At 29.8% G+C, this 72,089-nt stretch overlaps 2 protein-coding genes and 1 long non-coding RNA gene across 8 annotated transcripts; 1 reads left to right on the top strand and 2 right to left on the bottom strand.

Annotated features, from left to right (window-relative positions):
* The first annotated feature begins 7,308 nt into the window (after positions 1-7,308).
* Positions 7,309-11,195, top strand: LOC120088846 (transcription factor MYB63-like). Its single transcript, XM_039046289.2, has 3 exons — positions 7,309-7,668; positions 9,462-9,591; positions 10,307-11,195. The coding sequence occupies exons 1-3, from the start codon at positions 7,530-7,532 to the stop codon at positions 11,046-11,048; spliced, it is 1,011 nt and encodes a 336-aa protein (XP_038902217.2). The 5' UTR covers positions 7,309-7,529; the 3' UTR covers positions 11,049-11,195.
* A 31,157-nt stretch (positions 11,196-42,352) lies between these two features.
* LOC120089422 (S-adenosyl-L-methionine-dependent methyltransferases superfamily protein) lies at positions 42,353-46,333 on the bottom strand. 5 transcript variants are annotated; one of them, XM_039046880.2, is made up of 7 exons: positions 46,068-46,332; positions 45,765-45,828; positions 44,965-45,157; positions 44,561-44,634; positions 44,184-44,339; positions 43,535-43,663; positions 42,353-42,552 (listed from the first exon to the last, which is right to left on the bottom strand). In XM_039046880.2, exons 1-6 carry the CDS (start codon positions 46,252-46,254, stop codon positions 43,540-43,542), a joined length of 798 nt encoding a protein of 265 aa, XP_038902808.1. In that variant the 5' UTR covers positions 46,255-46,332; the 3' UTR covers positions 42,353-42,552; positions 43,535-43,539. The 5 variants fall into 5 exon arrangements, with proteins under 5 accessions (XP_038902808.1, XP_090161720.1, XP_038902807.1 ...); XM_090305594.1 differs by having other exon boundaries at positions 42,353-42,945; positions 44,561-44,631; XM_039046879.2 differs by having other exon boundaries at positions 42,353-42,945; positions 46,068-46,331.
* Positions 46,334-53,519: 7,186 nt separating this feature from the next.
* Positions 53,520-56,692, bottom strand: LOC120089026 (uncharacterized). Of its 2 annotated transcripts, XR_005485074.2 has the most exons (3): positions 56,422-56,692; positions 55,669-55,728; positions 53,520-53,768 (listed from the first exon to the last, which is right to left on the bottom strand). It is a non-coding gene; the product is annotated as an uncharacterized LOC120089026 (long non-coding RNA). The 2 variants fall into 2 exon arrangements; XR_016524065.1 differs by lacking the exon at positions 55,669-55,728.
* Between the last annotated feature and the right edge of the window lie 15,397 nt (positions 56,693-72,089).

Genomic DNA, 72,089 nt, shown 5'->3' with positions numbered 1-72,089 from the left:
ATTTTTTAAAATTAGAATGTAATAAGCAACACAAAAATGGACTCAAACAAACCATCCACGATCGTGTGACCTGGCTTTCGTATCGCTCGAGAGTGTTTTCAGTTGCTATTGTCTGGGATTCTTGCAGTCTAGGCACCCTGTGGTGACTTGGTCTATCCTTATTTGTTTGGAGGTAATATTCCCACATTATTTCATTGTTTGGGTTGCTATTCGAAATCAGTTACAGACGCCTAATCGTATTAGTAAGTGGTGTTCTAATGTTCCTAGTGAATGTGTTCTGTGCACTACTAGAGTTAAAGTAGAGATTATTTATTCTCTTATTGCCCTTTAGCCAGATTATCTGGGGCGACATGCTATTATGGGGCATGTGCTCCACAAAATCGTTTACTGGGATATAAAGTTCATTTTAATTTGTCATTTTAGTACAAGTAACCGATTAAGGTGTAAGGTTTAGAGAGTCATTTGGTGTGTTGTTATATATCGTATTTGGCGTGAGCGTAATCTTTATACTCATAGAGCTACCTTGCATCCTCCCCAAGCTAGTTAGTTAGATTGTGCAGTCTAAGGTTTTTCTTCGTTGTTTGCGGTAGCTTGAGGCTTCTATGAAGTGAACTCAATCAAGTTTTCCTCTTTGAGACCTTTTTTATTGAGTTGTGTATGATTTTTTTCTTTTTTTTCATCTTAGCTATAAGGCCTTCTTCGTTTTATTACAATTCAATACTTAAAAAAAAAAAAAAAAAAAGACTCATAAATGAAATTACTTATGCAATAAGTATAAATCTTAATTTAACAGAATCAATGTAGAACATAAATAAGATTTGATGTCCTAAGAAAAATAAAATAGTATATATAAAATTCGTAATTTTATTTATCCCTATATGTTAATTTTTCTCTCTCTTCAAGTTTTTGTTATATTCTCTAAATTTGGATTGTATAAAATTATTCTTAAGATTGTAAACAAATGCACACTTTTCTAAATATGAATTTCACTCCTTAAGTTAAAGAATACACCAGTTTGATATGTAACCATCTCCACTCGAACAATCATAATTTAATGATATCAATTATATCTACTGGACTCAACAACCACTATACATTCAAAAAATCATGACCCTTCTTGAAGAGTCACATCCGTTGATATCAATTACACTTACAAACTCAACAAATACCTACATTCCAAGAGTTATGTTAAATTTAGGAAGGGTAAAATAGAAATTTACTAAAAAAAAAATAGGAAAAATGAAGAGATAAAAATTCTCATCTCATAACACTTTCTATATGTAGTAGATTTTTCCTTTAAATTTCTTCTAATTCACCAATTATTGAATCACATGAGTAGAGATGTCCACAGCGAGGCGAGGTCGGGATGTCATTCCCCATCCCATTCCCGCTCCCCATTTCATCCCCATCCCCGTGAAATTTTCTACAGGGATCGAGGTAGAGATTTCCGATAGAAAATTTTCCCCATTAGTTTTTTTAATGAAAAACCAATTAATTTAAATCACTATAATGTGGGAAAATTTTAATTAAATAATTAACTTTATCACTAAATTGTTTATTAGGGTTAGTTTTATACGAAAATTTGAATTTAAAGATAAATTACTCAAATTTTGACCTAAAAAATTCATCAACTTTTTTTTTAGTAAAAAGAAGTAAATATAAATAAAATTATTCACATATATAATCTAAATGTAAATATTCTAAACATGTTCATTATCTTGAGCAATAAACAATTAAATTTGAAATTTGAAATTTAATGTTTATATAATAATAATAGTAACATAACATTAAATAATTATACTAAATAAATAAATAGAAGTTAACTGGGCGGGACGAGAAATAGGGCAAGGGCAGGTTCCCCGTTCCCGTCTCCATTTAGTTTACAGAAAATTTTTTTCCTCACTCACCCATTCCCCGTCTAATTGGAAAATCTCCACCCTGTTCAAGATGGAGACCCACGAGAAGATTAAACATCTCTACACATGAGTTCATCACAAGCCAATTTTTACATTATTAATTAGATGAGACCACATGAAAAAAAATTAACAATAGAAAATAAATTGAAAAGGACCATATGACTGAAATATATATTTACCAAAGAGAAAAAACTCTCACATAAATTAAATTGGCCTAATTAATTTAATCTGTCAAAATTGTATATAGAAGCATTAATGCAACTGTAGTTTAGAGCAATCTAATCTGTCCAAACCTATATATGGTCACCTTCAAAGAATTTTCAACCCCTTTATTTAATATTCGACCCCTATAATTTCTACTTATAAGAATTTTCAATTCCTACCAAATCCAAATTCACAATTTCGTTAGTTAATTAATTGACTAACTAGATCTATTATATTGGTGCTTAAATATGTTTGGTTTTTCAATTTAACCTAATATTATAACCAAATCTTTGTAATGTTTAGTCCATTGTTGGCTACAATTATTTGGGCGGAAGTAGTAACACGATAAAGTGGTATAACTTTTTGTATAGGGGTGTGATCTTACATAGATATATGAAACATCAAAATCGAATGGTGGATATATGCTTGTACAAACAACCATGTTCTTTGCCTTGATATAACTATATCGGCTAAAGTGATTACATGATAAAGTGACAAATGAAAATATGTCTGAATAGAAAGTTGTATTTTTGTCCTATTACAACAACGTGGATTGAAACAATGGAAGTAGAATATAATATAATCCTTTCGTGTATGGGTGTGATGTAGACCTCAAATATGAAACATTATGATTTTTCAGTGGAGATCATATGTTTAAAGGGATAAATTTGTATTTTATTTTTGTTAAATAGTTACTAATGTTCATGTCAAACAATATAAATTTTTTTTTAATTAATTATAATTTTTTAAAACCCTTTTTTTCATGACCATCTCAAATAAACTATAAATTTCACGTGCATATCCTATGGGCTAGTAATATAAGAACTTGTAAAAAAATAAGTTGTTGTGGGATGAAGAAATGAGAATATTTTGATAAAATCGATCAATTTGGTCCCACAAGAAAGGAAAGAAATTCAATATATTTTTTTTTTATCTAGTTTGATGAGACGAACTTCTGACCTCTTGGCATGAGTATGTTTTAAAAGGAAATTTTCGAATAAATCTATTTGGTAAATTTGTTTGTAGGCAAAAAGCAAGCATCACAGTACCATTGTCTGAATTAAACTTATTTAAAGTGGGAATATGTATTATAAGTTTGCAAAAAGGTTTGATTTTTATCCACAATTTTGCTAAAGGTGTGTGTATTCACATATGTTCTTTTTCTTTTTTTAATGGGAACTACTTTTGTTTGTTAAGCTCAACAAAACTTTGTAAGCTCTTGAGGAAAAGGAATCTCAAAGAGAAGTTTTGGAATTTATAAAATAAGGATATAATTAAAATAGGCATCCAAGTATATTGTTGTACTAGATATATATATATATATATATATATATATATATATATATATTAGGTATGAGGATTTGCATATCCAACCCAATAAGTTCGTGTTTATTACACTTGACCTATGTTTGTATTTTAATTATAAAAAAAAGAGATTACTTTTAACATATAATTTAGAACTCTTTTCAAATAAATGAAAATGAACCAATTTATCTACAAATATAGCAAAATATAATTATCTATTATTATAGATCGTGATAGACCATTAGAATTCTATTCAGTATTAGAAGTCTATTGTGGTCTATTGCGGTCTATCACTGATAGACAGTGACATTTTGCTATAGTAAAAATATTTTCAGCAGTTTTACTATTTAAAACAATTACCCTATAATTTATTTGTTAAGAGAATTTTACTTTGTATTTGTTTAGAAAAGAGTAATGTATAGAATAAATTTTTAAAAAGGATGGTAGCAATAATGTGAAGTTTTCAAGTAAAAGATCAAACCCTTTTTTTTTTTTTTTTTTGAAAAAACATAGTTTCTATTAACGACCTTAAAATAGAGAAAAACAAGATTGACAAAACCAGTATTAAATTAAATTGTATGATATTTAATTTTGATGACTCATTAACGTAGGAAAATTCCAAGGTTGAAATCAATTATTTTCTTTGTACTACTCAATTAAATTGGTTGTAATTACTTTTCTAAACCTGATATTTTACTTAATAGGTACAATTTGACTTCTTTTTTCCTTTGGTTGAAATTTAAATGGGTTAAGAAAGATGACTCAAACAGTCTCATTCCCTCATCTCAATTTCTTCTTACGTACGCACGTACACGCACGCACTCGTCTTTATAAGGTTAAAATACGGTTTTGATTTTTGTATTTTGAATTTCGTTTCGTTTTAACCTATATATTTTCAATGGTCTAAATTTAGTCTTGAAATTTTAATAAATTTTTATAATTTAGTTTTTGTATTTTCGATAAATCTCAAATTTATTTCAAAGTTAATTTTTATTGAAATTGATTAAATAATAATAATAATTTTCATGGAAGAGAAGTTAATATATGAATATATTTTCACAATTTAATCCAGAGAATTTTAATGAGGAATAAACTTTTTTGGAATAAAAATCGATAATAAACTAGTTGCAGAGACTAGTTTTAAGATTTATTGAAAACAAATAGACTAAAATTGAGATTGATAAAATACAAAAATCAAAATATAATAAAACCTAAAGTAGAGACGCGACAAGATATTTTATCTTTTTTTTTTAAGAAATAGGAATCTTAAATTAAAAAAAAAAATCTACATTTTTTTTTTTAACAAAAAAGAAACTAACCAACATCATTTGAATCTACATAAGCAAGAGACAAATTTATGGTTAAAAGAACTATTAAATTATACTTAAGATGACAATTTTGTCACCATAAAAGAGATCAAATGAGCTATGCATAAGTCGATAATTTTATGGATTAGTTGTCACAAATGAATTAAATTAGATAAAAGGATCTAAAGAAGAAAAATGGGATTAAAAAATGGAAGGTTGATAGAAAAGGTAAATGAGCAAAATAATGGGTTAAATGGGTTTGTTACATTGCTTACATAATAATTTGGGATTGAAATGGAAAAAAAATCAAAGCTTTTGAACTTACCAACACAGAGAATGATGGAACAGCCAAAAAGATTGGGATGTGGTAATTGCCAATTATATATAAAAATTAAATATATAATTTTTAATAAATATATTGTACAATATTAGAATTAATAATTTAAGTGGATGATATGAAATCACAATTTAAGTTTGGTAAAACAGTGACATTGGATGGATGCCCTCAACCTGTCATGTTGATGGTGATGATCTTAGGTTGCAAACTTACCTTCCTCAAATAATTGACCTCAGAGAATCCCTAACCAAGTTTTTTTTTTCTTTTTTTTTTATTGGTTGAAAAATAATAATACTAGATTGTGGAATGGATAACAAAATGGAAAATCAAGGTGGTTGATCCCTAGGGTTCTGATTTTATTTTTAATTATTTATTTATTTGAGAAATTTTCATATATAAAAAAAATGTTTAACTATTTACATAAATAGTAAAAAAATATTGATAGACTTATATCAATGTGTATCCGTGATATATACTGATAAACTTCGATCAATCTCTATCAAAGAATATTAAAAAAATTTATTTTGTGTAAATAGTTTCACTTATTTTTCTATTTTCAAAATCCACCTATTTATTTTTTAGATTTAGTTCAAGATGAAAGCTTCGAATTTCATTTTTTTTTAATCGAGAGAATATGTTTAAACCACTTCAGTTATATTAAGATTAAAAATACTTAATTAATTAATATATATATATATATATATTTATCATTAATTGATTTAGGTATATAAATTTTACTGTATAAAGTTTCAATTTCATCAAATTAAACTTTAGATTTGGAAAAATTTTAACTTTTGTTTTGAATTTGACGTTAGCTTCATGCTTTAAACTTTTAAAAACAATAAGGTAAATATCGTTCAAAACTCACGAATTCTAGCAAACCCAACTCTGGGAGATCATTCATTAAAATGAATCTCTCAAAACTCACTAATTTTGAGAAGAAAAAATCAATTGTAATGTTTTTCTCTGAAGTCTTATCGTTTTTTGAGTATAATAAAAATGGAAAGATTTGGATCACAAACGTCGTGATGACTAATACATAATAATATTAGTTAATCAACTAATACTTTCTTTAGCAAGGTGTCATCAATACAATGAAAGAATATATCTTTTTATAAACAATTCTTCAAATAAAAGTCTATAAAAAAGTTAATAACTCAAAATCCTTTATTTCAAAGTAACAGTTATATGAGACTAAGGTCCAATCTAATGAAACTAAAAATATAAGGTACAAATTAAACCTAACTAATACATGAACATCTAATTGGAAAAAAAACAAAAAAAACACGGCCCACAAATTGGGAGCGAAAAATTCATTTATTTTTTTACCCCTTCAAGTAATTTATTATCAATATATTTATAACACTCGGTCATATATATATATATATATATAATAGTAATATTCGATATATTTCAAGATGCACTTATCTTTATGTATCACATTTTCATCAAATATACAAAATAGAATTAAAATATCCAAAAAAAAGAATTAAGAAGAATTTACTACACAAAAAATTATGATATGACAATTTAGTGGGAATGCACACAAAGATGTTGTTCAAAAAAATGTATAGTACAACGGTAATATGGAATAATTTTTCATACTAACTTACCTCCATTCATTGCTTATCACAAAAATAGCATTTAAAAATTATGCAGAGTCCATGAAATAAATTAATAAATTATTTAATAACATGTCAAATAATGAATGGAAGGACTAGGTACTATACTCGATGCATTCTAAAATGTACTTATCTTTATACATCACATTTTCGTAATATAAACAAAATAGAATTAAAATATCTCAAAAAAAAAAAAAAGAATTAAGAAGAATACTACATGAAAAATTATGATAGGATAATTTAGTGGGATGCACATGAAAATAGGCATTGGTTGAGAAAATTTTTAGTACTACGGTAGTATGAAATATTCCGTACTACCTTATCTCCATTCATTGCTTATCATAAAAATATCTTTTAAGAATTATGTGGAGTCCATGAAATAAATAAATAATAAATTAATAAATCATTTAATAACGTGTCAAATACTGAATGGAAGGACTAGGTACTATGGTTTTTTTCCAGCATCTAAGAATTATACTCTGAACTTCGAGATTAAAGATTGAATTCTCCACGCCACATATGGTAATAAAAAAAAGGTCATATATATAAATAAAAAAGTCTTTTTTTTTTCTCAATAGTGATTATATATATATATATATCTTTGAATCTCCCCCTCTATTTATTGCAAAGTATTCCCATCCTATGTTTTATGGCAAGAACCTTGTGTTGAGTCCTCTCTCTCTCTCTACTTTCTCTCTCTCTGCATCTCATTGTGTGGTTTTTTCCTATACTTGTGTTTTTATATATAAAACAACACTCATATATATATATATATATGTAAAGAGAGGAAATTATTAGAGGAGATAATTAAAAGAAACACCATCAAATTAAAGAAGAAATGGGGAAAGGAAGGGCTCCATGTTGTGATAAGAGTCAAGTGAAGAGAGGGCCATGGAGCCCTGCTGAAGATTTGAGGCTCATCACTTTCATCCAAAACCATGGCCATGATAATTGGAGAGCTCTCCCTAAACAAGCAGGTACATATAATATATACTCTCTCATTACTTTACAATCATTTACATTACAACATCTCTCTTTTTCCCTTTTGTTTTTCCTCCTCCGCCGACCGCCGTCCACGGTCACCCAGAACCGATCCTCCACCTCCATCTCCTCGCCTCAACTCTCTCTCTTATTCCATCTTTTTCACTATTTCTGAATCTGGGTTTCGCTTAATTTTTCCATTCATTACTTTGAAACGGATGATATTCTGATAAATTCGTATTATTACAAATTTGACAGCAAAATTTAAAATTTGGAGGATTTTTCTTTTTTCTTTTTTTCTCTTTTCTTGCATGCATTGGACATTTGTTACCAATGCCAAAAAAATTACATACGTTACTTTCGAAAGTAGGTTGGATTTTTCTTTTTTCTTTAAAAAAACAAAAAATATTCACTGATGAGGGTTGAGGATGCTGACCTTTCAAGTCATTTCAATCATAAGAAGGGAAAAAAAAATCACTTCCAACCCAAGTTTGAAACGTTTTCATTTTTAACAAATTAGTTGGCCAAATTTCAACCCTACAAACAATGACTTTTTTGCTAATTTCTTTTATAATTATTCCTTCTCCATCTTAATTACACATCTAATTTTCAATAATTTACCAATATTTCCCACTATCTACAGATTTAAACCCGTTTTCATAAACATTCCATACATGAAAAAAAAAATTAGATTTCATTAATCAATTTGTTTCCTAAACCCTCAGAAAGTACATTATTTTAATTTCTTTTTTAGGGTTTTCTAATCCATTGCACTTAACCACAATAGACAAAAAGTTAAATGACCAAATCATAAATTTACACGTGTTTGTATTATTTTTAATTATAAAATACGTGATTGGAATATTTATTTGGAAACAAATAAGAGTCAGTTAAAGCTACCAAATTTATATATATTATGGGTTAGCTTAGCTGAACTCACTAATATAGTTTTAGTTAGTTTAGCGATCTTTATCTCAATTCAAATCTCAATTGTGTGTGTGGCAAAATGATACCTTCCCTCAAAAGGTTTTTATAAATAATAATAATAATTGATGGGTTACATTTGAAAGCAATTAATCATCTTCTACCTAACTAAAAAATTGAAACATGAAGTTAGGGATAAAAATTCTTCAATAATAAGTGACTCATAGTCACATCAAATTCAACCAACCAACAACCTTGTTTACCAATAACCTACATACTTCTCCATTTTTCAATCTATCCCACTTGTTTTTTTTTTTTTTTTTTTGGTAAAAAAAATAAAAACTTGTGGAAATTTACCAAACAAAAGATTAAAGTTTTTTTTTTTTTTTTTTTTTTTTAAAAAAAAAGAGATAAAAGAAAAAGAAGAAAAGGAAAAAAAGCTAGTTAAAACTTGACTTCAACTTTAATAGATGAAAAAGGTGACAAATCTGCCCAATTAAGGAAGTGGAGTAGATGAATATTCACATAGAAAATTACCCATAAAGACTTCTCTTCCCTTACAATATTATTCAAGAGAGAGATGGTTAAATTAAGCATGAAAAATTTTGGCTTTCTATTCTTTTTTATTTTTTGTCAAAGCATATGATTATATAATAATGATTAGAATCAATCTATAGCTTAATGGAATGTTTTGAAATAGTTGTTTAAAATCCCTTAAGTTAAAATTAATTTTAATGGTATGAAAATTTTGTTTAAAAATAAAAATCAAATTCAAACACATGCAAGTGTTGGATTTTCTCTAGATTTTAAGATAAACGATCATTATATTGAGATGTTTTTTTGATTTTTTTAAACGTTTTTATAGGATTGTTAAGGTGTGGGAAAAGTTGTCGGCTAAGATGGATCAACTACCTTCGACCAGACGTGAAACGAGGAAACTTTACACAAGAGGAGGAGGAAACCATAATCAAGTTGCATAAAACTTGGGGAAACAAGTATACCATTCTATTTATTTCCTCTATATATCTATTTATAATAAAATAATGCATTTTCACACCATGAAAATCTAAATTGACTTTGTTTCATAGTGCTTAAATCTTGTTCAATTATATTTCATTTTTTTAATAGTTATTGAATATGATCATTTGAACATAATTAAGTAGATAAGATATGAACATCAATTTATCATTTTAAAGTAAAGGTTGATGATTCACTTCATACGATACAATTGTTGAACTAAAACAAAATTATTCAATATGATTCTATTATCGTCGTGGAATGTTAGTATCTTAGTTTATAACTTAATTACTATAATTTCTTGGGAATAATTCTGTCTTTGAATTTTTAGTATTGTCTTAACGTAGGTCTTCTATACTTTAATAAAATTAAGTTTATAATATGATGGCGGTCTTTGGTTTTTTTTAAAAAAAAAACTAAAATTCAGATAAAAGTTTTAATTTTATGTATCTAATAGATCTTGACTTATTAAGTATGATCGTAATTTTCATTATCGATGTGGTATGATATTTTACTATTTCAAGATTATGCAATATTATGAAATTTTAGATTGTTCTTGTAGTAAATAATGGAAATCTAATAGACACAAAGAAGGCATTTCTAGGATTAAAACCCTACAATTTTAGGAGTATAATATTAGAGATTAAATCTTCAATCCACCTTTCCTTTAACGAATTAATCTACACTTTGCAGGTGGTCTAAAATTGCATCTCGTTTGCCAGGTAGAACGGACAATGAGATAAAGAACGTTTGGAACACACATTTAAAGAAGAGATTATTGCCAATGACCAATGTTGTTCCTGAAAACTCTAGTGACGAACCAAAAGAGTCGTCGCCGACATCTTCTTCCTCCTCTTTCTCCTCCTCCTCCAGCTTACTATCCTCCAACCAAAATCAGAACATAGAGACAGAACAACTCAACAAGACCAACTCCACTATTAACAACAACAATAACAACCTCTTTTGTCCTAAACCACAAACAACCAGCTCCCTTTCAACTAACACCTCAAATTCAAATTCAAGTTGGCTCCAAAACCACTTTGATTTTGGAGAAGAAGTGGAGAAGAAGAAAGAGAATAAACAAATGGAATTGGAATCGGAATTGGAATCTCAATCAAACACTATGGGAATTGATATCCCATTGGAATGCGACAAAGATTTTTGGAACATGTTAGATTTAGACATAGATTTGTTCGAATCTGACGTGGTAGATCAAAATTATTGTCAAGGTTCAAACTTTGGAGCACAAAAAAACCAGAATTTCGAAAATCACAAGTGGTTTAAGTATTTGGAGAACGAGTTGGGGTTGAACCGGCCGCCAGAATCCGATGGCCGTGCCGATGCCGAAGACACGACCGCGGCGGAGAGATTATTTGTGAACGATGTAGACCCTTGCATGGCTTATTTTACAGATGGGTTCACTCAACAACTTTAGAGCTAAAAAATCCAATAACTTCAAGAGAAAAAAAAAACCACATAAAAAGAATTTATAGTACTTTTTTTATTAAAAAGAATTTGACTTAGTACTTGTTACTTTGATATATTTGGTAGGTAAATCCATTATTATTACTAACTTCTCCTATTTAGTACACATCATGCACTTTTAATTAGGACTTAATTTCTGCCTATATATGCACATTAATGATGTTAATTTTACTGTTTTTTTCCAAGGGAAAATTAATATGTTTTGTGCAAGATGTATATAAAACAGCAAAAAAAAAAAAAAAAAAAAAAAAAAAAAAAAAAAAAGGAAAAAAAAAAAAAAAGAAAAAAGAAAAAAGAAAAAACATATGGAGTCAAGTTTGAAAGGAATATTGAATCAAGAGAAGTCTTTAGGAAAGAAATAGGTTTAGGTACCAACATTTGAAAGAAGCATATTGTAAAGGCAAATTGCAAGAAACTATATATTGAATCAGGTTTGTCATAGATGTTGTTATGTAATGTCTCAATAATATACCTCAAAAAAAATCTATATTCATTTATATTTTTGGATTTAGTGGTTGTTGGGAGAAACAATGTATATGAATTACATAACACTATAGTAATATAATTGATTATACCCTAACTGGATATAAACAAGTAGAGTACCAACATTGTATATAATAATAATATCGAAACTCAAAAGTAGGTTGTATGGAATAACAAGGGTTATAAATTAAAATAACAAAAAAAATTAAATAACTTATAAAACCTCAAAATCTTGTGAAAAAGTCAACAGTGGGTAGTCGATATGTGTTTCACCTGATGACAACTAATTTTGGTAGAATAATAACCTCAAACTACTCGGATTTGGCCAATTTTTCGATATTTGTTCTCAACTCAACTCAAGATAAAAAAATAAAGAAAGAAAGGAAAGAAGAACTCAAATTGGAGTGAGATGCTCCAAATGAAGGAAAGATAACAAGTGGTTATAGATAAGCCAACAAAGTAACTCTCCAAATATAAAATAAAATCAAATAAAAATAACAATTGTCAAATCATGTAGTTACTTTAACAGATAAATTAAGTGTAGCTCAAATTTAACTTATGAAAGTTAAATTTGTAAATGAAGTATCATCAATTTTGATGTTTAGATTCAATTTGAATGTTATGATATTAAACAACAATTAATCCTTTGATGCATGAAAGTATCACTTTCTTATATGATATAATAAAATTCAACAATTCCCACATGAAAGAAAGTGAGGAACAACATTGAGAGCAAATAGACAAGATATGCATTAGAAGGAGTATCTTTTAGATTTGAACTTTTCTGATTGAATATTTATCGAATTTATTGAATAATTAAAGAGACCAAGGTCTAAAAACTATCATTCTCATTGGTGAAATGAAACAATAGAGATATATCCTTCTCATTGGTGGATTGAAATAATAGAGACTATCCTTCTCATTGATGGATAAGCAAGACAATAGATATCACATACAACTCATCTTATATATTTTAGTTCTACACCGTTATCATTTTGGTCTTGGACAAAATTTTGAATTGAGAGTTTTAAAAGAATATAAATGATCCTACTTTTACTCTCCTATAGGTAATATTGATTAAGAGCACTTTATCATTACTTCTCTTGTAAAATAAGATATCAATATGATCTTAAACATCAACATATCACACACTCGATTAAAACATCATAGAAAAACTATAATTTTCTTTGTATGTCTACTATAAGTTATCCAATAGGTTTGCCTATTGGACCTAGATATTTGGGATCTCTAGTCAACGAGGTTATGTTATCACCAAATAACTCATTTCATAAGCTTTAGCCTCATTTCCTATATGTCACTTGCTCTCTTGACAATTTCTTTCATCAAAGAATATGCAGTATTCTCTTTTAATTTCACCCAATTCAACATGGAAAATATTCCATTAGAGAGAAATTGCCTTATCGAGTTATGCCTACGTCCAATATGTCATGACTTTCCATTATAGACACTTTTCTTAGCCTTCATAGAGGTTGCTAAATTATCACAACAAATACATATTGCACCTACAAGCTTTTGCCCTAATGAAATATATCTTTAAAAAAGTTTTAAAGTCATTGAGCTTCTTCTCTTGTTTTATTAAGAGCTATAATCTCTAATTCCATAGTAAAACGTGCTACACACAGTTGTCTGTTCGGAAGATTTCTATGATACAACTGACTCTACCTAAAAGATAATTAAAAATATATCCACTTGTTGATTTCATCTTTACGATATCTATAATCCAATTAGCATCACTAAATCCTTCAATTACATATGGATATCTCGTTTAATGCAATCTATAGTCTAGATTGTACTTCAAATACCTTAGAATTATGATTAAAGTATTCTAAATACCATGCTCATAATTACTAGTAGTAACCTAACCTAGTTGACTGCAGATCCCACTTACTATATACTACAAAAAAAAAAAAAAGAAAAAGAAAAAAGAATTCCACTTACTACAACCAAAAAAAGGTATTGTATAGAGTTGGAGAAATATTTGAGGTGTTAATTTGGTGAGCCTTAAGAGGAAGTCCTTTTCCAAAAAGTTCAAAGTCAAAGAACATTGCTTTGCTTGGACCAATAATATGAAAGAATTATACACATGCAGACAATATTGACATATGAACTAAGCCCCAATCAGTGGCGTTGGCTTTAACTCTACACCAAACTTGACTCAAATATATATATACATATACTTTGCTTCTCTCATCTTCTTTCTACTTCATACCATTTGATTGACATCTCACCATAATCTCCCCATCCATTTTCTGACCTTTTCCTACCAAATTACAAAAGAGTTGATTTGTGTTTCCAATAACAAAACCTAGGATCCCTACAAGAAATATTGTTTTGAGTGACGAAATTAAAATATTACTAATAACCATAAATTTATTGTAAAAAATCTTCAGCGATGCAAATATTAACGTCGCAAGAAATGTCACTAAAGTCCTATTGGTGAATATCTTTTACGACGTTTTTTGAGAAACGTCACAATTTGCGATGAGAACCATTTTCCTATTTAGTCGCAAAAGCTTGCTTTTGTTATATATATATATATTCATTTAATTTCTAATAATGATGTTTCTGTATCTTTCCTATTTTTTGTATTTCAAATCTAATAAATATCTCATGTACAAAATAGTCAAAACAAAATAAAATAAGACCAAATATATTTATAAAAAGATTTAAATCTAATATATACACATGTAGCAACTTTTTTGTGTAAAGTCTTGAAATTACAAAATAAGTGAATAAACATAATGTTTAAGTTATAAATGTCTTAAAAAACAAAACAAATATTACTAAATGTTCTACCCACAAAGATGGAAGAAATCAATTAACAATCTTTCATTCTTGTGTCGTCAACGAGGATCAGTTTTCATTCTTGTGTCGTTAACCGGTTAAATAATCATGTTTAAAAAAACATTTTAACCAACTTTTATTATTAAAAAAAAACTTTGAATGACGAAGTCTAAGATTTATTAAAAGTATAAGGACTAAATTTTAGATATTTGAAGATACATATAAACTAATATGAAATGAAAACAAATGAATAAGAACCAAAATGTGGTATTTTATTATTATTATTTTTAATGTAGAATATTTGTATGTGGTCCTATATATTTTAAAAGGAAAAAAATTTAAAATTACTTTTGAAAGAAATAATAATATTGCACTATAACTATAAGTCAAAAATTGTAAATTATATACATATATAGCTTAATTTGCTTGTCTTTCAATTAAATGATGTATTCATGTGTGATAGATTTCAACACAAAACAGAAAAAGAAAAAAGAAAATGATTAAATAAACTAAAAAGGAAAATGTGTTGTGAAATCTCAGCCAATTTCAATTAAAATAAATGAAATACCTCATTTTTGTTAGATACAAAAACAAAAATTACTAATATGATTTAGGTGTGTTTGGCCAAAGGAGTTGGAGTGAGGTAGTAGAGTTGTCAATTCCACTTCTGATTTGATCTAAGGAGTTCGTGGTCCAACAACTAAAAACCATCAATTTTATGTTTTATTAATTTCGTACATCATGAGTTTTCGGACTTCACTATTCTGCTTCCTACCTAAAACAAACCTCCTTCCTATAATTGATAAATTCGAGTTAATCTAAAAGCATACCTAGATTGATTAAAGACATGACTTCAATAATTAAGGTTCTATTTGGTAGCTATTTATTATTATTATTATTTTTTTTAAATTAAGTATATTTCCTCTCAATTTTTACAGTGTTTTTCATATATATTTTTTAAAATAAAAAGTTTAATTATTAGTCAAATTTCATTTAAAACATTTTTTTTTAAGTTTTCATAATTAGAGTTGGTTTTTAAAAACATTGGTAGTAAATATATAAATAAGCAAGAAATTTAGATATAGATGTTTTTATAAAAATTAAAAATCAAAAATCAAATTGTTATCAAACTAGACTTAAAATATCATGAATTTGAATAATCTTCGCACTTTTTTAGAATTTATTATTTGAGTAATTTTCTTGAAAGAAATGTATATAAAAATAATTGTAAAGCCACCCAAATGAAGAAAACCCATGTAGTTAAGTGGTTGGTTCTTGTAATGTTAAGGTTGTTGACCCACAAAAATTGATTAAACTCCTAACATTATAAACGTGTAAGTTGCTAGCCACTTCAAAATTGACCTTTTTTAAATGAGTTTGAGAAATAAGTTATTTTTTAGCAAAAGTTATATTCTAGATAAAAGGGGTTTTGGTGTTTAATTGAGAATTTCTTCTAAATTTATATGATATATAAAAATCACTTTCCACTGTTGTCATTGTCAACCACCAACAACTACTATTGTGTTGTTAACCACTGTTGACAGTTGTTAATGACTGTCGATGATTTCATTGTCTCTCCACCACAACCTCACTACCAGCAATCACCGTCACCCACGGTCGTCACATTCACTAATGACTACTCCATAGACTATCGAAGTCGATCATAGTGTTTTAAATACAAAATTTGAAGTTATTAGCTTATTGTGTTCAATAAACATCTTATGTTGAAAAAGTCAACTCATATCTCTAAGTGATCTTGATATAGTTGTGTGTGCAAGAAATGAAAATTACTAAATTAGTTGTGTCATATGATATTCTAGTCATGACTATTGAGAGATACATAGACATGCTATTGTCCAAGTTTTGAGTAAAGCATATGTGTGTCTTAGTAAAAATTAAATTTTCCCATCGAAGTGGTGTCTAATAACGGGTTTTGTGTATGGATAGCCCTTTTTTGGGAGGTCAAAGGAAAAATGGGTATCTTTTTTAAATTGAATGAAAAATGGTCTTCTACTTACGTCAGCATCCTGTGAAAACCATTCGCGCGCTATGATTCATTAGTATTCTTAATACTTGATACTCGATCATCGATTCTTGATCCTCGATACTTGATGTCGATGCTTGTTGCTCTACGTTCTATGCTCTATGTTATATACTAGCTACATGCTACTTGATCCTTGATCCTCAATCTTCGATACTCGATGCTTGATGCTCGATGCTTTATGCTTTATGCTCTATGCTATATGTTTATATGCTCTATGCTATATACTAGCTACATGATACTTGATCCTTGATCCTCGATACTCTATGCTTTATGGTGTATGCTCTATGCTCGATTCAAAAGTTCACTTGATGCTCAATGCTCTATACTCTATGTTTGATGCTCGATCCAAAGGAACACAAAAAAAATGCAGAAAAAAGAAAAAAGAAAAAAGAAAAATGGAAGAAGAAATGCAAAAAAAAAAAAAAAATGAAGAAAAAGAGGAAGAAGGGAGAAGAAGAAACTCATAAGAAAAAAATAGAAAAAGAAAAGAAAACGCTGCAAAACAAAGAAAATAAAAGAAGAATGCATTTAGAGTTAAAGGGATAATTTCACACAATGATGGCATAAGCAAAAGGCCAAAATTCATTGGTTTTCAAAAGGGTGCCCATTTTTCATTTTTACCCTTCATTTTGGGCCATCTATACCATTTTTTCATCTAATAACTTGGGGTCACATAAGAAGACGTAACATAGTAGGCCTCAACTAAATATAAGTTTGGATTTAGCTATAAACATGAATGTATATACCTATGAAAATATAGTCAGATATTAATCAACACATCAAAACAATCATATAGCTCAACTATCATATAATATGGGTTAATGATCCAGAAATCTACAGTTCAATCTATCATTCCTATTTGTAAATATTTAGAATTGACAATATTTGTTTAAGGATGTGTTGTGAAATTTCTCTATGGATGTTCTTTAGGATATCCCAACATGTGTGTCTTCAGATAGTCTATTGTTCTTTCAAGATGTTGTGTCTGCATAATATTTTGTTTTCTTATCTAGATTATTCTGGCAGTTTATTTCCGCGATGGTGTTTCCTTTTTTGTTTTGTGCAAAATATTGTCTTGCTAGGATTTCATCTTGTCCGTTGTGCATATTTAAGGAGTTGTGGTACTCCTTTTAGGGTTGGTCGTTTTAATAAGATTATTTGTGTCGTAGTTCTTGTAAGGGTGTCAGCCTAACATTATCGAAGGTTGTGCTAGTGTTGATCTTGAGTCTTTCTTGATATCATATTGATTTGTTCTTCATAAATTTGATAAGGAATTCTCGAACTTAGGGGGAGCTTAAAGACGTGTTTAATTCACAATTCGGATTCGTTTTATGTTTTTAGATTCATTGAATTCAACGAATATATGTTTGGCAGACAACTCGAATTCTTTTTCTCAAAATTGTTTTTGAATTCTGTGATCTTACAATGCAAAATCTGAAAACAACATTTTTTTATGTTTTATTTGTATCCAAAATTTGAATTTTAAATTTTAAAATGCATAATTATATTAAATAAAGATAAAAACATTTAGAAATATAGTATGTCATGTTATAAACTAATTTATTTTTTTTAATTAAAATATGTATTATGTAAGATATTATAAATTAAATTAGGTTAAATTCCAAGTTTGGTCCCTATACTTTAGATAAAGTTAGTAATTTTAAATTTTGGAATTTAGTTTCTATTGTTTGATATAACTTCATATAGATCCTCTGATTTGTTAAATCCTCTTAAGCAATCTGTAGTATAGGGACTATTTATTATGAAGCTTTTATCAAACCATAGGGGATAAATTCTAATTATAAACCATAAACTCTAATTTTTTTAAGGAACCCTATGAATGGACCATTGGAAGCGGATCGTCCCAATTTTTCCAAATTTTACCGAATGTAAAATTTTACAGAGATGGAATTAAATTATGCATTTAACCCAGAAAATTACAACATGCACAAAACCATAAAAAGAATTATTAAAATAGGGTTTAAAACCCTTACCTTTGAAGAACAAATTTTCGCTAAAAAAATCCCTCGAACAATTGGACAGCACCACAATGGCTTCCGTGGTATTCTCTGGATGAGAATCCAAAAGGGTGTGGGGCTCTAGCTATTTTGGATTTATGAAACGGATAGAGATTGAGAGGGGAAATGGGAACCAAGTTCTATCTTCTTTGTATTTTTTTTTCTTTTTATGCAGGAAGAAGAAGCCAAAAAATTTAATCCCCACTTACGTGATGTGTAGAGAAAAGTAACTCCATCCCAAAAAATAACTTTCAAAAAATAAATTAATTAAATAAAATTTATTTATTTATTTAATAAATAGTTTAATATATATTCATACAATAACTAACTTATCATATAATATATATTAAACTATATGTTATATCAAATATAACATATAAACTATAGTTTTAATATTGTATTATATCAATATAACCTATAGTTTCCTTTCTCTCACAAATGACTTTTAATATAAATCACATTTATATTAAATTTAACCATATGAATCCAATTCATACAACTAATATTTGAATCATATTCAAATATTTATTTCCTCTAAAAAATTTTTTATTTAATATTATAATGTATCAAATACATTATAGTAATTATATCATAGATAATTAAAGTTTAATTAATTATATCACATATAATTGATTTCCTTAAGTAATTTGAACAATTCAAATTAATCCAAAAACTAATTCTCATTAAATCCCATTGAGCTACCGAGGGGACCTCATGGACTGGTAGCTTGAAGCTCTAACAATACATGAATAATTAATTAAACTCTTTAATTAAAGTATTTCACCATCCGTTTGTTAGGATTGGTGTCCTAATTCTCCCGGCGTCTCGTTGTTTTGTAAAGATATACATTGTTTACTGAATAAAATAAGTGTTATTTAATTCTAGCATTTACTCATATCCATTAAACAAAGCTCTTTGGTTATCTTATGTGAACTTAAGCATGTATATATGATATACAAGTGAATCATGCCTTGAGTGATAACCTAAATAGGTATGTAGTATAAGGATTAAGGTGGGATACTTGATCCTGGTGACACTACGGATACGACCCGCTTTGTAGAGGTTAGCAAGTGTTGTAAACTACTACAGATGGTAGATCCTAACCATTCACGTAGAGACATGCGAGCGGGGGTGTCCTATACAAAGAGTTTGTATAAGACCTGGACCACGAGATGACTAGACTCTGTATATAACGTCGTTGATACTAGAGACTTACATCTCACCTAAACGACTATAGGTGACACGATCTCAATCCTGAGTGTTTTGGGAACTCCTACCTTTGAGGGCGGTCCTTTGATTAGTATGGGTGATAGTAGCCAGATTGCCAACTCAACATGCCTACTTTTTTGGGGACTTGTCTGATTTGGGAACTGAGAACTCAATCCACAAGATGGAATTCACTCCTTTCCCGAAGCAGGGATAAATAGAGAGATTGCTCTCTTAAGGGCTGATTCTGGGGCTTGAACATAGTGGTCACGGCTTCTCTTTGGAAGAGAAGACTCAATCATAATAGGACTATGACTTATATTCATTAGAGGGATCAGTGCTACTAAGGAGACAAATGTAACTACAAGGGCATAACAGTTATTGGCCCAGCTGTACTTATAAGCGATCTGTGAAGAGTTGTCGAACTGCTGATTGGTTAAAATGGACACATAATATATCTGTGGTAAGGAGAGTTCAGCTGTAGTCTTTAGTGGAGTACTTGACAGTTAACAAATGGTGGATCCCGTGACTAAAGAGTTTAGTCAGTTATTCACGTACCATTGTAGCTTCAAGCTACAGGTCCATAAAGTCCCCTTGGTAGCTCAATGGATTTAGTTGAGGATTAGTTCTTGATGTTGGTTTGAAATGTTCAAATTGACAAGAGGTATTTTAATTATATATGATATAATCAGTATGATGTATGAGATACATCTAGTGGAGGATTGATGTAAATGAGATTTACATTTAGTACCATGGAATAGAAAAAGAACTATGGTTTATATGTTTCATGAGATGAAATATTAAAACTATAGGTTATACATATAGTATGATAAGTTGGTTATCATTTATATTTATAATAATATTAATTATTGGATAATTAATTCTTTTTCTTTAATAACCAAATGAGTGGGTGGTTATTGGATTCATGGTAACCGTGAGTTTAAAAGAAAAATGGTTTTCCTAATTTTAGTATGATTTACAAACTATTGAAAAGGTTTTTTGCGTTTTCTCTCTCGCGCAAAAGAAACTCACGTGGTCGTCAAGTAATTAGGGATTTACTAAACGATGGCTAGGGCAAGCTAAACGATCGTGTAATGGCGAGCTAAATGATCGTGCAGTGGCGAGCTAAACGATCGTGCAGTGGCGAGCTAGACGATCATACAATATTTACTAAATGATCTCATAGTTTTGCTAGACAATCGCTTGCCCAAAGTAAACGATCGTGTAGTGTCTATAGGCGACAGACTGAGCTAAACGATCGTTTAGATTTTGCTAGATTATCGCTTAGCTATATCTAAACGATTAAGCATCGACCTATACGATAGGTCTTCACCATCTCCCACTTGCCCAGTTGTGTACACAATCAGTGTTTCCTCCTTCATCTACCTCATACCAAGTCCGAACAGAGTCCACCCTCTGGATTCTCACATCGAGAATACCAAGGTAGCCTTATTGGTGGTGTCATACTCAACTCGACATTGTCGAGATTTTCTGGAGGCCGTTTGTGTTGCTGAGGAGTTCGTGACCGAGGCGATCGTTGAGGACGAGTGCGAAGTGTTCGTGCTGTGTTTGTGCTTGTTGCAGTCGTGTAGATCGAGCATTCGAGGTTGCTGTTTTTAAACCTCAAACTTAGATTCTCTAAATAAGCATGTTTAGCCAAAGGAAAGTTATATTACATATTTATTAAATAGAAATTCATGTTGTTTATAGGAATTATGAAGGAAGGGAAAAAAAATATATCAAATGAAGAAACTCAATCATTAGTCTGGTTGGAGGCACTAAGTGTGGAGTGACGTGGCAATTTATTCTTTGAACTCAGGAAGCGGCAGAAAGATTAAAAAGGGGAGTGAAACTTCAAAAGTATGGTTTTGGCAATTAAAAAGAGCAAATTTAGCGAATTCAGTGCCATTTGAAAGCTGAGAGAATCTAGTTTTCAAGGATTTCCTGCTGGAGAAAGATTACAAGAGGAGAAGAACAAAAGTGGGAATTTGCAGAAGAGGCAGAACCACGGATTAATCAGAGCTCGAGGTGAAATTTGGAAGTTCCAAGCCAAACTATAAGGAATTTTAGGCTGAAATTTTAAGGTAAGGAATTAACTCAAATCTAAACAAGTTCGTAGAAGAAAGTTTCTGGAAAAGAGCTCTGGATTTTGAGTTATGAATTTTTGAAGTTATAATAGGGAATTGGTGCATAAGCAAACAACTACTTGTGAGGAACAAGCAAGCAGTTCATCGTGGAGAATTATAGCGAGATTTGGGGATAAGGATCTCGTTTATAAAGGAAATCTCACTGATTTTGTAAGGAGGATCTCGCTCTAGGGGAAAATCTTGCTAGGAATTGAGGTGAGTATCGCAATGAATTTCACAGGAAAAGCTTGATCTTGCTCTAAAGGATCTCGCTGACATCGCTCTAGAGGATCTCACTCGCATCGCTCTAGAGGATCTCGCTAGCATCGCTCTAGAGGATCTCGCTAGCATCGCTCAGGGGGATCTCGCTGACCTCGCTCAGGGGGATCTTGCCAGTAAAGCTGTCTTATTGATGGAAGATCCTTTAATAAATGAATTATTTGAGATATTTTACTAGGAATTCTAAGTAGTTTAATCGGGAATTATATCTTTTCAGGCCAAGAAGAGTTAGGGGAAGCATATAAACCAATAAGAGCCTGACGAACAGTGAGTGACTCAGTAAACTTAAGGTTTCCAATACTCATGCATATATGATCAAGTAAAACACGGTGACATTAATGATATATTTATACTTCCTCAAGCAACAAATGGTTGGAGAATAATTTAATGCATGTTTCTCGGCTTGTATGTGTGTAACACAGGCCAAGGAATGTTGTGTAACCATTACAAAAGCTATGTTTCTGATTTTGTTATATGCTTCCTAGAGGAAAGCTATGAGAGAATGAGTTCCTGTGTAAATGAGTGGCAATGGAACAGTTCTTGTGTAAATACTAGGCAATGGAACTTAATTTGATGTTACAAAATACACAATTGATACCGAAGGACGTTGAGAAGGTATCTAACCAATTAGGTACCGAAGGACATTTGAGAAGGTACCTAGCCAATTTGATACCGAAGGACATTTGAGAAGGTATCTGGTCAATTTAATACCCAAGGACATATGAGAAGGTATCATAGTAGCTCGATACTGAAGGAAAAATTTGAGAAGGTATCTGAGCAGAAGTACCTAAAATATGATGGCACTTAGTGTGGCCACATGCACGTAGGCAGTTATGAATGAGAGACCGAAGTATGGGTCTCTTGGTCGGTAATAAACGTTTGGGAGCTAGAGCATTTAGGCTCGTTCTCAACTAGGGAATAATAATGTTTAATGATGTCTGAGAGTGGTTTACAGCTACATATAGAGACAATTGCTTGAATTTACTCATTAGTATATTTACGTATTTATAGTAATGCTACGCTTGTTACTTTACGATTCTATAGTCACTCACTGAGCTTTTAGCTCACAGAATTTTTGTGTTTTCCCTTTTCAAGTAGCAGTCAGTTTCCTCAAGGTTGATCTTGCTGCTGCTTGCCACCGAAAGACTCAGCTTATTAAAAGACTTAAGTTGATAATCTGTTTATGTATACATGTTTTGTGAGGGACTAGAGTTTCTGTAGGAATGTTTGAGCCACCTGTGAATATTTTTCTATAAAAGTAATGTCTTGGCTGTGTGCTTGTAATTATGTAATCTTCGTAAGAACTTAAAGGAGGTTAGCTGTTTGCGCATATTACTAATAAAGATGAACAGGTTGGTATCTAGATTAGAAGCCTTGGGTGGTGAATGCTGGCAGTAGGGCTAGTAGCTACCATGGTCATATCCTCTTTCAGAATAAAAGAGGGTGTGACACTGTTGTTCGAGCGGTCGTGCGCAACGGAGCGTGGAGACGAGGCGAAAAATGTTCGTAGGGTTCTTCCTTGTTCATTTGAGTTTTTTCATGTTGTAATTTTTGTAGTAATCGCATAACCGTTTGTCTTGAAGTTGACTGTAAATGTATTGTTCATTCATGATTGTGATTTGGAATTCTTGCTTTTGCTGCTCATGGAAATCTCGAATCCGATTTCCTTCACCGTTAACTGTCGGGCATTCTACTAAAGACCAACAATTGAACTCTTCACACTACAGATATATTTTTGTATCAATTGGATATAACCAATCAACGATACAAAGATCCTTCACAAATTGCTCGTAAATACAACTGGACCAAAATTACCATTTTGCCCATGTAGTTACATCTAACTCCTTAAGTACTACTGATCTCTCTAATGAACAATAAATCATAGTCCAATTATGACCAAACCCCTTTTGGGCCAGGAGAGGGTGTGGCATCGTTCAAGTCCTGAAATTAGCCCTTAAGGGAGCAATTTATCTACTTGCCCCGACGTTGAAGAATAACTGAATTTCTTATTGTGTAGTTGTGTTCCCAGCTCCCCAATCGAACGAATCCCCAAAATGATAGACTTGTTGAGTCGGCGATCTGATCACTCTCACCCATACAAATCAAAGGACCACCTTCACCGGCAGGAGTTCACAACTCACTCAGGATTCAAGTCATGTTACTTATGGTCATCCTGGTGAAATGTAAGTCTCTATTATGAACTATTGGGGTTGATGCCCTAAAGTTTCGTGTCCTATAGCTTGTAAACAGTTTATACGAACGCTTGTGTTGTATAATATATGATATTTACTTCACATATTGATTTATGCTCAGTTATGTGTTTTATTTGTTTTACCACAAACCAATAAACGTAAAATCTCTGGTTATCTATATGTAACTTAAGCATGTATGTGATGACATACAAGTGGATCATGTCTTGAGAGATAACCAAAATGGTATGTTGTATATGGATATAGGAGGAAAACCTTATCCTGGTAACGCTCGGATGCGGCCCGCTTTGTGGAATGGTCACAAGTGTTGTGACTTGTCACAGATGGTCTAATCCTAATCATGAATGTTGAGGACATGCAAGCGGGAGCGTCCTATACAAAGAGTTTGTATAAGACTTGACCACGAAGTATTAATGTCTCGTTATATAATATCGTTCATAACAGTGACTTCACTTCACTAGGATGACCATAGGTAACATAACCTCAATCCTGAGTGAGTTGGGAACTCCTGCCATTGAGGGCGGTTCTTTGATTTGTATGGGTGCGAGTGGCTAGGTCACCGATTCAAACCTACCATTTTGGGGATTCGTCTGATTTGGGAGTTGGGAACTCAGCTACACAAGATGGAATTCACTCATTCCCCGATGTAGGGGTAAGTAGATAGATAGCTCCCTTAAGGGTTGATTCCATGGCTTGAATGATGTGGGGCCACACACCTTCTCTTGGCCCAAGAGGTGTTCACAATAGTTGGACTATGTTGTATTATTCATTAGAGGAATCAATGGTACTTAAGAAGGGGGCAAAACGGTAAATTGGCCCAGCTATACTCGAGCATCTGTGAAGGGTCATTGTACTCATGATTGGTTATATCTAATAGACACAGAAATATATTTGTGGTAAGAAGAGTTTTATTGTTGGTCTTTAGTGGAATGCCTGACAGTTAACGGATGGTGGATCTCATGGCTAAAGAGTTTAGTCAACTATTCACAGACTATTGGAGCTTCGAGCCACAGGTTCATTAGATCCCCTGGGTAGCTTGGATAAAGTCGAGAATCAGTGTTTAGGTCAGCTTGAAATGTTCAAATTGACAAGAGGGAGTTTGATTATATATGATATAATTGAACTGGTTAATTATATATGATATAATTGACTAAATGTATGAGATACATTATTTTGGAGGAAATTGGATATAAATATGATTTATATCAAGTAGAGGAGAAATTACTATAGTAGATATTTGATATCAAACTATAGGGTAAGAATATAATATGATTATATTTATTAATTATTAAATTAGTTAATTATATGATAATTGGTCTAAAATTTCTCTCGGCCATGCGTTAGTGAGAGAAGCCGCTTCGATTATGGTAACCGAAGAATAAAATGAAAATTTATTTCATTTTGCAAATGTTCGAAAAAATTGGCATCGGTGTAAAAACATAAACGATTGCATAGTCGAGAGCCTATACGATAGTCGCTCAGTGCCTAAACGATCGTACACCTCACGCCTAAACGGTCGCACGCTAGTTCCTAAACGATCGCATAGAGTGTCATGTTTTCTATATGATTGTCCACCTTTACTAAACGATCACTTAGTAAAACCTACACGATCGTGTAGCTTCTTCTAAACGATAAGCATTTAGCTACACAATAGCTTCCTTTTCTCTCCCACTTGCTTATCGTCTACGCGATTTGTTCTTCCTCCTACCTCTACCAAACTCACCAAAGACCACACTTTGGGCTCTCACTCCGAAAATACCAAGGACTCCATTTTGGTGGTGTCGTCCCCCGCTGCGTTCACTTGTTCGTGATTGATCGTGCTGCTGCAGACAACGCGTTTACTGGGCGATAGAGTACAGTTGGAGGTTCTTCCGCTACATCTGAGTTCTAAAGCTTGAAGAGGATCTTCAACTAGTATGAGAACTTTTTCCCTTATTCTTTATTGTTCGAAGCATGCCCTTAATTAGTTTTTTTTTTTTTTTTTTTTTTTTTGCATAATTGTTTGTTAGAATGTATATATTGTATTTCGGTCACGGTGAAATCGGAAAGATCTAAACGCGCTTATGGATGCTCTTCGTTAAGAGTTTCTTCATGAACGACGTTATATAATGAGACTAAAAATTTCATGGTTTGGTCTTATACAAATTCCTTTGTATAGAATATCCCTACTCACATATCTCTACATGAACTATTAAGATCAAATCATTTGTAGCACTTTACAACAATTGTAACATCTACAAAATGGATCATACTTGTAGGGGACGTTTGGTGCATAGGTTTGGAATGTTAAGCCTGAGAATGTTAAGCCTGTGGGTTAGTGTGGAAGGTTTAGGTTGTCTGGGTTTAAGAAAACTGTGTTTGGAGTGCAGATTTTTGAAATCTGGGTTTAAGAAACCTGTGTTTGGAGTGCAGGCTTAGGAAGCTTGGGAATGAAGTGCTGATTTATAAATTTTGAGCTTGTGAAATATTTTCTTGTATTTAATCAGTGGTTAGATTTTAGATTAGTTCAAACTTGTCATCTTAATTATTTTAATATAGTCAAGTTTAAAATAATATAAAAAATTTAGAAGAATATATTTTTTTAAATTTTGAAATATAGATTTGACTAAAATTATAATTTTATTTAATTTATTGTTTTATAATTTGATAATTTGATTTTATTAGGTTTTAAAATAAAATTTTATACAGTCATTTGCCTCTTTTACTAATTTAAATTTGGGTTTTCTACACATATAATTTAAATAAATATACTTAATTACGCAAAAATCTAGTTCAATTTACTTTTTACCTCTCTTTACTATTCAATTTTTATTAAAAATGTATATATAATAATAATAAGAAGAAGAAGAAAAGCATATAAGGGATGCTTCTTGTAGTGATCGATTTACAGCTAGGAGAAATAAAAAATAAATAAATGAAACATATAAACAAAGAGAAGAGAACGAAATAAAAAGGATAATCTAATCAATAATAATGATTAAAAAGAAAAAACTCCAAATGAAAAAAAATAGAAGAAAGAGAGTTTATTTTTAAAAAAATGTTATTATCATTAAATTAAGGGTCTGTTTGGAATGAATTAGAAAATTTTTTATTTAGACACTCCTGATTCAAAATAAAAATATATATGTTTGAAAACTTTTTTTTAGAAGTACGTTTATATACAAGTTTGTTTGGTTTGTTATATACTAAAAATATTTTTATTAATGTTTTCCAAAGTTGATCGATGGTAGCCGATGTTTGACTAGAGTTGATGGTCGGAAGTTCGCTAGCAGGTGTCGCTGACGGTGATAGTCAAAGTTGGCTGACGGCGGCTGAAGTTTGGCTACAGTCGATGGCTGGAAGTCCATCGACAGGGTCGTTGGAAGTCCGCCGGCAGGGTTACCGGAAGTGGTGATCAAAGGTGGCCGGCGATGGTCGTTGGAGGTGGTGGTCGGTGTTGGCCTATAGCGGCCACCGGAGGTGGTGTCTGGAAGGTGGCCGACAAACTTCCTAAATTAAATTAGAAAAGAAAAAGTGTAACCCATGGACTTGAATAGTGTTTATTATTCAAACCCATGGAAAGAGAGTAAAAAGTTTTGACTTCTTAAACCCTTGTTCCAAACAAGGGTTAGGCTTAGGATGCCTAACCCATCCCAAGCCTAACCCTTGAAACAAACACACTCGTAGTGTCATCGGGATAAGATATCTAGCCTTATCCATCTATTACAGACCATTTAGGTTATCATTTAAACATGATCTACCTGTATGTCTCTACGTACATATTTAAGCTATAAGATAACCTTGGATGTTAGTTTATTTGTTAATGGTTAATGCAACTAATTTTGAAACAAAACATCATATATTTTATTACATAAATAAAATGTTTGTACAATATAATTACAAACTATAAGACCCTACGAGATTTAAGGCATTAACCCCAACAATCTCCCACTTGACCTAAAGCAAGTGGAGTGTACAATGTAAAAGTCAAACTAAAATACAAAGTGCACAAATCAATAAATTAGGGCATAACATGCACTCAGTACAAATCTCCCACATGCTCTAGTCTAAACGTGGTTTGTCCCATAGACTCATACTCTACAGGTGACTCTCAAAGACCTTAGTCATGAGGGTCTTTGTAAATGGACCAACAACATTGTGCTTTGAAGCTATCTGCGTGACGATCATGTCCTTTCGATGCACAATCTATCAGATGAGATGAAACTTTCACTCTACGTATTTTCTGCGCTTATGACTCCTAGACTCTCAAGAATTAGCCACAACACCACTATTATCACAATAAAGTGTGATGGGCTTTGACATATCTGAAATGACTTCCAGATTAGTCAAGAATTTTTTGAGCCAAACACCTTCCTTAGTAGCTTCACAAGCCGTTACATACTCAGCCTTCATAGTGGAGTGAGCAATGCACCCTTGTTTGATGCTCCTCCAAACTACTGCCCCTTCACTAAGAGTGAACATTGATCCTGATGTGGATTTTCTAGAATCCTTATCAGTCTGAAAATCAAAATTTGTGTATCCTATAAGGATCAAGTTCTTAGAACCATACATGAGCATGTAGTCCCTCATTCTCCATAGATACTTGAGGATATTCTTAACAGTAGTTTAGTGGTCATATCCTGGATTAGATTGATATCTACTGATTATCCCTACTGCATAGCAGATGTCAGGTCTAGTACATAACATCGCATACATTAGGCTGCCAACAGCCGATGCATAAGAAATCCGTCTCATTTCCTCAACTTCTTGAGGTGTCTTAGGAGTAAACCTCTCTTGGAGTTCTGCATTGAATACTGTTTCTTAGACAATATTACTCCATGCCTAAAAGGTAGTAAACCTCTCTTGGAGTTCTGCATTGAATACTGACAAACATCTTGTCAATGTATGATGCTTGAGACAGAGCTAGCGTTTTGTCCTTTCAAGCTCTAAAGATCTGCATTCCTAAAAAAAAAACTGAGCCTTTCCCAAATATTTCATTTGAAATTGGGTCGCTAGCCAGTTCTTAACTTCAGTCAGTAGACCTACATCATTACCAATGAGTATGATATCGTCTACATATTATAGGGATGAAAACTCTAAGGCACAGTGAAATCTATAACATACAGAACCCAAAATGTCATTTAAAATCGAAACAATTTTTTTTTTTAATAAAAACTATAGATCAAAATAGATTAAGCATGCAACTAGAAACAAAACCTACAAAAAGAAGAAACCCTACCTTGCAAACGTTTTGGGAATTCTGTGGAATTTTTCTGTACGAATTGAAAGTGGGTACCACCACTTGGAATCCTCCCTATTCTTGTAAGGAGAAAATTGAAGATTTGAGAATTGTGGTATTCTCTTAAGGAATTGGGAGGATTTTGGGCAAAGAGTTTTTTGCTTCTACAAATTTTTTTAAAAAAAAAAAAAAACAAAACAAAAAAACAAAAAATAAAGAGATAAAAAAAATGCTCTTCTTTCTGCATCTTTTTTTTTTTCTTTTTTTAATATAGAGAGAAGTGAGGAGACGTGGGATTTCTCTAGTAACTCCTCTACGTGGGGAGTTACATTTTTAGTTAATTAAAATTAAATAAAACTATTTATTTTATTTAACTAAATAAATAAAAACCAATAATCATTTAAATCATATTTAAATGGTTTTCTCTCACATAACTTATAGTTTTATTGTGCATGTAATGTGCATTAATTTTAATCTATAGTTTTGATTTAATCAGTTTAATTAAATTCAAAATTAAATTAAATTAAATAATTAATTAATCATCCAACTAATATCACATATTTAATTTAATTTTCCATTTGAATCATATTCAAAAACACCTATCTCACTTAGCTTATAGTTTTAATGCGCATCTAATGCACATTATTTTTAACCTATAGTTTTCAATATGAATCTTACTCATATTAAATTAATATTTGAACCACTTTCAAATATTTTGTTCTCTCATTTATTAATTTTGAATCATATCCAAAATTAATAATAAAGTCTAAAATTAAACTTTATATTAAAATGTATTAACATATATTAAAAAACCTCAATCTGAATTTGAACATTTCAAATTCAATTTAATGACGAATTACCTCAATACACTTTACAAGCTAGGAAGGGAATCTAATGGACCTACAGATCAAAAGCTCCAACGATGTGAGATTAATTGACTAAACTCATTAACCAAATTAATCAATATTCATTAACTGTGAATACACTCCACTAAAGACCCACAACTGCACTCTTATCACTACAAATATGTTTCTATGTCCATGGATATAGTTCAATAAGAGCAAGTTAGTCCTTTGTTCATCTAGGCTAGCAAAAGTTTTCTGCTCTCGAGCCAGCCCGTGCTTCAAGCTCTAATTGGACCCAGAAGAGGCATTTTTGGACGAATCCTTTCCACTAGCTTGGTCAAATTATTGTTTTACCCCTGGGTTACTTCTACATCCTTAAGTACCAGTTCTCTTCTAATGAACAACCTGTTTATGGTCCAACCATTAAACAGAAATCTCTTTCGGGCCAGTGAAAGGGTAGGACTCTTTGTTCAAGCCCCAGAGACACTACTTAAGTGAATACTCATCTACTTACCCTGAAGTCGAGAAGGAGTGAAATTCATCTTGTATAATTATGTTTCCAGTTACTCCCTCGATCTTATCCCCAAAATGGTAAGTATAATGAGTCAGCGAACTGGCCACTCTCACCCATACAAATCAAAGGACAATCTCTCATGAATAGAAGTTCATAATATACTCAGGAGTAAGACTAAGTAGCCTAAGTCATCATATTGAAATAGAAACATAATCAGTCAACAGAGTTACATCGAGTGATTACTATTTCGCGGTCCGGTCTTGTGCAAACTCATTGCTCAGGATACCCCCACTCGTGTGTCTCTACACGAACGCGTTAGATCACTGTGTTTATATCAAATACAAAGTAGGTTGTATCCATAATGTTACCAGAATAAAGTACCCAACCTTACCATTATACTATAGACCATTTAGGCTATATCTAAAGGAACTCTGATTACAGAGGACCTTTGAGCGGAAGCGGATCGTCCAAACCCCATTGTGAATAAATGCATACATTTACAGTTATACGAAACAAATTATGCACAAACTTCAATTACACATACTTTTGAAAATAAAACCAAAGGTTAAGTGATTATACCTTTGAAGAACCCTTCTTCAAGATAATCCCTCGATCGTTTACGATCACAGCAAACAACACGATCTCCCTCAAACAGCAATGTGTTAGAGTGTAATAACATGCAACGGAAGTAACAAGGATCAATAAGCATTCAAATTCAGTAATTTTGGCAGAAACTAAAACATGCCCATCTAAATAAGAGGGTTTTGGATCATACCTTTGTAGAACTCTTCAAGATCTCGATTAAACAGCAGTAGTGTTCTCCAAAGATCACCATAAACCATCTCAAGATCTTCCCCACTATCATCTTGGATCTTTAAATCGAGTTGTGGGACTCAAGAATAGCTTAAAGCAACATAAAACAGAAGAAGAAGCTCCCAACACTCAATTTTTTAAGAACTCTTCTTCAACTGAAATTTCCTCTCAAAATTTCTGTAGAATTCATGCCTTCAAATCACTCCATTCTTCTTTATTTATTACAGATGAACATGCAAAAGACGAAATGTACATGGCTTGCAGCTCATGTTCGGAGTTTAATGAAGAAGAGGAAGTGGGTTTTGTGTGAGCATGAAGAAGATGATAATGGAAAATCTCATGTTTCCATTTGTGCATGTAATCTTGATTTTCCAATTTTTCTTTAAAATCAAAACTAATTTCAAAAAATAAAATTTGATTTCAAAACTAAAAATTTAATTTTCTAAAATTAATTTCACAAATTAATTTTAAAAGTATTAATTAATTTAATATCAAATATTAAATTAATTTTTGCAAAAAACCATCTTCATATATTTAAATATATATTCTCCTATTCCGTTTAATTTTAATTTGAACGTTTCAAATTAATTTCTCAAGCTACTCTAAAGCTTAACCATTTACGAACTAGTAGGGGACCTCGCGGACCTACAGATCATGGGCTCCAACGATTCGAGATTAATCGGCTAAACTCATTAGACCGATCTAACCTCATTCGTTAACTAATGGAACACTCCACTATAGCCCATAGTTTAACTCCCCTCACCGTAAATATATTATGTTCACTTTATAACCATAATCAATAATTTGATCCTTCACAGGTTGTTCGTAATCACAGCTAGGTCAAAATAACTGTTTTACCCTGTGAATACATCTTGTTCCTTAAATTCCCACTGACCCTTTAATGAAAAATTATGATTCATCATCTCTATGAATTAAATCCTTTCTCTATCATGAGAAGATGGAGCTCCGATTGTTCAAGACCTGGAATCAGTACTTAAGAGAATAACCTATCTACTAACCCTAAATCGGGTAGGAGTGAATTCAATCTTGTAAGGTTATGTCCCCAACTATTCATCCAGTCTTATCCCCAAAATGGTAAACTTATTGAGCAATGTTGTTGGACTACTCGCAGCGTTTATAGATCAAAGGCTAATCCCGAATAAACAGGATTTCATAGCTAGCTCAGGATTAAGATCGAGTTAACCTAGGTTATTTGATAAATGAAATAGTCAATTTTAACAGTAAACAGTCGTTATAAAGAAAAGTGACTATTTTCATGGTCCACTATATATGCAAACTCATTGCATAGGATGCCCCCACTCACATGTCTCGACATGAACAATTTGTGGATCACATTGTTTGTAGCACTTTACAACTTCTTGTAACAACTACAAAGTGGGCTGCATCCAATAGTGTTACCAGGATGAGATACCCAATTTCATCCATATACTTATTAGACCATTTAAGCTATATACTGTTAACTTGATCCTGTTTATGTCACTACATAAAGTTACAGTATTTAGACTATAGCCAATGATATGTTTATTGGATTTTCATAATAAGATGCAAAATCAACAAGTCATTATTATGAATAAATAAAATGTTTAACACGAACTGCGAGTTATAGAACATTCCCAACACAACGAGCAGCAACTCGATCCTCGAACTAACCGGACACTACCACAAGATTACCTTGGTATTCTCAGTGTGAGAATCTAGGAGTGGTGAACTCTGACTTATTTTGGTTTGAGGGAAGGTTGAGAGTGGATGAGGAAGACGATCGAGTAAACGACAATACTATCGTGTAAAAGATGAAGTTTATCGCATAGACAATGTACTCGATCGTGTAAGCTCCCTAGTGATCATTTAGTAGGACTCTCTTACTTAATTGCTAATAATATCAGTCGTTTGAGATTTTGAAAGCCAATTTCATTTTATCCCAAATTTGCCAATAAATCGTGTAACTACCCACTAAAGATGTTTATGGAGAAAAAGAAATTTAATTATCAAATAATTAATAAATTATAAATAAATATGATAACTAACTTAGCATATTATATTTATAACCTATAGTTTTAATATTGCATCATATACAATATATAAACCATAGTTCTTTTTCTTTATTTTATGGAATTTAATATAAATATGAATTTAATATAAATCATATTTATATTAAATTTAATAACTATGAATCTTATTCATAGAAAATATATTTGAATCATATTCAAATATATTAGTTTCTCCAATCAAACAATAATGTATCAAATACATTACATAAATTATATCATATATAATTGAATTAATTTAATTATATCATATATAATCAAATTCTTTCTTGTTAATTTGAACATTTCAAATTAACCCAAAAACTGATTCTCAACTTGAATCCATTGAACTACCAAGGAGACCTTATGGACTTGTAGCTTCAAGCTCCAACGATACGTGAATAACTGACTAAAGTCTTTAATCACATTATCCACCATCCATTAACTGTCAGGTATTTCACTAAAGACCGACAGTTGCACTCTTCGCACTACAGATATATTTTTGTGTCCATTGGATATAATCAATCAATAGTATGATGACCCTTCACAAATCGCTCATAAGTACAATTGGACCAAATTACTGTTTTTTCCTTGTAGTTACATCTAACTCCTTAAGTACCACTGATCTCTCTAATGAACAATAAATCATAGTCCAACTATGACCAAACCCCTCGGAGCTAGGAGAAGGTGGCGCGCCACATTGTTTAAGCCCTGGAATCAGCCATTAAAGGAGCAATTTATCTACTTGCCCTAACATTGGGGAAGGAGTGAATTTCTTCTTATGTAGTTATGTTCGTAATTCCCCAATCAAATGAATCCCCAAAATGGTAGGCTTGTTGAATCGAGGATCTGGCCACTCTCACCCATACAAATCAAATGACCGCCTTCATAAGCAGGAATTCACAACTCAATTAGGATTCAGGTCATGTTACCTATGGTCATCCTAGTGAAATGTAAGTCTCTATTATGAATGCCGTTATATAATGAGACAAAACATTTCATGGTCTGGTCTTATACAAACTCCTTTGTATAGAATATCCCCGCTAACATGTCTCCATATGAATTATCAGGATCAAATCATTTGTAGCACTTTAAAACAATTGTACAATCTACAAAACGAGTCATACTCGTAGGACAAGGTATCAAGTCTTATCCATCTACTATAGACCATTTAGGTTATCACTTAAACATGACCCATCCATATGTCTCTATATACATTACAAGATAACCCAGGATGTTAGTTTATTGGTTTGTAGTTAATGCAACTAATTTTGAAATAAAACATCATATATTTTATTACATAAATAAAATGTTTGTACAATACAATTACAAACTATAGGACCCTATGAGATTTAGGGCATCAACCCCAATAATTTTAACTTACGACAAACCATTGGGATTTAAATTTCAATTTTTCTATAAATTATATAATATTAAAAAACAATAATTATATAATTTTTTTTAACATAAAACATGTTCATAAATAAATTAATAATAATTTATAATATTTAGTGAGTAACTACAATTAGTTTACAGTTGCTTAAATTAGAATCTAATTTCTAAATCTGCTACCAAACACATATTTTAAAACATCAAATACAACTCTAATTTCATTTAATCCTTTGTTTTCAAATTTATGTTTTCAGATTCTCTATCAAACAGACCCTAAGTTTCTCAAGTGAAGTGGTCTTCATTTGATAGTGGAAAGAGTACATTGAAAGTGAGCCTCACACTTAAGGGAAAACCGAGTGATTTCTTATTAATACACTTGTGCTTAGGGAGAACCTAAGTCACTTCGAGAATGAGTCTCACTTAGGGAGAGGGAAGCCTAAATGATCATTCATTAAGTTGAGTTTTGCATGGATCATTGTATTTATAATTCTTTTACATAGAAGTACTACGTTGGAATTGCTTAACTTCATATTAAGAAAAGAATCTTTCTCAAACACACTACCTCCTAAATGTAAGTTGTATATCGCCAAACTGAGTTAACAAATTGTATGTTATCTCTTTAAAATTGTACTTTATGACTTTTTGTTTGTCTTTACAAATGTGAACCTTGTGTGTATTAGTTAAATCTTTTTTCACTATGATACTAAAAAAAAAAAAAAAGTTATTAATCAATCCAAATATTTTTTGTTTGGTCAGTCAACTTAATTGATTGGTTTGCCTTTGGAAAAAGATTTTATTCAACTTTCCTTGTCTTATTATCATGTGTTAATTCCACTATTAGGTACATTACTTACCCTCTTATTCATTCAAATCGCATTTTTATCATTAGACTCACCAAAATCCATTCTAAATATGAATGGTGGAGACAATATGTTTGACACAAAATAGATCCCCTCCAAGAAATAAATTGTCAATTGTAGTTATCTATTTCCAAAAGCTACCCTCTTGGATATGCAAAAAAAATTGGACTATTTACGTAATTTTTTTTGTGAAATCTCAATTCACTGAGCAGCTCAATTGGCATTTGTATGCATTAGCGACCATGAGGTCTGTGTTTGAATTTTTCAACCCCTATAATAATAATAAGGCTAATTATAATTTTAAAAAATTCTCCTAAACTTTATACTTAAAAAATATCCCTCAAGTTTCAAAAGTTTTTAAAATACTCTTAAACTTTAAAAAAGAGTTAAAAAAAAAATATATACATATTGTTAGTTTTAGATGAAAAATGTTAAAGTTTTGTTTCAAAAATATACCTAAACTTTCAAAAGATTTTAAAAAATACCCTTAATTTAAAAAAAAATATTAAAAAAATACCTTCACCATTAGTACATGAATAGACTGTTAATACTTTGTTGCAAAAATAACTTTTGAATTTTAAAAAAGTTAAAAAATACTCCTATCGTTATCAAAAGACTTTTAAAAATACCCTTTAACTTAAAAAAATTTCAAAATTACTTTCACCATTAGTATATGAACAAATTGTTAATACTTCGTTGCAAAAGTAACTTTAGAATTTTTTTAAAAAAAAAGTTTTAAAATATTCATATCGTTAATATGATGATCAATTTGTTTGAAGTTTTCTTAAGTACGAAAAAAATAAATTTTAAAACAATATAAATATCCTTCTTCTTTTTCATATAGATATTTTCATTTTTCTCTTAATTTTCCAGTACTCAACTTATACTAATATTCTCAGCAACTAAAATAAAAACCAAAAGTTTAAGTTAAAACATAAAATCTTACAAAATTCCAAAATCAAAATCTCCCTTTAAAACATACCAAAACGTTAAATAGTCGAATTAAAAAAATATAGTTGACTATTAACACACACACTCAACTGCTAACGTACAATTTCATTAAAACATTTAAGTCCTAAAATTCTTTGGTGTTTTTTTTATTTCTTTCTTCCTTATTATAGTCCATAAACCTTAGCTGAAGTGTGTAGTTGTAATTATTTATTTATTTTAGATAAACGAGTGTCAAACAATTAACAAAAAGGGGAATAAGAGGTATTGAAGAAGGAAAAGGAGAAAAAATATGAAAAATAGAGAGGTTTGGTATTAACAATTTCTGTTCAATAACAACAAGGTTATTTTTTAACTTTTTTTAAAAAAAATTTAAGGATATTTTTTAAACTTTTGAAAGTTCAAGGGTATTTTTTACACAAAGTACTAACGTTTTCCATCTAAAACTAACGGTAAGGTATTTTTGAACTCATTTTGGAAGTTTAAGAGTATCTTTTTAAACTTTTAAAAGTTCAAGTGTATTTTTTATATAAAGTACAAAGTTTAAGGATATTTTATATAGTAATAATGATGATACAATGATAACGACGATGACGACGTGGAGTGATGACATAATACAAAACCAAAAGTTTAAGTTAAAACATAAAATCTTCATAAAATTTCAAAATCAAAAGCTCCCCTTAAATTAAAGCATACCAAAACGTTAAATAGTCGAATTAAAAATATATAGTTGACTATTAACACACACTCAACACACTCAACTACTAACATACAACTTCATTAAAACATTTAAGTCCTAAAATCCTTTGGTACTTTCTTTATTTCTTTCTTCTTATTATAGTCCATATATCTTAAATGAAGTGTATAGTAGTATTTTTTATTTATTTCAGATAAATAAATGTCAACAATCAACAAAAAGGGGAGTTAGAGGGTATTGAAGAAAGGAGAGGAGAAAATTATGAAAAATAAAGAAGTATGACGGTATTAACGATTTCTGTTCATATAATAGTTTTTTTAACTTTTTTTTAAAAAAATTAAGGGTATTTTTTGAGACTTTTGAAAGTTCAGAAGTATTTTTTTATACAAAATACTAATGTTTTTCATCCAAAATTAAAGGTAAGGTATTTTTTAATTCATTTTAGTAGTTCAAGAATATTTTTTAAACTTTTGAAAGTTCAAGTGCATTTTTTACCTAGAGTACAAAATTTAAAGGTATTTTATATAATGATGATGATGACGACGACGACGATGACGACGACATGGAGTGATGACATAATTTTGATAGCATTTTTCTTTGGTCCATTAAATTCCAAAGTAATTTCATAGTTGGTTATTTGTGTTAATAATATCTTCTTTGAAAATCAAAGATTCTATAATTTGAGTTGGAATTGCCAATATGAATGGTAGAGGTTGGAATCTTCCCCTCTCTAAAATGTTAAACTTAAAAAGATAAAAAAAAAAAAAAAACAAGAAAACAAAAAAGGAAGTTGACTTGAGTCTACAAATACAAAGTTTATTCTAAGATTAAGAATTTTTATTTTGGTTAAAAAATTACTTTGGACCTTTTAACTTTCATAGAAGCTAAAAAACCAATTTAGTTCTTTAAATTCATTTGTGATAGTTTGTTCTTTACTTTCACTTTCGTAACAATTAAGCATCTAAATTTTAGTACTCCAATAATTTAGTCTTTATTATGAAAATTATTTTAAGATTTTACAAAAATTTTCATATAGATATATCGATAAACTAATTAGGGACCCAATTCATTTATGAGCTACAATATGTTAATCGTTAAGATAAAAACCAACATTTAATTTTGATAGAATTTTTTTATGGCAAAAATTAAATTATTACAAATTTGAAAATACAGAAATTTAACAGTTATATATTAAAATACAGTGACAAAATATTTATAAAATAACAAATACAGAACTAAATGATTATATACTAAAGTTTGAGAATCTTAATTGTTATTTTTGTAAAAATGGAGAAACCAAAAGCGATTTCTAACTAACTTTTATTTAACATCAATTTTTCTAATGTTCCATTGTTAAATAATGTGAATTGTTCCTTTTTTTTAGGGAAAAAAAATATAATATTCACAAAAGATGACACTATGGTACTTTCAAACCAACAATATTTACATACACACGTGATCATTTTAAAAGAAATGGGTTATCAAAACATAATATGAACTATATAATTTTTTTTCTTTAGATAAAAGATGGTCTTTGAAACGACCAAGAAAATTAGTTTTAGACCCTTTTTTAACCCAAAAAGGAATGAGGAAAGAAAGAAACGAAACCCAATAAAGAAACTATGAGAAGAAATTATAATTTTTGCTTCTTCGTCTGTTGCGGTTTGAATTGACTTAATGGGATGCTTGTTTCATGAGAATTTAAGAATTTTTTATAGTGGACAATAGATTACAACATTCGTTTGCTATAATAGAAGATATTCGGATATCTAAACATGTCCTTATAGAGAACATTTTGAGAATTTTTTATGCTCTCCTAAAACATTGTTATCTGAATTTCATGTTGAAAGCATCCTCTTTTTACACTTTTAACTCTTCTTTTTAGTATATATATATATATCACTTTTTTATTTTCATTTTATAATTAAAATAAATATTGTCCACTATATATTTCATTCTCTTCGAATATATTGTAATTATTTCTTTTAGAAAGATATACAAATTCAAATTTAAATTAATATTTATTTTATTTAAAAATCTTAAATTAATGTATATTATTTTGTTGGAAAACAACAAAGAAAATAATAAAACTATATTAATTGAACAAAATAAATTTATAGAAATAAATATGTTATATACGTTCAAATAACATTAAATTAATTAAAAATTAATTAATAATCGTAAGGGCATTCTTGGAACATTAAGTAAATTTAAAACATTCTCAATAGAAATCCTACAAAACAAACATAGTTATCCAAATATTCCCATATATCTTCAGAAATATTCCTACAAAACAAATATGGTTATATAAGAGATGTCAGACATCTATAGTTTCGTATATCTATAATTTCGGGCATCTAAATATTTTTGTTTTCTACCTTTTGAAAAATCAAACAGGCCCAACGTGTTTAAAAACACTTAAAATGTCAATTGTCCAAACATGCTCTTAGAGTGAGATATTATTGCAATTTCGTTGCAAGGGGCCGGAAGGATTAGTTTCCAAGTATTTATAATTTCTTTCTTTTGGTTAAATTAAAGTATTTAAAAGGTCTATAAGACCCGTTTGATAACCTTATTGTTTTCTATTTTCTGTTTCCTGTCTCTTGTCTCCTATTTACTGTTTCTTGTTTTTTGTTCCCTATTCTTTAAGGATTAGAAATAGGAATATATTTGATAACTATCCTTGTTTCTCATTTATTAAAAAAAAAACAAAAAAAAAACTTGTTTGATAATTGTTTCTTTTTTTTTCTTTTTTTAATAAATAATAGAAAATAGAAAAGATATGTCTACATTAAACACACAAAAAATTATTAAAAGTTTATATCATCTAATACAAATAAGTATCGTTGCACAACTAAAAACAAGAACAAAACTGTATCTATTCTTTAAATATTGTCCAAATTTGATCAAAGATGTTATCTCTCACCTGAGCCATATGTAAATTATTTTGATTAAAAACAATAGTAACGTTTTAAATTATTTTAACCCACATCTAACTCAATTATACTACTTTACAAATTGTCTAGCAAATTCTGTATATCTTCAATAATCATCTATTCATTGTTAAAGTCATTGAATATTTTAGGGAGAAAAATTTATAATTGTAAAATTGTAACTGATTTTAAATGTAATAAAAATAAAATTGAAATTAAAATAATACATAAACATGCATATAAGTATAAAAAAATGCATCCAAAACACTTGAGCCACAACAAAGGGGTTGAATTGCATTCCAGGATAGCCTCCTCACCAACAAGAAGCCAGGCTGCGTTATTAAACTTCAAGGAAACAAAAATTAATAAAATAGAAACGAAATTAGGAGAAACTACTTTTCGTAGTTCCTTAAAATTTGTCCATTTCTTAAAAACATTTTTTGAATTTTAGAACAGTTATCAAACAAATTCTTTTCTTGAAAATGAGAAACGTGAACAAGAAACGGGAAACAAGAATGTTATCAACGGACTCTAAAATTTTACTTTTCACTTTTATATCTAATATGTTTCTATTCTTTCAATTTTATGTATAATAGATCTCTTGATATATTCAAAAAATTAAAAATTAATTGACCTATTAGACACAAATTCATGAGTTCAAGAATTTAATTTGTAATTTGACTTTTTCTATTAAAATGTTAATTGAACATTGATTTTAGTTCTTAACATTTTTTACGCTTATTCATCGATGGTTTGGACACTCACGGATTAAAAAAAATCTATAGTTGAATGTGTGTTTTGTCTTGTTTAGGATATTAAAATGCAATTTACAAGAGATGAGAAAGGGATCTCCACCTTTGGACAAAATTAAAAAATAAATTACTTTTTTAGTTGGACCCAATTTAATCATAGCGTGGTTTATGGATGAAGCAGATGCCTAAAAAGAAAACGTATATTAAATCTTTGAAAATAGTGTAAAATAAACATACCTCAATATGTTCTCTCCCCTAAAGTTTGACGTTTAAATCTTCATACCCTTCATGATATCGATATTTCTATCGACATTTTTGTTAATATCAATATTTTACACCTTGATAGTTCTTAAATTCAGGTGTTCTCTTATTTGCAATTATATCCTTGTTGATCGTAAATATTAAAACAAGTTGATAATAAACATATGATATAATACTTAATTATTTAAAATGTGTTTGGTTTAACTTTTCAAATGTCTAATTTGAAAATAAGTCATTTTCAAATAAATTAAAGTGTTTGATAACCACTCAAAATAACTTTTGAAATACTTTCAAAACATATTGTAAACGGTTTTTATCAAAAGAATTTTAAATGAAAGACTTTTTTGAAATTTTTTTTTTTTTCTAAACAGTTCAAACAGACCCAAGTAAAAATTCAAAGGAAACATTAAGCCGAATATGGAAGAACAATAAAAACCAAAGAAATTGCCAAATTATAAATTTAGAGGAGAAATTATAAATTTTCCTGGTCTAAGTAACAGAATTTCTTATCTAAATTTTCGTCATCCCAGAAGTACGATATTATTTTTATTAGTCAATTTTAACCTACTTTAATGATGAGATTTGTAATTGAAAATTGTTAAAAGGGGCTTAAGCAAACTTTTTTAAACAGTAGACCAAATTGAAAAAATAATAATAAAATAAAAACAAACAAACAAGCATATTAGAAGCTAAAACAGGAGATTAAATCCATGATTAATTAACATAAAAGTGGCGGTACAACATAAAATTTAGTACACCGTTTTGTTTTTAGTATAAGTGGGATATAAAGATTTGAACCTCTAACTTTAATGAAAAGAATAAATGTCAATTATTGATGAGCTATAATATATTATAATTTATTGGTAATGAAGCTACATTACAAAATTGGTATGAAATTAATGCATGCCAACAGGGCTACCAAAAGAGGCAAGAGCAAGTGAAGCATGAGCATTGTCCCAGAAATGCCCTCTCAAACCAACTTCATCAACTGTCTCAACAAAATATCTAATGCAAAAGAATGATTACAATTTAGATAACCCACAGATTAAATCAATAGATTTGCATTGCTCAGATTAAACAATAAATTTAATGATAGGAACTCTACTGCTAGAAGGCTCTTCAAAACATGTTTTCCTTGGTTGATCAATGCTTTGGCCTCAATTGCAACAGGGCAGTTGGCAAAACCAGTATTTGTAAACTGTAACAAAAGTCTATAACAACCCCCCTTCCTATAATTCATATAATAAACAAAACCCAAGTCATTTTCATCAGTGAGTTCAAGAATACACAGACAGCTCTTTCTCCTGCTCTAAACTTGGTCGCTTTTCAGGAGAATGAAAAATCGAACTGGTATTGGTATGATGATTATTGAAGTTACACCAATGCTCGAACCAAATGCTTGAGTGACAAACGAATAAGAAGAAATAGTAAAGGCTAATTAACTGCATGAAGAATCTCAAGAACTAGCTGTGAAGGTTTCAATTTATAGACATAAGAGTTTAATTGTTGCCAAATTTCTATATGAAACCGTCATGATAGTTAAAGATGAGACAAGGATCGTGAAATACCGAATTATGGAATGAAAGAGCTTATTGAACAGTGGTTGTAGTTGCACAAAGCTACTTTGAATTTCATCAAGATAGTTGTTTAGAATATAGCAATAACTATGTCATATGATCTACCCTGATTTCGTGATGCCACTAAATCCAAATCGAAACATTAGGTTTTGACTTGGTCTAAGTAGAGACATGTCTACGTGGAAGTCTTCCTATCCAAGCCAAAAGGTGGCGTAACTTCGTAACATGACGAGGTTTATACTAGGCCTCCACTACATGGAGCTAATTCTTATATAATTATGCTAATAATTCTTCATTTTCTGAGAAAAATAATGATAATAACCAACATTCTTTCACTACACCATCTAGCATCATCAAAGAAAGAAGCTAGAAACAGTTTGGAATCGGATGGAAGAACAAAAAATGCTTACCACTTTCATCTCTTGAATAAGAACACAGGAACTGGAGCTAGTGGCCGGTTTAACATCTGAAGCTTACAACAAATCCAATTTTCAACAGCTAGGTCGCTAGAAAATTTTTGTATAGTCTCCAATTCTTCCCTAAACATTAGAAAATAAACCCATTACACATCAAACTAGAATGTCTGACAAACTCACAAGTATTCAGGCTAACTAAAATCAACTCAGTGTAGCAGAATACCAGTATAACAGCTCACATTAGACTATCCAAGCCATACCACTCACTGACGGTCCTAAATTCTTATATGACAGACATTGTAAGCATTCCCATGCCCACAACAATGTGTTTTTCCCAAAAAGTAATCCTCCACAATTTATTTTAAAGAAAGTAGGGACATGACAAGTTCAGAGATTGAATTTTACTACCTCTGTCCTCACTCCCCCCATTGAAATGGAAATAAAGCAAGCATCTAGCCCTAAAGTAACTCATTCCATCAACTTCTAAAACGATTTTTACCGATAAAAGAAAAAGATGAAATATGCACTTTCATCAAAATGATGATGAAATTTGCACCGGTTGACACATTCAAAGGTTTGTCCACAACAACGATAAAAGCATGGAATACAGTGGGAAGAAGAAAAGAAGGAGCAGAAGTATTACAGTCCACCAGGATGCCCCACATAAACCACAAGGCTGATAAGCCCTCCAGGTTTCAGAATTCTATGGGCAGCTTTAAGTGCTCGCAATGTTGTTTCTGACTTTGTAGTGATTGCTTTGTTACCACCAGGTAGGTAGCCTAGGTTAAATGCAACAAGCCTAAAAAATAGAGCATTAACTGGTATATCTAACCACAGGTAATCAATTTGTTTGAATTGTTTCTTTTTCTTCCTCAACTTTCTTAAATGATTGTTCAAGATTCAAGCTATTAGCGGGGGAGAGAAAAAAATAAAAAAGTATAGGTGCCAAATTGTCGATTACGATTGGCTTCATATATAATATGTCATTACATTACTAAGCACAAAATGTGGAATCATTACCTAACGGGAGAATCCTCTGGAATGACATCCTCCATTCTGCTGTGGCAAATGGAAGAGAGTTTAACAAGTTTCTTCTACATAAAACTAGAAACTATAAGCACTTCAACAAACATTTCTAAAGATAAATTACACAAATCAGAAGGTAAAGCGTAAAGTCATCTGTTCATCCCCATTCTTTGAAAGTGAATTGACAAAAATAAACCTTAAGAGCAGCTCAAAGTCGCAAATAATTGGATCACTTACAATCAGCATATATTGCCATGCTAAAGAAACTTTAGACTATATATTAAACCATCATAATTACAATTTTGGGCTATAGGCCGTAAGTTGGAACAAGTTATAGGCTGTATATGTACTAGATGTAAATCATGGATTCCTCTAAAATGTGATAGACTAAAGGATACCTCTTTTTCACTTAGTGACTCGTCCAGGAATGCAGAAGTATTTTCTAAAGCCTCTTTTTGAACATCCATTGCATAAACACGAGCAGAACCAGATTCATCTGCAACCATTTTGACCATAGCTCGAGTATCATAACCATTTCCACAAGTAGCATCTACCACTGTATCCCCTTTTCTGACGACATGTTTCCATACACTGATGGATAAAGAACAAGTAATAAATATCTAGCCATGAAATTACCTTGCAGTATTCCTCATCACAAAAACAGAAGGATCAACAACTAAAAAGCAAGAAATAAAAAATCACATTCTAAAAGATGGAAAAGGTTCTATGTATTTTGTATACGTGTGGCATATTGTGAGTACACAAGCTAAAAGATGGAACAAATGAAGTCCAAAAAAGTCCAAACTCTAGAATCAAACGGAAAACTAATGAGCAAGATGGGTTAAATTCCCACTCCATATTCCAAATATGATCAACCCCACACTGCCTATGATTATCAACTCACATTGATTGAAGTTAAATTTTGAGAAAGGGCTAGAAAAGCTGCAATAAACTAGTTACCCATCATACAAAATCTTCTGTTGAACAAATTTCTAGAAGCCATAATGCACTTCTGTGTTTAGAAAAACAAGACACGGGTTTGGGACTAATGCCCATACAGCTCATAGAGACCATTGCATTCAAAAACAGAGGCCATTGGAGCATAAAAGACTTAAAAAAAAAATAGAGAACATACCGCATATGTAAAAATGCACAAAAAAATTAGCTGATAAATGTAAATGATAATAAAAATACATACGAGTGAGCAACTTCTGTCGCTCTCTTCTTCCCAAAAAAGTAGCCGACCATGACATCCTCCAGTCCTAAATTACATCATCCACAGTTTCACAAGAACGTATCAAATTCCAATAGAACTCAAATGATGAAATACATTAACAACAATGTCCTCACTAAATCCTCCATATCAAACTAGCATACGCCAAATTATCTATTTCATGAACAAACAACCACCCCAAGAATCAAAATCAATACCCCCGAAAGGAAATATTACGTTTGTAATCAAATTTTGCAGACATAAATACAAAAAAAGTTGAAACTTAACCTTCCAAAGACGAAAAATCTTTCAACGACAATGGTGAATTGAAATCAATTTGATATTCAGAAGATAATCCATTTGACTGAATACGGTTAGCAGAGTAGCAAATATTTCTCACGTGTCTTTGACATCCTACGACTGGTTTGAAGGCAGCAACCGCCACCCATTTTGACCCAAATTTCAAAGATAACATTTCTCCCAATTCTATAGATTTCCTTCACCGGCGATTCCGTATGTGCAGTCGTCGGCGAAGGTTGAAGGAACGGAATGATGATTAAAATATGATTGGGCCAAGTTACATTCAGCCCACTAACAAGAATATGGCTTTGTGATTATTTATGGGCTTACCTTAATGGGCCTACTTGATCAACCGACATAATTTCGTAAAGAAAGAAAGGGAAGGAAATAGCAAAATCGGCATCTTGATTTTTGTAAAAAAAAAAAAAAAAAAAAAAAAGAATAATAAGATTTATGACAAAAATGTGCCGCGCACATGATATTTATTTTTCTAATCTCTAAATCGCTTTTGACATGATTGATAACAGCTTTGTTATACCGTATATCAATTCTCAAAATATGTTGTAAATGGAATCGTCAATTATGATAGAAATAAATGTAATTAGAATCATCAGTTATTAGATTTCAACCTAACGATTTAGTAGATAAAGGTATTAGATTTTTCTACCATTTTGAAATTTGAATTGGCGGTTTCATATCATATTTGATTTGATTTAACCACTTTTCGAAAATATTCAGAATTAATCAATCTTTAATTTGTTTATCACCATTTTGATTTTAATTTATAATATATCTTTATATTTTTTTAATATCTTATTCGGTTTTTATTATTTTAAATTTGGATTTAAAAAATTTATTCTAATTAGGATTTTACTTTTTTTTTACATTTTTAATCATTTTTTTCATTACCATCTAATTATATTATTATATTCTTTTAATATTCTAGATACGTTTTTCATTTTATCAATATCTCAAGAAACGTATGTATTTGCTACAAACAAGCAACTATTCATTGTTTCAATCTTTACGCTTTTTCTATGACTCTACAACGAGTAAGGATTATTTTTTATGGTACATAGAATGAAAGTTACAATATCACGATTATTATGTTGTTGAGGTTTATATTTCATTAGATTCTTCGTTCCAACAATTTGTTGATTGTATTCAAGATGAGCTGTTGGATTTTTGAAGTTTGTCTTTCATCGTCTTTTATTTCCTCCTCCTCACCTTCATTACTATCCTATTCAATTGTAGTATTTGATGAATTATATTTTCCTGTTACACTATCAAACACACTATAATTAATCAATTGTATTAATAGAATGTACATATCATACCTTATATCCTCTTGTTCGGTTTTCCTCTTCTTATTCTTTCTATACATCCTTCAATTCCTTCTTCTTTCTCTCTGATTTCTTTTTCACAATCTGCGCGTTTATTTGATTTATAATGAACTCATATTGTTCGAAACAAGGTGATATTACCTTGCTTTTTGTTCTTTTTTTTTCGGTGTTACATTCGCTTCTTTTGTAGCTTCATCTCATTTGCTTTTCTTTGTATTTTTTGGATTATTATGTTTTGTTATTGTATCTCGTGTTCCATATTTATAACGACCCGACTTTTTGGAATGGGAATCGGCCTGCTACTATTGCATGCATAAATCTCAAAATGAAATTTTCACAAATTTTGACTAAATTCAAAGAATAAAATAATTTTTTATTATACAACTACAAAAATAAAATCTCTATTTTGGGTACCTCTAACTTTAATTTAAAATAAATCAAATAAAATATAAAAAAAAAAAAAAAAAAAAAACTAAATTAAATATTAAAAATATTTATAGGTTTAATTATAAAGCTAAAACTTGCAAACATAAGAAAAACATATGTGGAAGCATTGTCAAGTCCCGAGACTCGGTCACGGATTCCTCTCGTCATCGTTATGTCCTTTTCTTTACCTAAAAAAAATATAGATAAAAAAGTAAGTATAAAAGAATATCTAGTAAGTGACCCACTATTGGGTCCACTAGGTATACAGGTTAGTATCCCTATCAAGACAAAGGTATGCATCCCAACATAGGCATAAGGGACGAATCCGAAGACACATTTTCATAGGAAGTGACTCCGAGGAGACACAATAACATAATCGTAGGTGGCGATCCCATAAGGACGACAAGACATAGTCAGGAAATGAACACCGTCCGATAAGGGTGCTAACAGTCACCATCAATCCAACACGCAACATACATCACCTAAATTCATAACAAGCCATAGCATATTATAATAAACATAGTAACATATCTTATGAGTTTCCAAAATAGTCTCAACAATCATCCATCAATCAAACATAACATAACCTTCACATAATATCATATTTTTGTAACATTAACACACGTTTCCAGAACACCCTCAATAGTCCAAGGTTTTGCAAGTTATAGCAATTCAACCCATCAAAATAGAATCATACTTTCAGTGCAATCACAATCTTAACACCTATGAAACACAGATACTTCATGTGAGGCAAAGAATCAGTATCAGACACGTATCGGATAAGTATCAGACACGTATCGGATACTGATTCTTCCAGATACGATATGCGATTTGACGTATCAATACTTCTAGATGCTTTCCATATACGTATCTGACATGGGATTTGACGTATCTATTTCTATGCGTATTTTTTTTTAAGAAAAAAAGACAAGTAACTCTTCTAGTCTTTCCCAATCTAAAATTAGGCAACCTATTTAAAAAGCTCACTACTCGAGTCCAAAATTAAAAGAAAAAAATAAATAAATAACGGACCAAACTCTAGACTAGAATTATCTAATCTCCATCTTCACATTTGAGTCCCCACAAAGTCCACCAAAATAGCTTCGGTTAAAGGGCAAATCGGTAGTAAATCACTTACCTTGGAATTAAGTCAAAATAGCTAACAATTTAACTCGCAAAACCATGAATCCTGAATAAATCCAAAATATAAATTGAAATTAAATCCAATGTTTAAGGTAGTTATTCTGAACATATTTTTAAAATCTTGGGGACTAAAAGATACATTTTAAAAACTTGAGGACTAAATGCAGTTATTCTAAAAATTTAGGAACTAAAACGACATTTTTGAAAACTCATTGACCAAATACACATATTCTTCAAAACTCGTGACTAAAAAGATAATTTGTCCTAAAAACTATATTATGAAATTTGGTATTTTCTTTAGGTAAACATATCTATTATTTGTTAATGTTATCATTTTCTTTTTTACTTTGGTCCTAACCTTTTGAGTTATTTTTTTTTCCGGTTTGAAGAACTAATGCTTTAAAAGACTTGATTAAATGCCAAAATAAGATAGTTCATAATACTTGTACTATTGAATTTAAAATTCAATTTTCCATCTTTAGAAAAATTACTTAAATCTTTTTTAATTTTAAAATTAGTTGGTGATTTTTATTTGACATAAATTTAAAAATAATAACTAGGCCACTAAATAAACTTAAAGTTACAATACCTCATCAAGATTATGAGAAATTTGAAGAAGATTGATGAGAAGTTTGTGTGTGGACTTTTTGTTTGTATATATTTAATTCTTTAGCATTCAAAAACATAATTTCAATCCTTGAATTTTTGAATTTTTTAAATTTATAGATCTAATGGACGTAAATTAAAATTTGGAATTTTTTTTACATAGATTAAGATTTATAGCTAATAGAGCAATTATATTTTAAATTATTGAATTTGTAGTAGGTCTTAATACAAAAACTTGAAAGTTTAGAGACTTATTAAATATTTTTATAGTGTACGGACAAAATAAATGGAAAACTCAAGCTTCAATGAACAAATTTATAATTTAGCCTAAATGTTTGTATTGACCAACTGACAACGAAACTTGTAAGTTGTAAAAATTTTGTTCTCATTATGATATGAATCGTCCAAGACATCAAATTATTATTTATATTTTATTTCATTAATTTAATAAAATTTTAGTATTTTCCAATTTTATCCCTTTCATGATATTTTAAGTAGGGGTAGTTTCATTTTACTACGATGCATTAGAGTTTTTATTGAAAGACTATTTGAAATCTTGCCTTTAGGTTGTTCGGGGAGATTATGATGAAATAAGTTTTAGTCTTTCAACTTCTTCTTTCAAGATTAGTCGGGAGAACTTTTTGAATTTTGCAATTCATGTATTGAGTTGCATGTGAATAGCATTCAAGTGAGATTGATCATCTATCTTGTGCAATGTTCAAATCTTGGGCCACAAAACTTATTCTTGTCTCAAGATATTTGATCTTAAAGCAATCCGTGTCTAACCCAATATTTAGGAACGAAACCGAGTTGATTTGGGGAGTTTTAATAATTGAGAATTAGGGATTCTCATCCCAAAAGAGATTTCTAAATCCAATTCGTTAGGGTTTTCATATCACATTAGGTTATTCTTGTAGCTTCCACAACCCAATACGATTGACCCCATTCCTGTTAAAATGCAAGATATGTAAACAAAGTCCCACAATAGTTAAGGAAGAAAAAGAGATCCATGATATATATAAGTATAGACAATTATCTTCATTAGTATGAAATCTTTTGGACAAACTAAGCCATCAAGATTTATGGCCAAAGTGAACAATATCACACAATTGTGAATATAGGGGAACGTTTTGTTGTTTTTACCGATTCCTCCGCTCTTTTTTTTTTCTTTTGCAAAATATTCCTCCACAATTTTCTTCTCATTGTTTCTTTACTCTCTTGAAATTTTTATCTATAAGTCTGTCTCTCTTTCGACTTTTCTAGTTTTTTTTTCATAGCAAAAAATAGTTGATTTTTATCCATACATGCCACATTTTATTTAAAAACTCTATCATTTAAATGTATTTACTCCTCCATTCAATGTCATTTTATTTTACTTGTAACTTTCAAATTTACTCCTCTATTCAATGTCATTTTATTTTACTTGTAACTTTCAAATGCACATAAGTTTCTTAAAATGAAACAAAATTCAAATCTTGATCAACTTCGTAAAGAATTTAGATGAGAAATTACATAAATTTATTTCTAAAATTACACCTGTGGTGTTTTCCAATTCGTTTTTATTTTATATATTTATTCTTTATCATATTTTAGCCCACAAAAAAAAAAAAAAAAACAAAAACATTGCCAATGCCATCATATAATACACCGAATCGAACCATTCGATTGAATTAAAAAATATATATCTATATATATCTGAGTAGACTTGAAGATGACTTGTCTGCCACCTCAGCGACAGCATGTAGTCCAGGGTATGGTGGGCAATTAATGAATAGACGGCGAGACTTTCGAGAACGAAAGGGCTAAAACGCACCGTTTTGTAACTGTTCATTGCCGTTGTCTTTTTCTCTGTGCATGAAACAACACGTGGCATCGGGACAAGCATGCTCGGACAATGGCGCTCCTTGTGCCAGATAAGACGTACACGTCATTGGTTTATTTAAATACCATATGTACAGTCCAAATTAAATTGAGATAATTACGCTCCAGTTTATTACCAAAATAAATCAAAATATTTATATGGTATAGTGAAATTTTGCTATCTATCTGTGATAGACCACAATAATTCTACTATTTGTATTTATATATTTTGTAATATTCGTAAATATTTTTAATAATTTTATCATTTAAAATAATTTCTTTATTAACTCTTTGATTTTTTAAAATTAAGTTGAACCTTGTTTTTTAAGAAAGTAATTTTGATTTTTGAAATAAATTATTGTTAAAAACACTTTTTTTTTTCTCTTATATCTAGATTTTCATTTTTATTTCATCCACGTATTTTTAAAATGTTATATATATATATAAATTTCGAGTTTAGTTTTTACGTGTGGTGTATGGATTTTAAAATATTATATTTCCATTTAATAAATAAATTTTAATGGTTATTTTTGTCCTAAATTTTACTAACACTCACTTTTGATCTTGGATGCTATTTTTAAATTAATTAAATTTAAAGAAAACAAAAATTTTAATAAGGATAGAAAATTAGTAAAAAATAAAAATATTATTATTAATGTAATTGTTTTAACATTAAGAAATAGACATTAACATGAAATAATGAAATTGGATATTAGTGAAAAATGAAGGATAAATTTATAAAACTTTAAGCTTAGTGACCAAATAAAAACAAAATTCAAAACTTGACCATAAAACTGTAATATTTTCTAATCTATATAATAAATAGAAACTGTGCTCTTAATTATTTAGGTTTCACGTGATAATCATTTGTTTTTTTTTTTTTTAAGTTTTTAAAATTAAACTTATTTGCTCTCAATTTCTTACACTGAGTTGAGTTTTTAGCTAAATTCCAAAAAAAAAACTACTTTTTAAAAATTACTTTTTTTTAGTTAGACCCCGTTTGCCCCATTTATTAACCATTTGATTTTTTTGTTTTTGAAAATTAAATCTTTAGATACTACTTTCACCTCCAAATTTCTTCTTTATTATCTATTTTGACCAATAGTTTAAAAAATCAAGTCAAATTTTAAAAATTAAAAAAAGTAGCTTTTAAAAACTTGTTTTTATCTATGAAATTTGGCTAAAAAATCAATCATTGTATTTAAAAAATATGTAAATTATTATAAGAAATTGAGAGAAAATAGACTCATTTTCAAAAACCAAAAACTAAAAACGAAATGGTTATCAAACAGAATCTTAATTTTTTTAAAACAATGATAAAAAAAAATAGATAACAAAACAAATTTAAAGATAGAATATATGTAGACAAGCTTAATTTAAAAAAAAAACTAGAAAATAAAAATCAAATCGTTATCAAACATGACAACGATAAAAATATTTCCTCATAATTATATTTTATTTCAAGGCCAAAACAATGTAAATGGATCCACCCAGTTAGTGTGATGCCTTGGAGCACAGGTTGCTTTAATTAATTGAACCACTACAAGATAAGCAAAACTCATTGCAGCGGCCTATTTAGTCTATAGCAATAATTTATAAATACTACAATATTTATAGTAGTCCATCTCACAACCGGTGACGAAAGCAGTGTTGAGAGTTCAATTGCAGCAATGCAAATCGCTACTATATCCTCATCTATAGTATCACTTTTTTAGTTTGTAGCAACAAACATTTTAATTTTTAGTAACATTTTTTTGGTTCATAGCAACGTAACAAATGGTTCAATCTATAGTAACACTTTTGTTGGTTTGTAACAACAGTATCTTAGTCTATAGCAACACTTTTTTAGCTTTATAGTAACAAATGTTTCAATTTATAGCAACATTTACTATGGTCTATTAAATCGGTTAAAAGCTCCAACTACAACAAAATTTTCAAATAATTTGCAACAGTTATATTGTTATGAATCAATTTTTTAACATTATTGCTAATGTATTCCAGTACTTGTTTTACACAAAATTAAATTAAATGATATAATTGTTTAGTAATGCAAAATATATGCTAAAAAAATTATCTCCAAATTTTATCCGTAATACATAAAGTTTAAATACAAAAAACATTTAAATAGAAGAAAGTTCAAATAAGATATCTAATGTCATCTAAAATATACACCATAAACAAAATATTAGTATTTAAGTTGTTGAGACATTACATTGCTTTACAACTACAAATGGAGATACTAAATTATATGAAAGATGTTTGGTTGAGTTCATGGACTTGGATCCATCCTTTCTTGGAGATCTTCATGATCCTGAAAATAAATAATGATAAAGATCAATAAATTTGTTTATAGGAAAAGATAAGATTCTAAGTATTAAACATATTTATACCAAGGGAAACCATATCTTTAAGGTTTACTTAAAGAAAACTTGAAAACGAAAATAAACCACTTAAATCTGCAAGTGTTTCCAAATTTAAAACTTGTCAATTAAGAGATCTCTGCAAACTTGATCTTGATATGTAGTCATCAATAGCATATTGGCTTCTTCTCCCTATTAACAACCAAGAACCAAATGCTATATTAAAAATCTAAAGAGGGTAATGTCCCAATCAAGTCGAGGTAAAAACATTAAGGGTGTGTTTGGTATGTGATAAAAGTAAAGAGTTGAGTTGAGTTGGTAATTATTATCTGAAGAGTTAAATTATCTGAAGAGTTAAATTGTCTGTGTTTGTTTGCAGAGTTGAGTTGAGTTGGTAATTATTGTCTGTGTTTGTTGTGCAGAGTTGAGTTGAGTTGGAGAATTTGATGCAGTTTTTTTGTGAATGAGATTAGTTCTATTTTTTTCTGTTTGTTTTTTTATTTCATTCTTTTATTTTTTTAGTTTTATGCTTTGTTATTGTTGATTAATTTTCAAATATACACGTATTTTCTCAAATCATTTATGACATAAACTGGACAATCTCAATTTTTTTTCTCAATTTGTAGAACATAATATATTATTTTTCATATACTCTTTTCAAAAACTGTAATAATTCTAATTCTCTTCAATCGATAAAACATACCAACAAAATATATTTCATATTGTTGCTCAATTAATTGGTATATTGTATATTATATGTATATATATTGAATGTATGTATATATATTGAAGGTAATTATCCCAATTACTAATTGGTATATTGTATGTATATAGATTGAATCTTGCTAACTTAACTTTATTATTTCACGTATCATACAATTTATTTTTATATAATATGGATAGTATATTTGAGGATCCAAACGGAAAAGATGAGGGAAGAGTGAAAGAAATGAAAATAGAATCCAAAGGTTTGACGATAAAAAAATAAAAATAAAAAAACAATAATAATAATAATTAGATCTGGATCCAAACGGTAAAGATAAGGGAAGAGAGAAAGAAATGAAAATATATTGATTTTTAGGGTTAGTTTTGAGGGATAAAAAATGGGAGTTTTGAGTGGGTAAAAAATGGGTTTTAATAACCCATAGGTTTGACCAAAAAAAAAATCTGGATCCAAACAGAAAAAATGAGGGAAGAGAGAAAGAAATGAAAATATATTGATTTTTAAGGTTAGTTTTGAGGGATAAAAAAAAAAGAGTTTTGAATGGATAAAAAATGGGGTTTTAATAACCCATAAATTTGCTTTATGGGCTTAACAAACATGGGTAATAAATACCCACCCAACCCAACAACTCATACTCATTTATCAAACACCTCCTAATAGAATTATCACTAAACATAGCTTTGCAAAGATTAGCATATCTACTAGGGTTGGCAAAAAATCCGACGGGGTGGGGATTCCCCAGTTTGACCGGGGACGGGATGGGGATGGGGACAATATCCCCGCCCCGACCCCGACCCCGATTAATCCCCGACCCCAAATTTTTATATATATTTTTATCCCCTCCCCGGTCTCCTCTCGCTCTCGCTCATCCCTCCTTCTCGCTCTCGCTCATCTCTCCCCTCTCGCTGATCCCTCCCCTCCGTTGAAGTCTGCCACGAAGAATCCCCCACGAGGAAACGGGGAATGGGGCCCCATGGGGCCGGGGATGGGGAACGCCCCCTGCCCCGCCCTGGCTCCGTTGCCAACCCTAATATCTACTATATTAAAGTAGTGGAGTTATAAAAGCATAAGTAAATAGATCTCAAAACTAAATTGGTACTTAAAAGAATATCACTAACTAACGGTACCTTCAATTTTATAAATATGAGCAAGATTAATGTATTAAAAGACTTCATCCTATAGTATACCTGAAAGATAGAATAAAAATATGAATAAATTCAATCAGTATATGTTAGTAATTTACCTAGACAAATTTCAACATGCAAAGTTTCAACCCTCAACCTATTTCAATCCGAATGTATTAGTTTATTTTATCACTCACATCCAATGCATGTCTTTCATATGTTGAGTGAAGAGAAAGCCACATACACCTTAAATTTATTATAGGTTTTATGCTTTACCAACTTAGACAAAATACTCTTCATTCTCATTCAAGTCAGATGAACGAAAAGTGAAAGAAAAATGTTTTTAATATTCTCTTCTCCTCTCTTTATCAATTGCAGGTAAAACCAAGGCATACACATACAAGCTTCTCAAATTAAAAGGAGAAAAAAAATGAAGAATTACACATTTTACATCCATTTGGAAGAGGAACTTTAATTAATCTTCTTCAAGGAATACAACACCAGTTATAATCTTCCCTGTCAATCACTCTATAATTTCGTAAGAATTAAATTAAAGAGTGGGTTTTATATACCTTGACCTACAGCGTACCCAAGTGAGTTAAAACTTTGATTGATTGCAACTTGAGCCTAGTAAGAAGGGTAAGTTTCGAACATCTTTCTTACCTTGAATCTAATTTTTTCAATAACCAAATAAAAATCAAAGCAAGATTTTAGAAGAAAAACCTATGTCTCGAAGGGAAAAAACAACAAAGCTACCTTATGATTTGGAAGACTTTGTAGACTGGGGCGATTCAATGTTCTTTTGCGTGTTGACATGGACGATTTCTCTTTCAGCTACTGCTACGAAATTCCTCTTGCTCAAGGATAATTTAATCATTGAGTTGGTCTTTCGATGCTTAGGTCTCAATCAACCGAGAATAGGGTTTACCAAAAATAACTAAGGATTTGAGAGGAGACTATTTTAGGGGAAAGAGCGAGAGAGAGAAAAATTTAAATGAATTGAGATTTGAGAGAGAATGTTTGGGATAATGGACGGAAGAATGAAAAGATGCAGGATTTTTATTTTGGTTTAGTATAATATATTAAATTATTTTAAAGAAAAAAAAAAATATATATTAAATTAAATAGCTTTCACTTTTTTTTCAAGAAATTTTTTTACCAAAATTCTTTTATCAATTCGTTTTATTTTAATATATTTGTCACACTTGTAAATATATGTTGCTAAAAAAATCTACATTTGTACATAAAACGACCATTTAAGATTTTGAGAAAAAATCACCACATTACACTTTAATTACTAATGTCTAGTTAAAGACTTCATTTTGAATTTTGTTTATGAAATTTATGTGTCTTCTTCTATTTTTCTTATCGTGATTTTTAATTTTTCGAAGAAATATCTAATTTAATTTTTTAAAATATTGATTGAACGTGAATAAGAAAATAAATAAACTTATAGATGCCGACAATATTTTATGTTTCATTAAAAATAAATTAAAACTAAAATTAAAAACAAATAGTTATCAATCGAAACTTAAACTTTCAAAACTAATCGTTTAAGTTCCGTTAATAACCATTTGATTTTTAGAATTAAGTTTATAAATATTATTATCCGCACATTTCACTAATGGATTTCCTTATTTTGTTATATAACTTGTAAGGATAACGTTTTCACAATTTAATTGAAGTTTATACATACATAATATATCAGCTCTTAAAATTTTGTTTGTTTCTGAATTTGAATTTGAATGTTTGTTTAGGAAATAAGGATGATGAAAACCACGAGAAAACAACTTCTTCTTTTCTTAAAATAATATAATGGTTATAAAGGGGTCTTAATTTTCTAGGGTTTAAAAAATGACGACATGTTTTAAATGCCACATTACCTTATATTAATTTATGATAACTTTTCGATCAAATGTTTACTCTCATTTTTACTAAAACATCAATTGTTCATCCCAAGAAAGAAGTCACATCACCAAAAGGACAAATACGTTTTAAAGATAAATTATCTGGTGAAACTGACGCAATATATCTAATCAATTTTTTTAATATAAATTTTTTTTCAAACTACTGATCTCGTGGTTACTATGACACTTATATGTCAATCAAAATGTGCTCACTTAAGCAATTTACATCTAATTATTATTAAAAATATGTCAATGGTTAAATATAATCTAACAATTATTATGAAACAATCAATTGTATTGTATGTCGTGTCTGTCTCATTGAATAATTTTTTAACCATGATTGAGATGGACAAAATGAAAGTAGAAGGAAAATAGAATATTGTTTATTTCTTGAAATTTAGTAGTATTTTGTTTATTTAGGGTTTTGCTAAAGGACCTTTAATATTAATATTGTTGTTTTCAAAACTTATTAGAAAAATATTGTTGTTTTGAAACTTATTAGAGAAATATTGTTGTTTTGGGAGTTCGAGGCTAGAAATTGAGGGTTAAGGATTCAATTAATGTAGAGTTGAATGTTGAGAACTCGACAAACAAAGAAAAACTTTGAAACAATATGTATATTACGGTTGTCGAAAGTTGAAGTTTCGACATACATAAATCTCGCTAATTTTGTGATGAAGATCTCGCTATAGGTTATCGAAGGTTGAAGTTTCGATATACATAAGTCGAAACTTCAACCCTCGACAAGGAACATAAGTGCGTGAAGGCTCATGAAGGATCTCGCTCATGAGAGAAGGATCTCGCTCATAATTGTCTTCACTTTATTTACTTTCCATAGAAATATATATATATATATATATATATATATATATATATATATATATATATATATATGATTTTATTATATGGTCAACCTTGATTTTATTATCAAGTAAATTAAAAAAAGGCGAAATAAGTAAATAGAATAGTAGAGAAAAGTGAGGGTAAATTCACTCAGGATATACAGTGTGAGGGTAAAGAATAATGTAAAACTTTATTGATTATAATAAAAAAAATTGAATATACAATAAATTATTATAAAAAAATTGAATATACAATAAATTATAATAAAAAAATTGAATTACAATAAATTATAATAAAAAAATTGAATATATAATAAAAAACTTATTTATTTTTCAATCCCTAACTATCTGGAGTCCGTCCTAGTAACGAAAGACACTTCTTTCGATTATGTCCTAACTGATTACAAAATCCACATCGTTGTCTAGTGGCTGGTTCTGTTCAATCCATCTCGTTGTGATAACGTGAACTTTTCGGTCTACCAGATAACGTGAGCGAGATCCTGCTCATGAGCGAGATCCTCAAAATCTCGTTATCTCGCTCTTGCTCTCGCTCTCAAAACCTCGCTCTAAAATATTTTTAGAAATTCTTTTTTATAAAATGAAACATTTTAAAAAAAAAAAGAAGAAAGAAAAAAGAAGGTGGAATGTGTAATAATTAAAAAGAAACAAAAATTGTACGGATGACCAAAAATTGAAGTGTATTGAGCTCTCTCTCAAAATCTCACTCTCTCAAAATAATAATGTTTCACTTTTCTGAAAAAGGGAAGTAGCAAGGTCGAGGGTTCAACCTCAAGTTATTAAAAAAAATAATATTTTTACAAATAATTTGAAAACAACAATATTTTTCTAAATAGTTTCTAAAAGGACAATATCTTTTAATGTATTAATAATTGTGTGTATTGACTCTTGTATGAGAAGTACACGTGGTATTATTTTATTGGAGGGATGATGAAGTACGTGTGTTTTCTCCTGATCGGAAGTTTATTGATTATTACTTAATCGCAAATTTTCTCTAAGCCAACCTTAATTTTAGGAAAATTTTCTTTTCCCGATTTTACCCTCTGATTTGAGGCATAATGACTTCTTGTACCCAATGTCGTTGTAATGCTCGCCTTCTTTTACCTTTTTCAATATTGCGCATTTACACGATTGTCCTTTATATTTTTATTATTTTTTATTTATATTTTTTTCTAAAAAAAGAAAATACGGACTACGGCTTCGTAAATTTTAAAATAATTGTTGGCAGTTGTACTTCTAGAAAAATCAGTTCTAAAAATATGTAAATTAGTGTTTAGTAAATTTCACTTTAAACTTGAAAAAATATATTAGTGTTTGGTAAATAAATAAATCTTATTTTAGATATAGTAACTAAAATAGATTTATAATCAACTTTTTTTTTTGTAATTTAAATTTTAAATAATTATTTAGTAGGATAAATTTTGTTTATTATAAATTTGTTTTTAAATATTAAAGAAAATAGCTTTATTAAAAAAAAGAAATATGGTATACTTTCTTTATAAAAAAAAATAATAATGCATTTAACTCATGAAAAATATAAAATATATTTGATTAGGCGAAAGATAGATAAATATATAAAATAAGTTTTTTTTTAAAGTATAAAATTGAAAACTAAAGATTAATTAAAAAAAATGTAAATGGTTTTAGGAGAATCTAAAATCTAGAAGGATAATACTTTTAAAATCAACATGAAATTAGTGTGTTTTCAAAGTGATTTTAACAGTTTTAATTAAATATATTTTACATTTTTTTCAAATGGCTTTTCGATACAACTAACAAACGTTGCATACGGTTATCTTTTTTTCTTTACAATAACATACTTTAAGGCCATGATTTTTTTTTTAAAAATCAACATGGAGCAAAGAATTCAAACCCTAAATTTATTGGTTAGAAGTACATATTTTATGCTAGTTAAGTTATATTCATTTTGACATTATCGTTGATTTTACTAACCAACCTTAATTGTATTATTTGTCATTAATTTTGTTCCCTATTTAGTTTAATATAAGTTTAAAGAAGATTAAAAGATTATTGATCAAATAGCAACATATATTAATTTATCATAATATTAAAGGTGTTCAGGTCCCTAGGGTCCGTTTGATAACGTTATTGTTTCTTGTTTTCTATTTTTCGTTATTTGTTTCTTATTACCTATTTTTTTAGAACAAGAAACAAAAATATGTTTGATAACTAATCATGTTTCTTGTTTCTTGAAAAAAAAAAGAACAAAAACTTGTTTGATAACTAGTCTTGGCTCTCATTTCTTGTATTTTTTTTCCTTTACATTTTTTCCATATTTTATAGTTTAAATATAATTTAATTATATAAAATAAAAAATATATAGCATACATTAAAATATAAAAAATAATGATCAAATACACATAAGTCTCAATGCTATGAAGCAAACACACAGATACAGATACGCGATACAAATACAATTAGATATGATGATAGGCCAATTTTTTAAAAACTAGGATACTAATACATTGAAAATACGTTTTCTTTTCCTTAATAAAAAACTAGGATATAGATAAATTTAACTTGAAACTAGGATATAGATAAATTTAGCATACAAGTTAATGACAATAGTACAAAATACAATTCAAACACTGAAATACAATACAAAAAACAACATCTAAGATGTTGAAGTAAATAGTCAATAAAATGCAATAAAAAAAGTAATTTGTATTGATAAGAAAAGAATGAGACGATTAGAGGGGGAAGTATGAAGATAAACGAAGAACTTCTTCGTTGAATTATCGAAGATATTCAAGTGGGTTATATTTAGAGTACTTAGTGGGGACTGGAATATGAAGATGGAGATTATATGATATTCTAGGGTTTGATCTTTTGTTTTTTTTTCTTTTTTCTTTTAGTTTTGGACTCGAGTAGTGAACTCTTTAAATAGACTGCCTAGTTTTAATTGAGAAAGATTAGATGAGTTACTTATCTTTTTTCTTTAAAAAAAGTAAACGTAAAAATAGATATGTCAAATTTCGTGTCAGATACGTATAAAAGTATTGGTATCTGATATGTATCTGATATGAATTCTTTGCCTCACATGAAGTATTTGTGCTTCATAGTCTCGATATAAAATTAATAACAATAATACAATTGTTTCTATCATTCATATATTGCTAAAATTTGATTACAATATTATTTCTTACTCAAGTAATTTGTTTTAAATTTTAAATGATGTAGACTCAAATCTAACTCAATTATATTATTATGTAAATATGGTGGTTGTAAAAATAAAAAAAGTTATATTACAAAATTAAAATTCAAAATTCAAAAAATATTTATAAATACATATTGAAAATGAAAATTATTTTAAATGATAAAATTGTTGAAAATATTTACGAATAATAGCAAAATATCACAGTCTATCTACGATAGACAACTATCGTGACACAGATAGACACAATTACTAATCTATCAGAAATTTTATTATATTTGTAAATATTTTGGTTCATTTTCTTATATTTGAAAACAATTCTATTGAAAATTTGAAATTTGAAAATCAAAATAATATATAAACCTAAATAGTTGAAAATTCAAAATTAAATTTACTATATTTATAAATATTTTTTTTTTTTGTTCATTTTCCTATATTTGAAAACAAAATTTGAAAATTTGAAAATTGAAAATTCCACATAATATATAAATCTAAATATTTAAAAACTTAAAATTCAAAATTAAATTAAAATATAGATATAAAAAAATAATATTGAAAACAAATATAAATAAAAGAAAGAAATGATTATAAAAGATAGAGAACAGGGAAATACGAAAGAAAAATAAAATAAAATAACAATCCCAAGAGCCAAATCTGCACCTTGATATATTTTAGAAATAACTTTAAATAAAATAGAAAACGAACTGGATAAACTACTTTTTGTAATTCCTCAATTTTGGTCTCATTTTTAGGAAAGTTTCTCAAATTTTAGAAACAAGAAACAAAAATAGTTATCAAATTAATCAGTTTCCTAAAAAAAAATTAAAAAAAAAAAAAAAGAAAGAAAACGGGAACGTTATCAAACGAGCCCTTAAAGTCTAAGGGGATGTTTGGCCTCAACTTCACGTGAATGGATATAGCTCATTCCATATGGGGCTCCAATTATAATAATCAATATTTCCTTTTGCTATAATATTTACTATTTGCTGCAATATTTACTATTTTCTATTCATGTTCTATTTTCCTTTTTGTTACCATGTTTACTATTTCTTATTAAAACTAATCTACATCCCAAAAACATATTATTATAACTCATAAACATAATTTACTCGATGGATCAAACTCACCCTAAATGATTTTGTATTATTGGTAAAAAAAAATTAGTACCAAAGTCAAAATTGAATATCGATTCTAGAGATGGATTTATCTCTATAAGACCCATCCAAATAAGATACTAAATGGGAGAGGAAGTAAGGAAGATTTTCTCCGTATTAGCTAAACGAGAAGGGAGAAAAAAATGAGATTATATTCTCCATCCGGTCCCATTTCTTTTTTTTAGTTTGTGTGCATATATATTACAAATATATTTAGACGATGTTTTGTAATATTAAATTAAAGAATATGGGTAGTAATATGAAATTTCAACCTTTAGAAATTATGGTTGAATTTTAGCCATATTTCGGAATATGAAATATTGTTGTTTTATTAGGATATATTTAATCATTTTTTTTCTTTAAATGAAAATTACATATTGGAAACTACTCATTTTAAACATATAGTTTTTAAATTTTTTAAAAGAAACTATATATTGTGCTTGTTTTAATTATTATTATAAAAAAAAAAAAAAATGGGATGTCATTTACACTCAAACTTCTCTCTGAATTAGCGTTCACATATCCTCAAATGCATTCACTAATTTATAAAATATATAGCATGTAAACTAAGTTGACAAATGTTTAGAGCATAAACCTTCAAGAATAAAGTAAAAAATCCAAATCTCCCATCTTTATTACACGTATACATAGGCATGTAATAGATTAATCTATTATCTTTCCAACAATTGTTTTAAATAAAATAATAATATACAAATTATGAAAACGACTATTAAGAAAAGTAACGCTTTAGCTATACACGTTCCTTAAAAAATACATATATAATTGGCTCTTTTTATTTTCAACAAATATTTAAACAAAAAAAAAACATGGATTATAAAAATAAAAAAAATAAAAAAAATAAAAACCCTTAGTTATACATTCATTTCTTTATAATAGTTGGTAGACAAATACACTCATTCAACTTCATTAAAATTGATTGTAACATCGTAATCTTAAGATTCGAGATATATATATATATATATATATATATATATATATATATATGAGAGAAACGTCTCCTTTGCATTATAACTTGAATGTACCTGATCTTGAGATGCTTTGAAGATTAAAGAGATTTGAAGAACAATGTATTGAGAGAACAAAAAACGAACTATGAAACTTTAAATGCCGGTGAGTATTATTGTTGTAGTAGTAGAAAATTTATTGTTGAGTAGTAGAAGTTGAGTATTACAAACCTTTTAAATTTTTAAACTATTAAAATTTTATTTTTTGAATTAAATTAAATGAAATTTTTTTTTAAAAGTCCGAGAAATTTTTTGCATTCTAAATTTTGAGTTTCTATTATACTTATCATTCATAATTAATAATTAATTAACTATGTACTATATTTGATAGCTAATAATTAATTAATTATCATTAGTTAATTAATTTTTAATGACATATTGTGTAAATTAGTAAATTAAAAAGGATAAAAGTGTTCGAAAAAAGTTTTTTCAATATCTTTTATTTTTTATTTTTTATTATATTATATATTATACATATGAATATAGATTATTATAGATTTCTTCACTCCTCTAATGTGTCACACCTTTCTTTTATGTACATGTGATTGCGAAATTAAAGTACTTTTTATCTTTTTGTCTATGAAAAATAAACTAGTATATATAGTACAACAATCATACCTTTCTTTTTCAAGAGTAATTATTGAAATCTAATTCAATAAGATATAAATCAAGATTGTTTATCGAAAATCGCAAAGCTTCATCATGACAAAGTCGGTGGATACATTTTCAAGAGGGTGACTCCAAATTTATGTGTGAGATCTATTTGGACACTCTTTTTTAGTTGGTATAATAATTGTGTAGACGAGATAATTTTGATTCACTTTCATTATTATTGAGTTAAATTAAGTTTGTTTTGATTATTTTATCATGAATTTCAATAATAATATTATATTAATCTTTTTAATTCTACTCCATTCTAGTACAATTCTTGACAAATAAATTAAAGTTTTTTAAAAATCAAATATAAAAGTAATTTTAAAAAATATAATTTTTTTTAAGTTGAAGATTCAAATCTTATTTCACTTATTGCATTTAATGAATAGAAGTGACATTGAAAAGATCCTAACATTATAAAAATCGAGAATCAAGATATTGGAATTTTTTAATTAATTTTATTTAATTAATTATTGACAAAAAGCATAGGGTAATTGTGAAACTAATTACTGCATTTGGGGATGTTATTTGGGATTTTCTTAATGAATTTAGGCTGATATCGGTTTGGCTTTTGGACTTTTTTTTTTTTTTTTTTTTAACTGAGCATGGATTGATTTGATGAACTCAAAGAATATAGATAAAAATTAGTAATTGTTTTATTATCTTCTTAATTTTTGACAGTTATAAAGAAGTTGGTCAAATATGTCTTTACATTTTGAAGATTTAGTAATATTTAAACCTAAAAATGGTGGAGACGATGATATTGAGGCATAAATTACATTTTAAAGATTTAGTAATATTTAAACCTAAAAAAGGTGGAGACGGTGATATTGAAGCAGAAAATGATGAATTATTTGAATATAAGTTGAATGCACAAAATAAAAATGAGTTAGTAATTTTGAAGATATTGACCCTAGTTGCATAAATGGAATTCAAGCCTAAAATAATAGAATATGTAGTATAAGGATAAAATAGTGGCATATATATAACAAAAAGTGGTAAAAGATTAAAAAAAAAAAAAAAAAAAAAAAAAAAAAAACCACATCCAGCCACCAGTTTGTGTTTTGCTTCCCGATTTTCTCAAATTAAAAGTTATTGTTGATAGCTGCTATCAATAATAGCTATCAGTAATAGCTTTCAATTTGATAAGTGTAGCAGTGATCAGTAGCTACCACTGATAGCTACTATCAGTGATAGCTTTTCGATTTAAGAAGTGTGCTATCAGTTGCTATCACTGATAGTTGTTATCAGTGAGCGAATATCATTATTAGTTGCTATCAATGAATATCATTGTCAGCTACTATCAGTGATAGTTTTCAATTTGAGAAGTGTGCTATTAGTTACTATCGCTGATAGCTGCAATTAGTGGTAGTTTTCAATTTAAGAAATGTTCTATCAGTTGCTATGACTGATAGCTGCTATCAGTTGCTATCGGTGATGTTGCTATTTATGAATATCACTGATGTTATCTATGAATATCACTGATAACTGCTATTAATGATAGCAATTGATAGTTTCTATCAGTGATGACTTTCAATTCGAGAAATGTGTTATCAGTTGCTATCATTGATAGTTGTTATTAGTGATGGTTGCAATCAATTATAGCTTTCAATTTGCAAAATGAGCTATCAGTTGTTATCATTGATATGTTTCTATCAATGGTAATGATTTGATGCTTTTTGTTGTTTGAATTTGATATCATGTTATACTTGTTTGTAAATAATTGGGGTCTTTTGATTAATTTGTTGATACATGTAGTGTATTTTTATGTCGTTATTGATGCATATAGGTATAAAATGATGTCATCAACATTGATAGTCATAAAAGATGACATTGATAGCTACTATCAGTGATATCTTTATATTGATGTCAATGTAAAGGATATCACTGATAGTATTTATGTATTATATAATGTAGTATTTGAGATGAAATGACTCTTTGAGATTATTTGATTGTGCATAAAAGTTTTCATTGATAGCATGATATCATTCTATCATTGATAACATGTTATCGTGCATGTTATCAATGATACTACTGATAGACTTCATACTTTTAAAGTCCTATAAAAAGAAAGAAAAAAAAAACTATTGGCCTATTTGATAACGTTCTCATTTCTCATTTTTTGAGAAATAAACTTGTCTAATAATTATAATCGTTTCTTATTTCAAATTTTTAATAAATCTAAAAATGGTGCAAACTTGAGGACTAAAAAAAAGTAATTTCTTTCATATCCATTTTCATTTGCTATTTATATTTAACGTTTTGTCATAATAATCATACTTGATGACTGACTTGCTGATGTTAAGTCACTTATGAGTTAGGCACTTTCAAGTCTTGAGTTTGAAACTCAATCTCATAATTCTTTTTTTTTTTCTTTTTTTTTAATGATTTTAGTGAGAAAATGGAATATAAGGGAGAGAGGAAAATGCTTGGAGAGATGAAGAGATTGAGATGGAAGAAAAAGAAATGAAGGAAAATAAAAATAAATATAAATAAACCGAAAAAAGGAAAGAAAAACAAAAAATCAAAAAATTTTGAAGAAAGAATTTTTTTAAAAAAAAAAAACTAAAAATCAAAGAAATGAAAGAAAATAAAAAAAAATAAAAAAAAGAGGAGAAAGAAAATTTTTTTTAAAAAAGAGGAGAAAATGAAAGAAAAAAGAAAGGAAAGAAAAAACTGAAGAATATGAAAGAAAATAAAAAAGAAAAAAAATAAAGGGAAAAAGAAGGCATGTAACAACACAAGGAATGGCAAAATTGGAAATTAGAAAACATTCAAAAGTGAACTGGTCAACGCTTCCATATTTGTAAATATTTTAAAGAGGTACTATATTTTTAGATTTTTTTTCCTTATTGTTCTATCTATTACAAATATCCAATAGATTAGAAGACCAATAATTCAATTTGTGAAGAAAGGTCAATGCTGGAGGGAAGAGAAAATGTGTAGAAAACTCAAGTCTAATATAGAAATGAATGTTATTTAACACCAAACAAGATTTACAAATGGTCGTTAAAAAAATATTATTGTGTAACACAACATTATCAGATATTTGTGGTAGAATTTGTCACACCCCCTCCCAGATTACCCTCTTAACCTGGAAGAAGATGTGACAGCAGCAGTTACCAACCATTTTGCTGGCACTTACTGCCTAACTAACCTGCTCAACCTATTTCAAACCTTGGTATATATACATTTAAATCAACATACTGAACAGAAACTCGAAACTTAACACATTTACATTATAAGGTTTTATAACATTGTTCATACATACACTTATGTACATTACAACAAAGTGAGCCCAATATACAACACTGGTCCCCGTATGACATACACATGTGTACTAACAATTACAGAGTCATCAATTCCTTCAACTTGTGTCTTTGAGTGGCAGAGCAGCAGTAGAGATGTCTTCTGGGGAGTGATCGCTACCCGGGGGGAACATTTTGAAAACATGAGTTGGAAGACCAATGAGTGACTAACTTTTAAAACATAAGCATCACACATAAAACCGATAGTAAACCTGAAAGCTTAACTGGAAACATAAACTTAGATAAACAACATTCACATTAAACATTATAACATAACAGATCATATATGTACATAATTGGACTATTTCTTAGTTTAGAGTGGCCCTCTTGCTCACTCTTTACCATACTTAATTACATTACTACTTAATTGAGAGAAAGAGCCCGTTTGTCTAACTCTCTATACTACAATAGGTCAAGGTGCATCGCCTTTGCTCACTACCTTCTTGTTGGGATTGGTGTCCTAATTCTCCCGGAGTCTCGTTGTTTTGTAAACCTACACATTGTTTAATGAATAAAATAAGTGTTATTTAATTATGGCATTTACTCATATCCAATAAACAAAGCTCCTTGGTTATCTTATGTGAACTTAAGCATGTATATATGATATACAAGTGGATCATGCCTTAAGTGATAACCTAAATAGGTCTGTAGTATAAGGATTAAGGTGGGATACTTGATTCTGGTGACACTATGGATACGGTCCACTTTGTAGAGGTTTGCAAGTGTTGTAAACCACTACAGATGGTAGATCCTGACCATTCACGTGGAGATGTGCGAGCAGTGGTGTCCTATACAAAGAGTTTGTATAAGACCGGGATCACAAGATGACTAGACTCTGTATATAATGCCGTTGATACTAGAGACTTACATCTCACCTAAACGACCATAGGTGACACGACCTCAATCCTGAGTGTTTCGAAAACTCCTGCTTTTGAGGGTGATCCTTTGATTAGTATGGGTGAGAGTGGCCAGATTGCCAACTCAACATGCCTACCTTTTTTGGGGCTTGTCTGATCTAGGAGCTGGGAACTCAATCCATAAGTTCACTCCTTTCCCGAAGTAAGGATAAGTAGAGAGATTGCTCCCTTAAAGGCTGATTTCGGGACTTGAACATAGTGGCCACAACTTCTCTTTGGAAAAGAAGACTCAGTCATAGTAGGACTATGACTTATGTTCATTAGAGGGATTAGTGGTACTTAAAGAGACAGATGTAACTATAGGGGCATAATGGTTATTGGCTCAACTGTACTTACGAGCAATCTGTGAAGGGTTATCGCACTGCTGATTGGTTAAGATGGACACATAATATATCTGTGGTAAGGAGAGTTCAGTTTTTGGTCTTTAGTGGAGTGCTTGGCAGTTAACGAATGGTGGATCTCGTGATTAAAGAGTTTAGTCAGTTATTCACGTACCGTTGGAGCTTCGAGCTACAGGTCCATGAGGTCCCCTTGGTAACTCAATGGATTCAGTTGAGGATCAGTTCTTGGTGTTGATTTGAAATATTCAAATTGACAAGAGGTATTTTGATTATATATGATATAATCGGTTTGATGTATGAGATACATTTAGTGGAGGAATGATGTAAATGAGATTTACATTAATTACCATGGAATAGAAAAAGAACTATGGTTTATATGTTTCATGAGATGAAATATTAAAACTATAGGTTATAAATATAGTATGATAAGTTGGTTAACATTTATATTTATAATAATATTAATTATTGCATAATTAATTCTTTTTTCTTTGATAACCAAATGAGTGAGTGGTTATTGGATTCATGGTAATCGTGAGTTTAAAGGAAAGTGGTTTTCCTATTTTCAAAAGGATGATTTACAAATTCATAAAAAGTTTTGAGATTTCTCTCTCGGCGAAAAAGGGATCTCACGGTAGTCGTCAAGTAAATACGGATTTACTAAACGATGGTTGGGTGAGCTAAACGATCGTACAATATTTACTAAACGATTGCATATTTTGCTAGACGATCGCTTGCCCTAAGTAAACGATCATGTAGAGTCTGTAGCCGAAAGACCGAGCTAAACGATGAGCTAAACGATCGCATAGCTTTATCTAAATGATTGGGCATTGACCTATACGATAGGTCTTCGCCATCTCCCACTTGCTCAGTCGTGTACGCGATCCATGTTTCCTCCTTCGTCTGCCTCATACCAAGTCCGAACAGAGCCCACCCTCTGGATTCTCACACCAAGAATACCAAGGCCGCCTTGTTGGTGGTGTCAGACTAAACTCGATACCATCGAGGTTTTCTGGAGATCGTTCGCATTGTTGCAGAGGAGTTTGGGACCGAGGCGATCGTTGAGGATGAGCGCGAAGTGTCCGTGCTGTGTTGCGGTCGAGCATTCGAGGTTGCTGGTGTTCGAGCGGTCATGCGCAAAGAAGCGCGGAGACGCTTCTGCCATTGTTCGTACAGTTTTTCCCTTTATGCACTATAGTATTTCATGCTGTAATTTCTCTATTAATTGCATAACCGCTTGTTTGAAGTCGGCTGTAAATGTATTGTTGATTCATGATTATGATTTGGAATAATCTTGTTCTACTGCTCATGGAAATCTTAGATTCAATTTCCTTCAATTGGTATCAGAGCCAGATTCTCTGATATTCCGAATTACAGATCTGAATTGAACGCATTTTTTAGTCGCGGTGGGTTTATGCATTTGTTGTTAACCATTTTCTGCATTTGTGGATGAATATGATGAACGTTTCGGGTTTAAATTTCATTTTTGTTAAAGCTTTCGGTATTACAAAGTGTTAATTATAAAGGCCCCTGTGTTTTTGGACAAAATTAACATCGCAATTGAGTATGTAATTAAAAAAATTTGAGTTCTTTGTGTCGTTCGTAATGAAGCTTTGGCACATGGCGATGCAGTTCTCAACGAAGAAGAAGACTAAGTGTTGGTTAGATCGTGTAGCCTCAGGTAAACAATCATTGGGATTTTACTAAGCGATTGTTTAGTAGTTTCTTTTAGACGATCGTTTAGTATTTTCTAATCGATCATTTAGCTAATGCTAAGCAATGGGGTAAATCGTTTACCATATTGTATAGCGTTGGTTGTGCAATCGCGTAGGTGCTAGAGGTAGACGATTGTAGTGGGAGCATGTGATGCTCGTCGTTTAGTAGAAGGCGCGCGTTAGACAATCGTGTAGTTAGCAAGCTTCATTGCTTAGTTACTACCTATGTGATCGCGCGTATGCGATGCAGAGGCGCTAGCTAAGCAATCGCTTAAGCGATGGTGCTTTGTGGTATTGTAGTCGCTTAGACGATCGTGGAAGGCGAGCGCTGTGCAGAGCACGCTAAGCGATCGTGTACTTCAGGCTTCGTCGCTTAGTAAAGGTACACGATCGTGTAGTAATAGCTAAACGATTGTTTGGATTTTTCTAGACGATTGTGTAGTCAATGCTAAACAATCGTTTAACTCTGGGAATGTTGGTAAACGATAGAAAAAAGAGTTTGTTTTATCATGTAGACGATTGCGGGGTGCTTAGTACACGATGGTTGGAGAAGTGATGCTTTGCCCGAGCGGTTCAAGACCCGGTTCGCCTGTTTAAACCAGAGACTCCCTGTCTTTGTAATAGTTAGCTTTCCTTTTGTGTTTTTAAGGAAATTTCACCCAGTTCATCAACTTTGATTGTTTATACATTTGATGTATGGTATTTATATGCCAAAGTGTTTGTCATATAGTTAAAAACCCACCTTAGGTTGTGCAATTATTCATGCATCATGTATTATAAATGTTATAATCTTGCATGGAGAAATTACTTGAAAGCATGCACATGCATCATGAAATATAAGAGTTATATTTTGCATGCAGTGAGCATTATCATGCATCATCCTTTTATTATAATTGTTATAGTCTAAGGGTGATGGAAACATGTTTTGCCTTTTTCATTGCGGTTTTGTATAAGTGTTATATAAAAGAAGTAGCAATGAATGGACAATGCATTGAGCATGACACTTAGGTTGTTTATAAGCGTTATGAATGCCTTGCATGTGTTAGTCTCGCATTATGGTGGTTATTTCCGTTTATAAGTGTTATAAAGAAAACTAGACCTAAAATCAATAATTTAGAGTTGTATGCGGACTTAGGGTGTACTCAAGTTTTTAAAAGGATTTTAAAATTGGATTGAGATAGACCTACGTTCAAATGGTTTTAAAGAGTTTAGTAACCTAGATTAATCTTTTAAAATCGGTTTAATAGGATTAAATTGGTTGAAATAAAAGATTAAATTTATTCTAAACCTATCTATAAAAGACCTTTTGTTTAAGGCAGGTTCTGGCTGGTTCTTAAGTTGACGGAAACGTAACACCCCTACCTGAGAACC

The sequence above is a fragment of the Benincasa hispida genome, chromosome 10 (assembly GCF_027475165.1).
Source record: "Benincasa hispida cultivar pf3 chromosome 10, pf3_genome.v1.1, whole genome shotgun sequence".
NCBI classification, from domain to species: Eukaryota; Viridiplantae; Streptophyta; class Magnoliopsida; order Cucurbitales; family Cucurbitaceae; genus Benincasa; species Benincasa hispida.
Note: the sequence above shows the minus strand (reverse complement) of the source record. Positions and strands in the feature narration are given on the sequence as shown.

Coding starts and splice junctions, on each gene's coding strand:
- LOC120088846 (XM_039046289.2), top strand. CDS start 7,530: ATGGGGAAAGGAAGGGCTCCATGTTGTGATAAGAGTCAAGTGAAGAGA. Junction 7,669..9,461: donor AGCTCTCCCTAAACAAGCAG/GTACATATAATA, acceptor ACGTTTTTATAG/GATTGTTAAGGTGTGGGAAA. Junction 9,592..10,306: donor CATAAAACTTGGGGAAACAA/GTATACCATTCT, acceptor TACACTTTGCAG/GTGGTCTAAAATTGCATCTC.
- LOC120089422 (XM_039046880.2), bottom strand. CDS start 46,254: ATGTTATCTTTGAAATTTGGGTCAAAATGGGTGGCGGTTGCTGCCTTC. Junction 45,158..45,764: donor GCGACAGAAGTTGCTCACTC/GTATGTATTTTT, acceptor TTTATCCATCAG/TGTATGGAAACATGTCGTCA. Junction 44,635..44,964: donor AGTCACTAAGTGAAAAAGAG/GTATCCTTTAGT, acceptor AGTTTTATGTAG/AAGAAACTTGTTAAACTCTC.